The following is a 70,998-nucleotide window of genomic DNA, read 5'->3' on the forward strand; positions in this document are numbered from 1 at the left end:
GTAATGAGCCTGAAGCCCGAGTGCTCTGGGGTGGCTGTCGAACCCTTCCGATGGGCCAGCCTTCGAACCCCTGATCAGTAGGAGGGCTCGGGGCCCACTTCCTTCGCGGGGAAGGATCCCTTTCGGAGTATCCCCTTTCCCGGTCCCTATAGCAAAAGAGAGAAAGGGAAAGAAGGAAAAGGATACGAATTTAAACGATGCGGCGCACCTTTTTTGACGCGGTTATCATGGTGGAGGTGAAACGTCGCCCGCTTCACCTGCCAAAGGTGTCGCCTGCCCTGCCGCGAAGTTAATGCGACGGGACGGGTGGTTCGCGGGGCAGCCGTTGTGCGAGCCGTTCGAGGGACAGAACACGGGCGCGTCGTCTTCACGTCGTGGGAGAGGGCTCTCCTGCTGCTCCAGGAGGGGATGTGAGCCTGCAGACGATTTGACTGCTGCTCCGCCCGCCTACTGCCGCCATTACTGCCGGTCCACTTTTGGCCATATCGACCGTCGCGCCTTCTCCCGCGGCTGACTGACCCGTGACCGATGTGCTCGGTTGGCCCTGTTGGGCCATGCGCGCGGTTGCCTCGAGTCGCGGCACCGGTTCCGCAGTCGAGAAGGCGCGACATTGGCGTAAGTGGCGGTGCAGTCTTTCGCACGTAGTAACCGGCGCGTCGGTTACATGACGTGTGGGCCTGGGACTCCATGCTGGATGCGTCGAGGCCGAAGGGGTGCGTCTCCGTGGTGCAGTTGCATGCCACCTGCATGGCGGTCCGCCCTTTCACCTGCTGGTTTAGGCGAAAGTGGAGGAGTGCTTGTAACTGCTGGGCGGTTACACGCTCCGCGCGCGGCGGTCTGGCTTCTTCTGTCCCGGACCAGCTTGCATGACGTGTGGGACCCAGCACCCGCGTCGTAGGGGGAGGACCCTGGACCGCGTTGGTGAAGACTTAGTCCGCGACGCCTGAGGACGCAAGTGGGGAGAGTCGCCTTAAAAAAGGGATCGACCTCCTGGGTGGTAGCCACGCCTTCGCACTCCCCTCATGCATTGCGCCCTTCCTCCTTCCGAGCCCCCGGATGGGGAGCACCCGCGTTGCTTTCGCCTTGCTGCTGTTGGAGGAGCGCAACTTTGCGAAGGTTGGCACCTTTCAGCCATCGCTCGGCTTCAAGGATTTTCATCAGGCAGCCCGGCTGCAGTCCCTCACCAATGGTCACGCAAGAGGGTGACCATCGGTTCGATGGTGGGGAGAAGCAAGCCGGGCTGCGGCCTCTGCCCCGCCCTCAGCTTCAAGGATCTTCATCATCCTTGCTGGGGAGGAGGGCGGGGCGAGCCGGGGCCTGCCTTCGCGTGGGCTAGCGTCCCGCTTCTTCCTCCGGCATCTGGGGGTGGAAACCATCCTCCAGCTCTGCGGAGGAGGCGTCCTCCAGCCATGCGGAGGAAGGCGAACTGCTGCTGCCCGGCCAGGGTGCAACATTCCATCTTCTGTCCGGGCGACTGTGGCCGGCCGCACCGGAGGGTCTCACAACACGTCGTACGCCGCGAGGGCGGTACTCGTGTTCTGGGACGGTCCCGTTCTCATTTTCGTGGCGAGGACGGGGGGAGGACCTGCCGGTGTGCTTTGGGGCGGTCGGCGCTCGCTGGTGCGGTGTTGGTGGGCAGGTGGACGCCGCCGTCGGTGCTGAGGTGGTGGCAGCCGGAGAAGGTTTCTCCGTCGACGAGATCGTCGGCGTCACCTGCGCTCCAGGCCTCCAGCTCTTTGGCTTTAATGTCTGGTTCTTGTCCCCCGTGAGGGGACATGAACGAGAGCCTTCCAGCGGTAGCGTTCGCCCTGGGGCCATCGCTGCTGCTGCAGAGGTCGCTGGCGAGCCACCCGGAGTTTGTCGTCCCGCAGGCCCTCCGATGTGGAGGTTGTTCATACCCACGGGAGTGGAACCGGAGTTCCGTTTGTAATGGCACCTTGAGTGACGGTGTATGTTCATTGCGGCTGTCGAGGCCTGAACATCTGTGTATTTGGGCGTGAAGCCATGTTGCCCCCTTATTTTGAGCATTGGGACTCGCCTATCGACTAGCTGAGCCGCTTAACCGAGTGTGAGTTGCTTTGCGCGGAAGGTGACGAGTGAGGTATCCGTATCCCGGAGGCATAGGAGTCCCTCGGCTCGGTCGGCCTTGCCACTCAAGGCTTCTCTCGCTCAGTTAAGGAACCCTCGGCTGCTCTGCGATGAGCCAAAGCCGGAGGCAGCAGTGTCAGCATGGACGAAGGTGGAATTGGCTCTAAAAGGGGCCTCGTCGGCCCAGGAGCGGGTGGCTTCCCAGACCGAGGAGGCGTAGCAGCCGCGGCTGGAACCTGGCCAGGTCGTCCACTGGCAGGACCAACCCCGGAGTCGGGCTGCGGAGGCCATGAGGCGGGCTGATGTCCTCGGGGGACAGCTGGCTGAGGCTACGGAGCGGCCAGACAAGCCGTCTGCTCGGGTCGGGTTCCTGGAGGAGACCCTGGCGGCGATGGCCCAGGCGCAGTGCTGACATCTTCCTTCGAGGTGGAGGTCCTCCGCCCGTGTCGCCGTCCGAGGCCGGGCCAGATTCCGCCGAAGGTGGAAACAACGCCGAGGGTGCTGCTGTTCCCTCTGTTGATGTCTAAACTTGTCCGAGCGAGAGTTACTTATCGCGGAAGGTGATGAGTGAGGTATCCGTATCCCAGAGGCGTAGGAGTCCCTCGGCTCGGTCGGCCTTGCCGCTTACGTGTACTCCGTCGTTTTCAGGATCCCGCTATCAAAGCAGTCGAAGAGCGCGAAAAGATGTTCTAGCAGAAAAACTTTTTCCAAGGAAAATTTTGACGCAGAGGGGGTTCCCCCCTTTTAGCCCCCGAGGGAGGGTTGGGCTTTGCCGAGGCAAGGCTGACCCTTCCTTGATGGTTAGACTCTTTTTGTGTATGTAAAGACAACGAGGTATATGAACGACTTGAAAACATCTTAAGGGTAAAAGCGACGTAGCTGTCGGATGTTCCAAGCATTGCTGTAGACTTCGCCTTGACTGTTGGCCAGCTTGTATGTTCCAGGCTTCAAAATCTTGGCGATGATGAATGGCCCTTCCCAGGGAGGAGTGAGCTTGTGACGCCCTCGGGCGTCTTGCCGCAGCCGAAGTACCAAGTCCCCCACCTGGAGGTCTCAGGACCGAACCCCTCGGGCGTGGTAGCGTCGCAGAGACTGCTGATACCGCGCCGAGTGTAGTAAGGCCATGTCCCGAGCCTCCTCCAGCTGGTCCAGTGAGTCTTCTCGGCTGGTCTGGTTGCTTCGGTCGCCGTACGCCCTCGTGCTCGGGGAACCGTATTCTAAGTCTGTGGGCAAGATAGCCTCGGCCCCATAGACTAGAAAAAACGACGTGAAGCCCGTGGCTCGACTTGGCGTCGTCCTTAGACTCTAGACCACCGAGGGGAGTTCCTTCGTCCATCGCTTGCCAAACTTGTTGAGGTCATTGTAGATCCTCGGCTTTAAGTCCCTACAGAATCATGCCGTTGGCACGCTCCACCTGCCCATTCGTCATGGGGTGAGCTACGGCGGCCCAGTCCACACGGATGTGGTGGTCCTCGCAGAAGTCCAGGAACTTCCTACCAGTGAACTGGGTGCCGTTGTCGGTGAGGATGGAGTTCGAGACTCCAAAGCGATGGATGATGTTGGCGAAGAATGCCACCGCCTGTTCGGACCTAATGCTGTTTAGGGTCGGACCTCGATCCACTTGGAGAATTTGTCGATAGCGACCAGCAGGTGCGTGAAGCCCCCCGGGTGCCTTCTGCAAGGGACCGACGAGGTCCAGACCCCAGACAGCAAACGACCAGGTGATGGGTATTGTTTGCAGGGCCTGAGCGAGCAGGTGTGTCTGTCTTGCGTAGAATTGACACCCCCGGCAGGAGCGTACAATTCTAGTGGCGTCGGCCACCGCGGTTGGCCAGTAGAAACCTTGTCGGAAGGCGTTTCCAATGAGGGCTCGAGGTGCTGCGTGGTGACCGCAAGCCCCCGAGTGTATTTCTTGCAATAGCTCCTGACCTTCGGTGATGGATATGCATCGTTGGAGGATGCCTGAGGGGCTGCGGTGATAGAGCTCCTTCTCGTTACCCAGCAAGACGAACGACTAGGCGTGCCACGCCAGTCGCCAAGCTTCGGCTCTGTCGAGGGGTAGCTCTCCTCGGTGGAGATATTGCAGGTATGGGGTCTGCCAGTTTTGATTAGGTGTGACCCCATTCCGCTCTTCCTCGACGCGCAGTGCCTCACCCTCGGGGGCCGAGGGTGCCTCGGGCTGGGCCGAGGCCTCCTCAGGCTCGGGCATGTCGTTTGTCTTGACGGAGGGTTGATGTAGGTCTCGGGAGAAGACGTCCGGGGGAACCATTGTCCGCCCCGAGGCTATTTAGCCAGCTCATCCGCAGTCTCGTTGTATCGTCGGGCGACGTGGTTGAGCTTGAGCCCGTAGAACTTGTCTTCCAGGCGCCGAACCTCGTCACAGTAGGCCTCCATCTTCGGGTCGCGGTAGTGGGAGTTCTTCATGACTTGGTCGATGACAAGCTGTGAGTCGCCACGAGCGTCGAGGCGCCAAACCCCTAGCTCGATGGCAATGTGCAACCCATTAATCAGAGCCTCGTACTTGGCCACATTGTTTGACGCCGGGAAATGGAGGCGCAGCACGTAGCGGAGGTGCTTTCCAAGGGGTGAGATGAAGAGCAGGCCCGCACCCACTCCTGTTTTCATCAGTGACCCATCGAAATACATGGTCCAGAGTTCCAGTTGGATCGGAGCTGTTGGAAGCTGGGTGTCGACCCATTCAGCCACAAAGTCCGCCAAGACTTGAGACTTGATGGCCTTCTGAGGAGCGAACGAGATCATCTCGCCCATGATCTCCACCGCCCACTTTGCGATCCTGCTCGAGGCCTCTCGGCACTGAATGATCTCTCCCAGGGGAAGGATGACACCACAGTCACCGGATGAGACTCGAAGTAGTGTCGCAACTTTCGCCGCGTCAGAATTACTGCATACAGTAGCTTCTGAATTTGCGGGTAGCGGATCTTGGTCTCGGATAGCACTTCACTGATGAAGTAGACCGGCCTCTAGATGAGCAATGCATGCCCTTCTTCTCGTCTCTCGGCTACGATCGCGGCGCTGACCACCTGAGTGGTTGCGGCTACGTAGATCAAGATGGCTTCTCCCGCAGCGGGGGGTACCAGGATGGGCGCGCTTGTAAGGAGCGCCTTTAAGTTCCCGAGGGCTTCCTCGGCCTCGGGGGGTCCAAGTGAAGCGCTCGGTCTTCCTCAAGAGGTGGTACAAGGGTAGGCCTCTTTCGCCGAGGCGCGAGATGAAGCGGCTCAAAGCCGCAAGGCATCCCATGACCCTCTGTACTCCTTTCAAGTCCTTAATAGGCCCCATGTTGGTGATGGCCGCGATTTTCTCCGGGTTGGCCTTGATGCCCCGCTCGGAGACGATGAACCCCAGGAGCATGCCTCGGGGGACTCCGAAGACACACTTCTCGGGATTGAGTTTCACGCCCTTTGCTCTCAGACACTTGAATGTCGTTTTAAGGTCAGAGAGGAGGTCGGAGGCTTTCCACGTCTTGACTACGATGTCATCGACATAAGCCTCGACCGTTCGGCCGATGTGCTCTCCGAACACGTGGTTCATGCACCTTTGGTATGTCGCGCCTGCATTCCTCAAACCAAATGGCATAGTAATATAGCAGTACATGCCAAAAGGCGTGATGAAAGAAGTCGCGAGCTGATCGGACTCTTTCATCCTGATTTGGTGATACCCTAAATAGGCATCGAGGAATGACAGGGTTTCACACCCAGCAGTGGAATCCACGATTTGATCGATGCGAGGCAGAGGGTAGGGAACCTTCGGACATGCTTTGTTTAGACCAATGTAGTCTACACACATCCTCCATTTCCCACCTTTCTTTTTTCACAAGCACAGGGTTGGCTAGCCATTTGGAATGGAATACCTCTTTGATGAACCATGCAGCCATTAGCTTGTGGATCTCCTCGCCTATAGCTCTGCGCTTTTCTTCGTCGAATCGGCGCAGAGGCTGCTTCACGGGTCGGGCTCCAGCTCGGATATCCAGCGAGTGCTCGGCGACATCCCTCGGTATGCCAGGCATGTCCAAGGGACTCCACGCAAAAACCTCGGCGTTCGCGCGGAGAAAGTCGACGAGCACTGCTTCCTATTTGGGGTCGAGCTCAGAGTCGATCCGGACATGCTTGCAGGCGTCGTTGCTGGGGTCGAGAGGGACGGACTTAACCACCTCTGCTGGCTCAAAGTTGCCGCCGTGGCGCTTCACATCTGGCACCTCCTTGGAGAGGCTCTCCAGGTCGGCGATGAGGGCCTCGGACTCGGCGAGGGCCTCAGCGTACTCCACACACTCCACGTCGCATTCGTACGCGTGTCGGTATGTGGATCCGACGGTGATGACCCCGTTGGGGCCCGACATCTTGAGCTTGAGGTAGGTGTAGTTGGGGACGTCCATGAACTTGGCGTAGCATGGTCTCCCCAGTACGGCGTGGTAGGTTCCTCGGAACCCGACCACCTCGAACGTGAGGGTTTCCTTTCGGAAGTTGGAGGGAGTCCCGAAGCAGACGGACAGATCGAGTTGTCCAAGGGGATGGACGCGCTTCCCGGGGATGATCCCGTGAAAGGGCGCCGTGCCGGCCCGGATCATGGACAGATCGATCTGCAAGAGCCCGAGGGTCACGGCGTAGATGATGTTGAGGCTGCTGCCTCCGTCCATGAGGACCTTGGTGAGCCTGACGTTGCCGATGACGGGGTCGACAACAAGCGGGTACTTTCCTAGGCTCGGCACGCGGTCAGGGTGGTCGCCTTGGTCGAAGGTGATGGGCTTGTCGAACTAGTCTAGGTAGACTGGTGCCGCCACCTTCACCGAGCAGACCTCCCGGCGCTCCTGCTTGCGGTGCCGAGTCGAGGCGTTTGCCACCTGCCCACCGTAGATCATGAAGCAGTCATGGACCTCGGGGAACTCTTCTGCCTTGTTGCCTTCCTTCTTGTCGTTGTCGTGGGCTCTGCCACCATCCGCCGGGGGCCCGGCCTTGTGGAAGTAGCGCCGAAACATGACGCATTCCTCAAGGGTGTGCTTGACGGGACCCTGATGATAGGGGCATGACTCCTTGAGCATCTTGTCGAACAGGTTGGCCCCTCCGGGAGGCTTCCGAGGGTTCCTGTGCTCGGCGGTGGCGACAAGATCCGTGTCGGCGACGTCGCATTTCTCTTGCGATTTCTTCTTGGCCTTCTTCTTCGTGCCGCGCTAGGAAGACGCCTCGGGGACGTCCTCCTGTTGGCGTCCCTGAGGCTTCTTGTCCTTCCGGAAGATGGCCTCGACCGCCTCCTGACCAGAGGCGAACTTGGTGGTGATGTCCATCAGATCGCTCGCCCTGGTGGGAGTCTTGCGACCCAGCTTGCTCACTAGGTCGCGGCAAGTGGTGCCGGCGAGGAACGCGCCGATGACATCTGAGTCGGTGATGTTGGGCAGCTCAGTGCGCTGCTTGGAAAATCGCCGGATGTAGTCCCGCAGGGATTCTCCCGGCTGCTGGCGGCAACTTCGGAGATCCCCGGAGTTCCCAGGGCGCATGTATGTTCCCTGGAAGTTTCCAGCGAAGGCTTTGACCAGATCGTCCCAGTTGGAGATCTACACAAAAGGCAGATGCTCCAGCCAGGCTCGGGCGGCGTCGGAGAGGAATAGGGGGAGGTTGCGGATGATGAGGTTGTCATCGTCCGTTCCAGCCAGCTGGCAGGCCAGCCGGTAGTCCGCGAGCCATAGTTCTGGCCTTGTTTCCCCCGAGTACTTAGTGATGGTAGTCGGGGCTCGGAACCGGGTCGGGAACGGTGCCCGTTGTATGGCCCGACTGAAAGCTTGCGGACCGGGTGGTTCGGGCGAGGGGCTCCGATCCTCCCCGCTGTCGTAGCGTCCCCCACGCCTAGGGTGGTAGCTTCGGCGCACCTTCTCGTCGAGGTGGGCTCGACGGTCGCGGCGGTGGTGCTCATTGTCGAGGCGACCCGGGGCTGCAGGCGTTGCGTCCCGCGTGCGCCCGGTGTGGATCGAGGCCTCCCGCATGAATCGGGAAGTCGCGGCACAATGCTCCGGGGGGTACCCTTGCCTTCGGGAGGCAGAGCTTTCGGCCCGTCGGACCGCGGTGTCCTCCAGGAGATTCTTGAGTTCTCCTTGGATACGCCGCCCCTCGGTGGTGGATGGCTCCGGCATCGCCCGGAGTAGTATTGCTGTTGCAGCCAGGTTCTGGCCGACCCCACTGGAAGCCGGGGGCAGCCTTGCCCTGGCATCGTCAGCGATGCGGTGCTGGACGTCCTGGGCCTGATGACGCGCTCCTCCGGCTAGCGCTCGGCCTGCCCACTCCTGCCCGATGTTTTGCCGGAGCTGCACAAGTTGTCCTGCTTCCTCGTCGAGCTTGGCCTGCATCTCGTGGATTTGCTCGAGCTGTGTGTCCTGACCCCCCGTAGGGACTGGGACCACAGCTAGCTCCCGAAGGATGTCAATGCGAGGCGCAGGCCTAGGGGGATCATCGTCCTCTGGCATACCAAGGTGGTTGCCTTCGTCGAGACCCCCTAGATCGATGTGGAAACATTCGCGACTTGTGCCACAGCTCTCGTTGTCAAGGCTGTGGCCATCATCGGAGCAATCGGAGAGGCAGTAGTCACATGCGGTCATGAAGTCTCGCATGGCACTAGGGGCACGGAGCCCGGAGAAATCCCAACCAGAGTCGGGCTCGTCATCTTCCTCGGAACCCGGGGGGCACGTAGGTCGAGACGACCATCAGTCGGTCCCAGGTTGACCACATATGGTACCCCGGAAGGTTAGGATATGCCTTTATGAAAGCGTCCACCGAAGCGGGGTCGCTTGGTGGGTCGAAGCTGAATCTAAAAGGCACAGGGTGGAAAACGGACGGTACCTCTTGATCGACGGATGGTGACGAAGTCGCATCGGGGACGGACTGCACTGTTATCTCAGGTACGAGGCTAACGCCCAGCAAGTCCTCCACGAGAGTGCTGGCGTCATCTGTCCGCTTGGGGTTGGCGTGTTGCGGGGAAACGACGCTCGTCGTCGTCTCAAGTGCGAGGTCAACACCAGACGTGTCCCCAGCGGGGGCGCCGACGTCGTCGACTCGCTCGACAGCCAACGAGGTGCCACCTTCTGCTTGGCCATGGTTGCCCCGCCTCCTCCTCCTGCGGCGGGGAAGGTGATGGGACAGACCCGGATGCTGCTCTTCCGCAATGGGGGGAAGACGTCGCCGAGTCCGCCGTCGTCGGGCAAGCTGACGGCCGTCGTTGTCGTTGTCGCGCGGCGGAGGAAGGAGTACCATGTCGTAGCTGTCGTCGAGGGACATGAACTCGAGACTCCCGAAACGGAGCAGCGTCCCGGGCTAGAGAGGTTGCTGGAGACTACCCATCTGGAGCTTGACGGGAAGCTGTTCGTCAACACGCAGCAGGCCCCTACCTGGCGCGCCAACTTTCGGCGTTTCGACCCCGGGGGGTCCCTGTACCGACGAGTAAATTGTCGCTGCGTGTCCCAGCCCAGATGGGTCGGCGCGAGATGGAACACAAGGGGGAAAAAGGAAACCGCGGCTCGTGTTATCCTGCGCCCAGGGCGGATGTGCTTGCAGTAGGGGGTTACAAGCGTTCGCGAGAGAGGGAGAGAGCCTGCTCGTCAGCCCGTCCTCCCGTGCGGCCACCCCTCGTACGAGGGCCCTGGACCTTCCTTTTATAGATGTAAGGAGAGGGTCCAGGTGTACAATGGGGGTGTAGAAATATGCTAACGTGTCCAGCGGAGAGGAGCCAGAGCCCTATGTACATGCCGACATGGCTGTCGGAGAGGTGCTAGTGCCCTATGCATGTGACGTCGTGGCCGTCGGAGGAGCGCTTGAGCCCTGTAGAAGCATAGCTGTCGGGGCTGACGGGACCTTGCTGACGTCTCCTTGCTTTCGTAGGGGGCTGAGAACCGCCGTCGTCATGGGAGCACGCGGGGTGTCATCATTACTTGTTTACCGGGGCGAGCCAGATGGGACGCCGGTCCTGTTCCCCGTAGCCTGAGCTAGCTAGGGGTAGGGTAATGATGTACCCCCCTGTGTCGTGGTCAGTCCGAGCCCAAGGTCGGGCGAGGCGGTGGCTCCTCCGAGGTCGAGGTTGAGGCCGAGCCCTGGGGTCGGGCGAGGCGGAGACCGTCTTCCGAGGTCGAGGTTGAGGCCGAGCCTTGGGGTCGGGCGAGGCGGAGACCACCTTCCGAGGCCGAGGCGGGGGCCGAGCCTTGGGGTCGGGCGAGGCAGAGTCTTCTCCCGAGGCCGAGGCCCAAGGTCGGGCGAGGCGGAGCTTCCTGTGGCGCCTGAGGCGGGACTTAGCTGTTGTCAGCCTCAACCTGGCGGGGGGCACAGCAGTCGGAGCAGGGCAGGCGACGCTGTTTTCCTGTCAGGTCAGTCAGTGGAGGGGCGAAGTGACTACGATCACTTCGGCCCTGTCGATTGAGGAACACGCGTCAGGATAAGGTGTTAGGCGATCCTTGCATTGAATGCTCCTGCGATACGGTCGGTTGGCGAGGCGATCTGGCCAAGGTTGCTTCACTGCGAAGCCTGCCCGAGCTGGGCCTCGGGCGAGTCAAGGGTGCGCCCGTTGCTTGAGGAGGCCCTCAGGCGAGGCATGAATTCGCCTGGGTCTACTGTTCCTGCCCGAGGCTGGGCTCGGGCGAGGCGAGATCGTGTCCCTTGAGTGGACGGAGCCTTGACCTGAATTGCGCCCATCAGGCCTCTGCAGCTTGTGCTGATGGTGATTACCAGCCGAGTTTAGGAGTCTTGGGGGTACCCCTAATTATGGTCTCCAACATATATATATATATACTACTTATTAAGGCTGCAATAGTAGTCGGCCATTCCCTGTTCTGCCCATTCCGTGTTCTGCCACCATTCCTGTTCTGCCTTTCCGATTCCCTCCTCCCCGCGCATAGTCCATTCCCATGTTCTGCCACCATTCTATATCTATCATTCTCATTCCCCCTCCCCGCAAAGCTCATTCCCATTCCCCCGTACGGCCGACGTCTAGCTAAAATTAAAAAAATACACATAGCCCCAAGGGGATTCGAACTCACGACCTCTCAAGCAAATGCGAGCAGTAGTTACCGCTACACTACATGCGTGTTTATGTCTACACCTATAACAGGAAACACATCTACTACATCTCTCCCCAAGCTCACCTGCTATCCTTGCACAATGCATAGTAGTAGATAAGTATCACCGAAATTCTTGAATTATATTTTTGGATGGAGGGAGTAGTATTTAAAAAAGAGTCTTGCATGCAATTTCTTTTGTTTGAATAATGTTTTCAACTTAAATTCTTTTTTTGCATGCGTGACATTTATTCTTCATAATATTTTTTCCATGGATCTGACTTGTGAGTCATTTCTATAAACCAATGCCAAACATGAATCCATGTTTCTTACTTGAAAACCCCGAACAAACACCATTAGCAGGAGGCACTCGCGTTGAGGCCGCTCATCGATGATGAGAAGAAACTTGGCGACTGCCAGTTCGACCTCTAGAAACAGTACTACGTGGCCGCATGTGCCGCTATGTACGACAAGCTCCGGCGCAGCCGCCGCTTGGACGCGGTGCAGAGCGGCTGCTCCGCACTATCCATCGTCAAGCAGGGGGACCTCATGGTCGTCGCCAACGTTGGTGACTCTCGGGTTGTTCTGGGCATCGCATTTGACGACGACGCCATCATGTTGTCCAACTCATCGTCCACCTGAAGCCCAACCTGCCACCTAAGTCGCTACTGACCGGCCATGAATTCTTGTGCGTTGGGACGATGGCCGTTGCTGACGTTGTGTGAGTGTCGTTGAACATGATGTATGTAGAGGAGTAGCGCATCTGGTGGTGCAATAGCCAGGGGTACTACCTTGCTGATGAGCGCAGGGTGCACTTCGTTTTACAGCCCAACCAAGAGTCATCAGTACTCGGTATGTCGCGCGCGTTCGACGACTACTATATCGAGGACCGTGGCGTCATCTTGATGACACAGGAGGTGACGCAGAGAAGGACTGACAATAATAACCAGTTCGTCATCCTCGCCACCGTTGGAGTAGCTTTTGTGCCGACTTGCATTTAATTCTCTTCGCAAACACACACACTTGCCTTTTTGTTTAAGCAAAAGCGTATGGTGGTACGTGTCTAATGACTAACGATGTACGGAGGAATGTCTTCCTGCATGTGTGGAACGTGCTATCCAATGATGAGACCATCCAAATCGTGACATATATCGAAGTCTGCATGATATTGATGGTTGCAATGTAGTGGTGAAATAGATAGATTAAAATAACAAAATTTATGTATGGCCAGAATCACAAATTGATTATAAAACATTTTCTCATAACGGTATAACACATATTTTGTATACAAGTTATCGTAGTATACTGTTATTATATATTCCCGTTGCAACGCACGGGTACTCAGCTAGTATATATATATATATATATATATATATATATATATATATATATATATATATATATATATATATATATATACTAGGTGAATGCCCGTGCGTTGCGACGGAAAAAAATATTGCAACAATAATATATATATGATCCTGTGTTGTGGTGTTAATCAAAATTAAGCTGTATCTAGAACTTTATAGTAGTCATGTGTCAACAAATTAAGTTCATGAAACAATTATAGTATACGAGCTTTGGATAGGAAACATTTTGATGCATCTCTTATGAGCACTCAATTTTAAAGCAACTTGCAAATATTATAAAGAAGGTTAAACAAAAAACCAACACATATGTACCGATGTACATCCTGCATCTCTGATGTCGGTGCAGGGTGCTCACAGAGCTCTCCCTCGACGACAACTATTTCACCGGGATCCCGACGACCTGTACACGTTGCCCAACCTGAGGAGAGTGAGCTTACATGAAAATCAGTTCACTGGCAACCTCGGCAGTGACCTTGGTAACCTCTCTCAGATCATGCAACTTGACTTGTCCTATAACAAGTTCACAGGCTCCATCCCTGATTCCTTTGGAGAGATGAAGAGGCTAGAGTCCGTAAACCTGGCCACCAATAGGCTGGATGGTGAGTTGCCCGCTTCCCTGTAAAGTTGTCCACTGCTGAGGGTAATCAGCTTGAGGAACAACTCGCTCTCTGGTGAGATTGCTATCGACTCCAGCTTGCTGCCGAAGCTTAATACTTTTGATGTTGGAACCAACAATCTGAGTGGCGCTATAGCTCCTGGCATCAGTGTGTGCACCAAGTTGAGGACACTGAATCTTACAAGGAACAAGCTCGTGGGGGAGATACTAGAGAGCTTCAAGGAGTTGAGATCCCTGTCGTACCTCTCGCTGACCAGGAATAGCTTCACAACCTAGCATAGACATTGCAGGTCTTGCAACACCTGCTCAACCTGACAAGCTTGGTGCTGACCAGGAATTTCCACGGCGGTGAGACAATGCAGGTGCTCATCCTGACAAATTGTCTACTCATCGGCGTAATTCCCCCGTGGCTGTAGAGCTTGGGAAGCCTCAATGTGCTGGAAATTTCATGTAACAAGTTAGATGGGAATATCCCGCCATGGCTGGGGAAGCTAGACAACCGCTTCAACATTGACCTCTCAAACAATTCTTTCAGCGGTAAGCTACCTGTCAGCTTCACACAGATGAGGAGCTTGAATTCAAATAATGGCTCGAGCAAGCGGTCACCCACAGAGGGCTCCCATTGTTCAGCAATAAAAGCAAAGCCGCCATCGTCGCACTTGGACTGGGAACTGTGGTGGGGGTTCTTCTCTTGTTGTGCTTATGTGACCGTGTCAAGGATTGTCCATTGAAGAATACAGGAGCAATCCGAAGGCCGTAGCGACAGCCGAAGACTCCTAGTTCTCCAACTCTTGCCTGGTGCTGCTATTCCAAAACAACAAAGAGTTCAGTAACTCGAATTACCAGTTTCTCCATCCCATTTTTTCATATATATATTTGTACTAAAGTTTTTTTCATATATATTTGACTAATGGTTCTGTAGGTTTTTATTTCATGGTCTAGTAACCTGTAATTTTTAATCAGTCTGTAAATTCTACGTATATACAAATTGGCACAAGTAAAAAAAATTAACAGCTAGAAAATTTTCTATCATTCTCTGTAAATCTAATCCCTATCATGTACATATGGTATACTATTTGCAATTAGTAATCTGGGACAATCATAATCACATGACCTTTAGCAACTCAAGTTACTGAATCTCAAACACCAGTGTCACCTTGGCATGAGATAGTAGATTTCGCCTCGGTCCAAATTGCAATTCAAACAAACCATCGAATTCGTGCAGAATTTAAATTTTGGAACTACTGTACTGGTGCTCCTTGAAATGAAATCTAGATAGTACAACATCGAGATTGCACACCTCTTCTGATATGGGCTTCAATGTCTCACTGAAGTAGCATCCCGGCTAGCGACATGCATGTGAAATATAATTTGGAACTGAAAGAGTACTAAGCAAGTAAGCATCATTACTCAAGCAAAAAATATATAAGAGCAAGTGTGATCAGTATAGTGCAGCAGATCAATTAAAGAAAAAAATCTATGATCAGTTAACTGGATAGTGTTTGTATGCAAGTGCACAACATATCAAGGCTTCGTGTAGTAGTGCCAAAACTCTTTAAAATGCATTTGTAAGTCATTTCATGATACACCAAGAAACAATTTTCCCAATCCATAAACAAATCTGATAGAACTGATTAAAAAGATCCACAAAAATGATTCCACAACATAGCTAAGAAAGTGTAGCAGGTAACCCAAACAAAGGTCATCTAACAGGCTTGTGTCAGTTTTAAGGACACAATTCATTCCAGGTAGATAATTGAAGCCAACATGCACATTTATTAGCAGAAACAAACAGTTTTCCTACTCATAGTTGAGGAACTCGATGCATGTGTAAACAGGTATTCCAGTTTTTCCTTTTTAATGTCTTGTAAATGGGACCATAAATTCTGCTAGCACGACTTTTAGGACCTTAGTCAGAGTAATCGGTCTAATGTTTCTAGAAGCTACTCATTTTCAGCATTTTCGTAGTAATTATGTATATTGAGCTCCAATCTATTTTCTATACCTGCATTTTATGAATGCCCTGCACTTTAGCAAATTCTACAAAAATATAGAAAAAACATCATAAGAGTGAAGATTCATACTGTAAGCAGTGAAATAGCTAGCATAATAGCCATTTGTTACTCTTCAATCTTGAATCTCAATATTCATGGGTAAGCTCCATAAATGGAGAATATTTTTGGAAAGTCATCTTTAATAAGATATTGGTGAAAACTAAAATACATGGACTCATTACTGCTGCATTTCTACTAGATTTCAAGCTAAAGTGTAACATCACAATATCACATCATGTTCTTTTAGTAAAGTCCTGAACTCCTGGGTGCCATTTATTCTTTATGTACCAGCTAGTGCTTACAGTATAAAAAGGAAATGGTGTGACGTACATTGTTAGTTTTTTTGTGGCAGCGACGAATGAATCACTCCATCTACCCCATGTCTATAGTCTATGACACCATTTTAAGAAAATAACCTGCTTGCATAACATGTGTTGCAGAATGCTACATGTGCTATTATCATGTCATACCTTTGAAGTCTGGAATCATTTGAACCAAGAGCATCCTTCAATCCAGCATAGCCATTTCCCAAGCAAAATGCCCAAACTTTAGGCTGGTTATGACGTATTATAGCTGGAAAACAATTGTATGAAGTTTTGTTAGCATGACCAACAGAAAATACTCTAAAAATTAACTGCACAATTCAAGCAAAGGATTATACCCCACATGAGATTGAGTGATACTTACAAGAACTGGCTCCTAACGCTTTTGTGCGTGCATTTGTACTTGGACCTGATTTGAAGTTTGTCGACAGTGCCTCAAGTACATTGGATTCCATGACAAGTTGCTAACTCTTGTGACTATTATGCATGACTGTACTAACAACTTCCGCTGCCTTTGTTCAGATGCCAGATTTGAATTTTCATGTAACCAAGCAGGGGATCTAGCCCCACCATATCTGAATGGAATAAGTAATTTATACTCTAGAGACAACACCTAGAACATGAGGGTGATAAATATCAACATTCATAAAATCAAATTCCAAGGAGGAAACAACCAAGTAACACAGGAAAATTCGTTTATCGGCAAGTGACAACACATAAACACCAATAGATTAAGTTACACATACTTACAGCCTCTGGGAATGATCCAAGCCTCCCAAGTAGCGATTGGATGGAGCCTCCAGGAACAAATTCCAGTAGAATATTTAGCATGTTTTCCTCCCATGTCATCCCAATATACCTCTGATCAAACAACACAACCTAGATCAAACACCACAACCAAAAAAGAGGATAACAATGTTGAAATGACAGTGTACTTACAACAATATCAGGCTGGGAGAAGTTCCTCGAGCTATGTTACATGTGCCTAGTAAAAAGACTCTCGTGTAAGCAATTTAGAGTGGAATGAATGAATAGATACATAGATAAACTGAGTCAGCGAGAAAACAACACAAGATCCATCAAATCACCAGAATCGAGATGTAAGACTAACCTGTTTGACAACGAGGATCTCACTGGACTCGAGGTCCATGCCGAGGTAGACCTGCCTGAATGCTCCACTCGTGATGAGGTCGCCTACAGTCCCTAACACATTCGTTGGAAGCCAAGATCGTGGCCAAGGGCGAGGGCGGTTGCGGCATGATGCAGCACGTGGGTGACCTGCCCAAATCTGCTCCCTGTTGCCCCCAGCACCACCCGCAGTGACAGAGGAGGAGAGCAATGTGGCGAGCTTGTTGAGGGCTAGGGCGTCCGCATGGAAGGAGATGGAGCGACACACGGAGTAGAATCCTAATCCTCGAGGTGTCAACGACGAAGTAGCGCGAGGCAGCGTGGCACTCGACGATAACAGTCGCAGAGAGGAGCACAATCCCAATGTCGTCTAAATCATTGCTGAGAGGACCTTGATGCTTCACTTATGGCGACGCGTGATGAGCTGGACCTGACTGGCGACGTGATCGAAGGTACCCTGGGCGCCGGCCGCGTCGAGCTTGGTCTTGAGCTCATGGATCTCCCACACCTTGCGCAGGTCACACACCTCCATCGCTCTCGTCGCCGAATCACCGATACACGCCAACGCAGATTGGATTCAAATGGGTTGGGGCCTAGGGCAGATAGGCAAGCGGGCGGGAAGGTGGGCTCCTGTGGGTGGGGATTGGGTCTGGGTGTTGTGGGAGATCTGAGAGGGACCGCGGATGGAGGAATGACAGCGGCAGCAGGGGATAGGGGTGGGTGGCGGAGGGAGGACCGCGGTGAGCTAGGGCCGGCGGGAGGCTAGGCGACGGATGGAAGACCGAGTGGGAGGGTTGCTCGCGTGGAGCAGAAGGTGGGGGGCGACGCACGCAGGCGTTGGCGGACACGGAGTCATGGATGTACGGTGCAGATTCAACAAAGGAGAATAGACGGTCTAGATCTATTAAAGCCAGAACCATGGTGCACGGTGTGGTCTACCTTAGGTTCTTATAGAGTAGTAGATATATATATATATATAAAATCTATTTCACCACTTTATTGCATATAAGTTTACTGAACAGAAGGCAAAGAAAATCCCATTCATTACTGTCGGGGACCATAATTAGGGGTACCCTCAAGACTCCTAATCTCAGCTGGTAACCCCCATCAGCACAAAGCTGCAAAGGCCTGATGGGTACAATTAAGTCAAGGCTCGGTCCACTCAAGGGACACGATCTCGCCTCGCCCGAGACCAGCCTCGGGCAAGGGCAGCCGACCCCGGAGGATTCACGTCTCGCCCGAGGACCCCCTCAAGCAACGGGCGCACCTTCGGCTCGCCCGAGGCCCAGTCTTCGCCAAGAAGCAACCTTGGCCAAGTCGCCACGCCGATCGACCGTATCGCAGGAGCATTTAACGCAAACATTTAATGCAAAGGTGGCCTGACACCTTATCCTGGCGCGCGCCCTTCAGTCGACAGAGCCGAAGTGACCGCAGTCACTTCGCCGCTCCACTGACCGGCCTGACAAGAGGACAGCGCCGCCTGTGCCGCTCCGACTGCTGTGCCACTCGATAGAGCGAGGCTGACAGCAGCCAAGTCTGGCCTCAGGCGCCATAGGAAACTCCGCATCGCCCGACCCAAGGGCTCGGACTCGGGATCAGCCCCGGAAGACGACGAACTCCACTTCGCCCGACCCCAGGGCTCGGACTCGGGATCAGCCCCGAAAGACGACGAACTCCGCTTCGCCCGACCCCAGGGCTCGGACTCGGGCTCAGCCCCGGAAGACGACGAACTCCGCTTCGCCCGACCCCAGGGCTCGGACTCGGGCTCAGCTCCGGAAGACGACGAACTCCGCTTCGCCCGACCCCAGGGCTCGGACTCGGGCTCAGCCCCGGAAGACGACGAACTCCGCATCGCCCGACCCCAGGGCTCGGACTCAGCCCTGGCCTCAGCCGACGGTCTCCGCCTCGCCCGACCTAGGTGCTCGGACTCGACCTCGGCCTCGGAAGACAGACTCGACCTCGACCTCGGAGGGGCCTCCACCTCGCCCAACCCAGGGCTCGGACCGACCACGTCACAGGAGGCGCCATCATTACCCTACCCCAAGCTAACTCAGGCTACGGGGAACAAGACCGGCGTCCCATCTGGCTCATCCCGGTAAACAAGTAATGATGGCGCCCCGCATGCTCTATGACGACGGCGACTCTCAGCCCCCTTACGGAAGCAAGGAGACGTCAGCAAGGACTCGACAGCCCCGACAGCTGTCCTTCCGCCAGGCTCCAGCGCTCCTCCGACGGCCATGACACCACACGAACCGGGTGCCAAAACCTCTCCGGCTGCCACGATGGCATGTACTTAGGGCACTAGCTCTCCTCCGCTAGTCACGTTAGCACACTGCTACACCCCCCATTGTACACCTGCATCCTTTCCTTACGCCTATAAAAGGAAGGTCCAGGGCCCTCTTACAGAGGGTTGGCCGCGTGGGGAAGGACAGGACGGCGCTCGCGTAAGCCGCTCGCTCCCTCCCGCGTGGACGGTTGTAACCCCCTACTGCAAGCGCACCCGACCTGGGCGCGGGACAAACACGAAGGCCGCGGGTTTCCCCTTTTACGCCTGTCTCCCTCCGGCTTCCTCCCCCCTTCGCGCTCCGTCTCGCGCCGACCCATCTGGGCTGGGCACGCGGCGACAATTTACTCGTCGGTCCAGGGACCCCCCGGATTCGAAATGCCGACAATTACCTTCGTTTAAAATTACAATCGACCTTCCTATAGGAGGGATGGAGTAAAATTTAGAAGATGCAGGAGAGAGCGATCGAGGTTGGATTGGTGGTATAGACGACAAGACAACAACAAAGATTGGAAGGAACGGTTGCTCCATGTTCAAGCTAGCTAGCTAGCAGTCCGACCGATCGACGGATCAAATAACATCTCTAGTGTATCGCTTTGATTCTCGATGTGACACATCAATCAAACTAGCTAGCTAGTAGTTAATTGCTCAGCTTCCATGTGACCATTTTTTCAATATATATATATATATATATATATATATATATATATATATATATATATATATATATATATATATATATATATATATATATATATATGAGACCTAGGCTTCCAATAGCTAGAGGAATTCTAGGTCTGACGTGCCATCCGGTTGAGCCGGACCAGGTCCGGAGCGTTTATACAAAGTATCCAGACCCCTAGGGATTGGGGTTTTAGGGTCTGCAGCGCCTGCAACCGCGTTAGGTGCGAGCGGTGGCGAGTGGCGGCCGGACGTCGATAACGACTTCCCGTGGCGCGAGACGCGAGCGGCGAGAAGCGGTCCCAGGCGACGTCAGTGAGCGGCGGCCCTTGGCGATGTCGGCGAGTGGCAGCCCGAGACAAGAGCGTCACGACGGTTGTGACTGCCCTAGGCATGAGCGGTGGTGGTCGCGTCTGCCCGAGGCGCGAGCGGTGGCGGCGACCGCGGCCTCCCGAAGCGCGATCGGTGGCGGTGGCGACGACCTTCCAAGGCGAGAGAGGTGATGGCTGCAGTGACCGCCCATGGTGGCATCCGAAGTCAACGATCTCCACTGATGCGACGCATTGAAGGGCGTCCTCCTCGATGACCACCTTCGATCCGATGGCCTCGGAGGCATCCTTTGATCTGGCGGCCTTGGAATCGTCCTCCGTTGATGAACTATCCAATCCATGTTTATGCCATCGATGATTATATCTTATGCCTACTACTTTGAAAGGGAAATGTGCCCTTGAGCCATTTCTAGTTGTTTTGGTGATTAGATGCTCAACACACTACTACGGACTAACAACTCCACATATGAGCATGAGCACAGGTACTTGAAAAGGCAAATTGAGAAATATAGGAGTATATTGCAAATCCTATTAAATTGAAGGGACAAAGGTATGATTTTAGCACTTAGTAAATTGTTTTAGTTGCTAACTATGTTCATCTAAGTGCTAGGAAACTTTTCAAGTTGAACCAATTTAGAGAAATTGTGTTTGGCTAAGTATAACCAAACTTGTGCCAGTCTAGGAGAACCAGACTGTCCAATGTGCACCGGACAGTGTCCGTGCCTAGACTGTTCAGCCGGTGAACAGGCCGCTCTCGGGTCTTGGCCAGGGCGCCACAGCTTTTGAAAGTCGCCTAGAGGGGGGTGAATAGGCAAATCTGAAATTTATAAACTTTAAGCACAACTACAAGCCGGGGTTAGCGTTAGAAATAAAGTCAAGTCCAAAAGAGAGGGCAAAAACAAATCACAAGCAAATGAAAGTGGATGACACGGTGATTTGTTTTACCGAGGTTCGGTTCTTGCAAACCTACTCCCCGTTGAGGTGGTCACAAAGACCAGGTCTCTTTCAACCCTTTCCCTCTCTCAAACGATCACTTAGACCGAGTGAGCTTTCTCCTTAATCAAATGGGTCACTTAGACCCCACAAGGACCACTACAAACTTAATGTCTCTTGCTTTGATTACAAGTGTCTTGAGAATAAGAATGGGAAGAAGAAAGCACGATTGCAAAAGCCAAGCGACAAGAGTGACAAATAACACACGGATCACTCTCTCTCTCTCTCAAGTCTCTAATCACTAATGATCACTTGTCTTAATTGTGGAACTTGGGGAGATTGGAGGCTTTGATTGTGTCTTGGAATGGATTTCTAGCTCTTGTATTGAATGTTGAAGGTTGGAATGCTTGGATGTTATGAATGGAGGTGGTTGGGATTGTATTTATAGCCACCAACCACTTCCTAGCCGTTGCTCCAATTTTGCCGACCGCGGACGGTCCGCGCCCCTGGTCCGGACGGTCCGCCCCTGCACATCAACGGCTAAAAACGTAACGGTTAGCAACAATGGCTATACCAACGGCTATTTTGCATTTAATGTGTCGTCAGATGTCAGATAAAGGCAGTCGCGGACGGTCCGGTCGTGCACCCCGGACGGTCCGCGAGGACGCTATAATTCATTTTACCGAACCCGTCACCTTCGGGGTTTTCGGTTCCTCACCTACCGGACGGTCCGCACGTGGTCTCGGACGGTCCTTGCTTTCCCTCTGGATGGTCCGTAGTGTAGACATGGGTTTTTGCATTGGTTCTATCCGAGGGTCATCCTGGTGTCGTGGACGGTCCGCCGCAAGGGCCCGGACGGTCCGCGCTTAGTCTGTTTTTCCAAAAAGCTTCTCCTGTCCGGAATAATCTACGGTATTCCGGACAATCGACTTAGAATAGTTGTAGATGAACCTTTGGCACCTGTAGAACATATAATCTAGAGCAAACTAGTTAGTCCAATTATTTGTGTTGGGCAATTCAACCACCAAAATCATTTAGGAAAAGGTTTGACCCTATTTCCCTTTCAATCTCCCCCTTTTTGGTGATTGATGCCAACACAAACCAAAGCAAATATATAAGTGCAGTAATTGAACTAGTTTGCAAAAGGTAAGTGCAAAGGTTACTTGGAATTAAACCAATTTTACATTTCATAAGATATGCATGGATGCTTTCTTCTCAAAGTTTTTTGGAAATTCTTTTCAAAGTTTTTTTTGCAAATAGTCAAAGGTAAATAAATAAGATTTCGAGAAGCATTTTCAAGATTTGAAATTTTCTCCCCCTATTTCAAATGCTTTTCCTTTGACTAAACAAAACTCCCCTTAATGAAATTCTCCTCTTAGTGTTCAAGAGGGTTTTAGATATTAATTTTGAAAGAGGTCATACAAATTTGAAATTATATCAAAAATAAGATACCAATTGAAAAAACTTCTTTAATACCAATTGAAAGACTACATTTTTGAAATTGGTGGTGGTGCGGTCCTTTTGCTTTGGGCTAATACTTTCTCCCTCTTTGGCATGAATCGCCAAAAACGGATACTTGTGAGTGAAATATAAGCCCTTTTCAAACTTTCTCCCCCTTTGGCAAATAATATATGAGTCAAGGATTATACCAAAGTGGAGAGCGAGGCAGAGTGTCGGCGAAGGATAAATATTACGATGGAGTGGAGTGGAAGCCTTGTCTTCACCGAAGACTTCATTTCCCTTTCAATCTATGACTTAGCATGAAATATACTTGTCGGGTACCGTAATTAGGGGTACCCCCGATGCTCCTTAATCCGGCTGGAAAGCATCTTCAGAACAAACCATACGCGGCTGATGAAGCGCGGTTCAAGTCAAAGCCACGCCTACCAAGGGACGCGACCTCATCCGAGCCCAGCCTCGGGCGGGAACAGTAGTCTCGGACGGATTCACGCCTCGCCCGAGGGTCCCCTCAGGCGATGAGCGCACCCTCGGCTCGCTTGTAACCCCTTATCCTGACACGCGTGCCTCAGTCGGCATAGTCGAAGTGACCGCAGTCACTTCGCCCCTTTACTGACCGTTCTGACAGGAAAACAACGCCGTGCACCCCACTCCGGCTACCGTGCCAACCACCAGGATAAAACTGAGTCACGATCTCCCACGAGTTCGGCCTCGGGCGCAACAAGGAGCTCTGCCTCGTCCGACCTCAGGCCTCAGCCTCAACCTCGGCCTCGGAAGAAGATCTCCGCCTCGCTCGACCCCAGGCCTCGGCCTCGGCCTCGGGAGGAGTCACAACCCCGCCTGAGCCCAGCCTCGGCCTCAGGAGAAGTCTCCGCCTCGCCCGACCTGGGCCTCAGACCGACTATGCTACAGGGGATACATCATTACCCTACTCCTAGCTAGCTGCCTCAGGCTATGAAGGAACAAGACCGGTGTCCCATCTAAGGTTACTCCGGTAACATGTAATGATGGTTCCCCGCGTGCGCCCATGACGTCGGATTGCTCTCAACCTCCTACGGAAGCAAGACAACGTCAGCAGGATCCATGCCACGCCGACAGCTGTGCTTCTACAGGGCTCAAGGCGCTTCTCTGATGGCCACGTTAGCTCGCAGCTACACCCCATTGTACAGCTAGGCATCTCCTTGTATCTATAAAAGGGGATGTCCAGGGCCTTCCTAAGGCACGTCGCGGACACATGTTGCAACACTGACAACGTTGCATGTCGAGGACAGGCGGGGCAGACGAGACAGGCAGCACGCAGAGACTCTCTCTCTCTCTCTCTCTCCCGTTCTCGCCCTCGCTCCCTCGCGCGACGCTTGTAACCCCTACTACAAGCACCCCGGTGCAAGATAACATAAGCCACATTTCCCTCTTGTGTTCCATCTTGCATCAACCCATCTGGGCAGGGACACGCAGCAACAAATTTACTGGTCGGTTAACGGTCCTCGCGGGTCCGAAACGCCGACAGTTGGCGCGCCAGGTAGGGGCTCGCTGCGTGTTAACGAACACTTTCCCGTTGAGTTCCAGATAGGTAGCCTCTAGCAGCCTCTTCAGCCGGGGACGCTGCTCCGCTTTGAGAGTCTCGAGTTCATGTCCCTCGACGGCAGCTACGACATGGTACTCCTCCCCCCACAGCGCGACAGCAACAACGATAGTCGGCTCGCCCGGTAGCGGCGAACTCGATGACGACTTCCCACCGTGGCAGAAGAGGAACACCCGGGTTTGCCCCGCCACCTTCCTCACTGGAGGAGGAGGAGACGGGTCAACCGTGGCCATGCAGGAGGCGGCACCTCATCGGCTGTCGGGTCAGAGCGAGTCGATGACGCCGGCACCCCTGTGGGGGCCATGTCGTGTGTTGTCCTTGCACCTGAGACAACGACGGGTGTCGCTTCCCCGCAACGTGCCAACCCCAAGCGGACTGATGACGCCAGCACCCTCGCAAAGGGTTTGCTGGGCGTTAGCCTCGTACATGAGATAACGGTGCAGTCCGTCCCCGACGCGACTTCGCCACCGTCCATCGACCAAGAGGTATCGTCCGTTTTCCACCCTGTCCCTTTTAGATTCAGCCTCGATCCACCAAGCGACCCCGCTTCAGTGAGCGCTTTCGCAAGGGCATACCCTGACCTTCCAGGGTATCCTATGCGGTCATCTTGGGACCGACTGACGGCCGTCTCAACCTCCGGACCTGCAGGTTCTGAGGAAGACGACGACTCCGACTTCGGTTGGGATTTCTCCGGACTCAGTGATCCCAGTGCCATGCGAGACTTCATGTCCGCATGTGACTACTGCCTCTCTGGCTGCTCTGACGATGGCCATAGCCTCGGCGACGAGGGTTGCGACCCAAGCCGCGAGTGTTTCCACATCGATTAGGGGGGTCGCGGCGAGGACAACCACCTCGGCATGCCACAAGATGACAATGCCCCTGTGCCTGCGTCTCGCGTTGACATCCTGTGGGAGCTAGCTGTGGTTCCAGTCCCTGTGGGGGGTCTGGACACACGGCTCGAGCAATTCCACGAGATGCAGGCCAAGCTCGACGAAGAAGCAGGGCGGCTTGTGCAGCTCCGACAAAACATCGAGCAGGAGTGGGCAGACCGAGAACTTACCGGAGGAGCGCCTCATCGGGCCCAAGACGTCCAGCGTCGAATCGTTGACGATGCCAGGTCAAGGCTGCCCCCGGCCTTCAGCGGGGTCGGCCAGAATCTAGCTGCAGCAGCGATGCTACTCCGAGCGATGCCGGAGCCATCCACCACCGAGGGGCGGCGTATCCAGGGCGAACTCAAGGGTCTCCTGGAAAACGCAGCGGTCCGACGAGCCGAGAGCTCTGCCCCCCGAAGGCAAGGGTGCCCCTCGAAGCATCGCGCAACGTCCTCCCGACTTATGAGGGAGGCCTCGGTCCGCACCGGGCGCACGCGGGACGGGACGCCTGCTGCCCCGGATCGCCTCGGCGACGAGCACCACCGCCGCGACCGTCGAGCCTGCCTCGAAGAAAGGGTGCGCCAAGGCTACCACCCCAGGCGCGGAGGACGCTATGACAGTGAGGAGGACTGGAGCCCCTCGCCCGAACCGCCAGGTCCGAGGGTCTTCAGCCGAGCCATACGACGGGCGCCGTTCCCAGCCCGGTTCTGAGCCCCAACTACCATCAGCAAGTACTTAGGGGAGACAAGGCCGGAGTTGTGGCTTGCGGATTACCGACTGGCATGCCAGTTGGGAGGGACGAATGATGACAACCTCATCATCCGCAACCTCCCCCTTTTTCTCTCCGACGCTGCCCGGGCATGGCTGAAGCATCTGCCTCCTGTGCATATCTCTGACTGGGACGACCTGGTCAAGGCCTTTGCGGGAAACTTCCAAGGTACGTACGTGCGCCCTGGGAACTCATGGGACCTCCGAAGCTGCCGCTAGCAGTCAGGGGAATCCCTGCGAGAGTACATCCGACGGTTTTCGAAGTAGCGCACCGAGCAGCCCAACATCACCAACTCGGACGTCATCGGGGCATTCCTCGCCGGCACCACGTGTCGGGACCTGGTGAGCAAACTGGGGCGCAAGACTCCCACCAAGGCGAGCGAATTGATGGACATCGCCACCAAGTTCGCCTCTGGTCAGGAGGCGGTCGAAGCCATCTTCCGGAAGGACAAGCAGCCTCAAGGAAGACAGAAGCAAGACGCCCCCGAGGCGTCCGTCCAGCGTGGCTCAAAAAAGAAGGCCATGAAGAAGGCGCAAGCAAAGCGCGACGCCATTGACACGGATCTCATCGCTGCTGTCAAGCACAGGAATCCTCGGAAGCCTCCCGGAGGAGTCAACACGTTTGACAAGATGCTCAAGGAGTCGTGCCCCTATCACAGGGGTCCCATCAAGCACACCCTTGAGAAGTGCGACATGCTCCGGCGTTACTTCATCAAGGCGGGACCCTCGGCAGAAGGTGGCAAGGACCAAGGCAACAACAAGAAGGGGGGCAACAAGGACGAGGAGTTCCCGGAGGTCCACGACTGCTTCATGATCTACGACGGGTAGGTGGCGAACGCCTCGGCTCGGCACCGCAAGCAGGAGCGCCAGGAGGTCTGCTCGGTGAAGGTAGTGGCGCCAGTCTACCTAGACTGGTCCGACAAGACCATCACCTTCGACCAAGGCGACCACCCCGACTATGTGCCGAGCCCAGGAAGGTACCCGCTCGTCGTCGACCCCGTCATCGGCAACGCTAGGTTCACCAAGGTCCTCATGGACGGAGGCAGCAGCCTCAACATCATCTACGCCGAGACCCTAGGGCTCTTGGGGATAGATCTGTCCACGATCCGGGCCGGTGCAGCACCCTTTCACGGGATCGTCCCCGGTAAGCGCGTCCTGCCCCTGGGGCAACTTGATTTGCCCGTCTGCTTCGGAACTCCCTCCAACTTCCATAGGGAAACCCTCACGTTCGAGGTGGTCGGGTTCTGAGGAACCTATCATGCGGTGCTGGGGAGACCGTGCTACACCAAGTTCATGGCCGTCCCCAACTACACGTACCTGAAGCTCAAGATGCCGGGCCCCAACGGAATCATCACCATCGGATCCACGTACCGCCACGCTTACGAGTGCGACGTGGAATGTGTGGAGTACGTTGGGGCCATCGCCGAGTCCGAGGCCCTCATCGCCGACCTGGAATGCCTCTCCAAGGAGGCGCCTGACGCGAAGCGCCACACCGGCAACTTCGAACCAGCTGAGGCGGTTAATACCGTCGCCCTCGACCCCGGCAACAACATCTGCAAGCAGGTCAGGATCGGCTCCGAGCTTGACCCCAAATAGGAAGCTGTGCTCGTCGACTTTCTCTGCGCAAATGCCGAAATTTTTGCGTGGAGTCCCTCGGACATGCCAGGCATACCGAGGGATGTCGCCGAGCACTCGCTGGATATCCGAGCTGGAGCCCGACCCGTGAAGCAGCACCTGCACCGCTTTGACAAAGAGAAGCGCAGAGCCATAGGCGAGGAGGTCCACAAGCTGATGGCTGCAGGGTTCATCAAAGAGGTATTTCATCCTGAATGGTTAGCTAACCCTGTGCTTGTAAAGAAAAAAGGTGGGAAATGGAGGATGTGCGTAGACTACACTGGTCTGAACAAAGCATGTCCGAAGGTTCCCTACCCTCTGCCTCGCATCGATCAAATTGTGGACTCCACTGCTGGGTGCGAAACCCTGTCATTCCTCGATGCCTATTCAAGTTATCACCAAATCAAGATGAAAGAATTCTACCAGCTCGCGACTTCTTTCATCACACCCTTTGGCATGTATTGTTATATTACTATGCCATTTGGCTTGAGGAATGCAGGTGCAACCTACCAAAGGTGCATGAACCATGTGTTCGAAGAATGCATCAGCCGAACGGTCGAGGCTTACGTCGATGACATCGTTGTCAAGACAAGAAAAGCCTCCGACCTCCTCTCCGACCTCGAAGTGACTTTCGGGTGCTTGCGCGCAAAAGGCGTAAAACTCAATCCCGAGAAGTGTCTCTTCGGAGTCCCTCGAGGCATGCTCCTGGGGTTCATCGTCTCCGAAAGAGGCATTGAGGCCAACCCGGAGAAAATCGCAGCCATCACCAACATGGGACCCATCAAAGATCTGAAAGGAGTACAAAGGGTCATGGGATGCCTTGCGGCTCTGAGCCGCTTCATCTTGCGCCTTGGCGAGAAAGGATTGCCCTTGTACCGCCTCTTAAGGAAGGCCGAGCGCTTCACTTGGACCCCCGAGGCCGAGGAAGCCCTCGGAAACTTAAAGGCACTCCTTACTAACGCGCCCATCTTGGTACCCCCTGCTGCGGGAGAAGCCCTCTTGATCTACGTAGCCGCAACCACTCAGGTGGTCAGCGCCACGATCGTGGTCGAGAGACGAGAAGAGGGGCATGCACTGCTCGTCCAGAGGCCGGTCTACTTCATCAGTGAGGTACTACCCGAGACCAAGATCCGCTACCCACAAATCCAGAAGCTACTGTACGCAGTAATTCTGACGTGGCGAAAGTTGCGACACTACTTCGAGTCTCATCCGGTGACAGTGGTGTCATCCTTCCCCCTGGGAGAGATCATCCAGTGCCGAGAGGCCTCGGGTAGGATAACAAAATGAGCAGTGGAACTCATAGGCGAAACAATTTCATTTGCCCCTCGGAAGGCCATAAAGTCCAAAGTCTTGGCGGACTTCCTGGCGGAATGGGTCGACACCCAATTGCCGACAGCTCTAATCCAGCCCGAACTTTGGACCATGTACTTCGATGGGTCGCTGATGAAAACAGGAGCAGGTGCTGGCTTGCTCTTCATCTCACCCCTCGAGAAACATGTGCGCTACGTGCTACGCCTCCATTTTCCGGCGTCAAACAACATGGCCGAGTACGAGGCTCTGGTTAATGGGTTGCGCATCGCCATCGAGCTAGGGGTTCAGCGCCTCAACGCTCGGGGCGACTCGCAGCTCGTCATTGACCAAGTCATGAAGAACTCACACTGCCGCGATCAAAAAATGGAGGCCTACTGCGACGAAGTTCGGTGCTTGGAGGATAAGTTCCACGGGCTGGAACTCAACCATGTTGCTCGGCAGTACAACGAGACTGCAGATGAGCTTGCTAAAATAGCTTCAGGGCGAACGACGGTTCCCCCGGACGTCTTCTCCAGGGACATATATCAACCATCCGTGAAACTCGACGACGCACCCGAACCCGACGAGACCTCGACCCAGCCCGAGGTACCCTCGGCCAACGAGGGTGAGGCCTTGCGCGTCGAGGGAGAGCGGAATGGGGTTGCGCTAAACCAAAACTGGCAGACCCCGTACCTGCAATATCTCCTCCGAGGAGAGCTGCCCCTCAACAAGGCCAAAGCTCGACGACTGGCTCGGCGCGCCAAGTCGTTCGTTTTACTGGGTGATGAAAAAGAGTTGTACCACCGCAGCCCCTCAGGCATTCTCCAACGGTGCATATCCGTTGCCCAAGGACAAGAGCTGTTACAAGAAATACACTTGGGGGCTTGCGGTCACCATGCAGCACCTCGGACCCTCGTCAGAAACGCTTTCCGACAAGGTTTCTACTGGCCGGCCACAGTGGCCGATGCCACTAGGATTGTACGCTCCTGCAGAGGGTGTCAATTATACGCAAGACGGACGCACCTGCCCGCTCAGACCTTGCAAACAATACCCATCACTTAGCCGTTTGCCGTATGGGGTCTGGACCTCGTCGATCCCTTGCAGAAGGCACCCGGGGGATTCAAGCACCTGCTGGTCGCCATCGACAAATTCTCCAAGTGGATCGAGGTCCGACCCTTAACCAGCATTAGGTCTGAGCAGGCGGTGGCGTTCTTTACAAATGTTATCCATCGCTTTGGGGTCCCAAACTCCATCATCACCGACAATGGCACACAGTTCACTAGGAAGAAGTTCCTGGACTTCTGCGAAGACCACCACATCCGTGTGGACTGGGCCGCCGTAGCTCACCCAATGACAAATGGGCAGGTGGAGCGCGCCAATGGTATGATTTTGCAGGGACTCAAGCCGAGGATCTACAATGACCTCAACAAGTTTGGCAAGCGGTGGATAAAGGAACTACCCTCGGTGATTTGGAGTCTGAGGACGACGCCGAGCCGAGCCACGGGTTTCTCACCGTTCTTTCTAGTCTATGGGGCCGAGGCCATCCTACCCACGGACTTAGAATACGGTTCCCCGAGGACAAAGGCTTACGACGACCAAAGTAACCAGACCAACCGAGAAGAATCGTTGGACCAGCTGGAAGAGGCTCGGGACGTGGCCTTACTACACTCGGCGCGGTATCAGCAGTCCCTGCGACGCTACCACGCCCGAAGGGTTCGACCCGAGGCTTCCAAGTGGAAGACTTGGTACTTCGGTTGCGATAAGACGCCCAAGGGCACCATAAGCTTACTCCTCCTTGGGAAGGGCCCTTCATCATCGCCAAGATTTTGAAGCCCAGAACATACAAGCTGGCCAACGATCAAGGCAAGGTTTACAACAACGCTTGGAACATCCAACAGCTACGTCGCTTTTACCCTTAAAATGTTTCAAGTCGTTTATGTACCTCGCTTTCTTTGCATAAATAAAGTCTAACCATCAAGGAAGGATCAGCCTTGCCTCAGCAAAGCCCGACCCTCCCTTGGGGGCTAGAAGGGGGGAACCCCCTCTGCGTCAAAATTTTCCTCAGAAAGGTCTTTTGCCAGAACGTCTTTCGCGCTTTTCGACTGCTTCGATAACAGAATCCTAAAGACGAGCGAGAGAGACCTTGAACGGCAAGGCCGATCGAGCCGAGGGACTCCTACGCCTCCGGGATACGGATACCTCACTCATCACCTTCCGTGAAAAGTGACTCACGCTCGGATAAGCGATTCTGCTACCGAACAAGTCCTAACGCTCGAAAACTTTTTCTGCCAGAACGACTTTCGTGCCGTTTCGACTGCGTCGATAACAGAATCCTAAAAACGACGAGGGACCATGTAAGCTGAAAGGGAATTAGGCTTACACCTAGTTCCTAAATAATTTTGGTGGTTGAATTGCCCAACACAAATATTGGACTGACTAGTTTGCTCTAGTGAATAAGTTATACAGGTGCAAAAGGTTCACATCTAGCCAATAAAAAGATCATGTGTTGGATTCAATAAAGGAGCAAAGGGGCAACCGAGGGCACCCCTGGTCTGGCGCACCGGACTGTCCGGTGTGCCACCGGACAGTGAACAGTACCTGTCCGGTGCACCAGGGGACTCAGACTCAAACCCTTCACCCTCGGGACTTCTCGGAAGCCGGCGCGCTATAATTCACCGGACTGTCCGGTGTGCACCGGACATGTCCGGTGCTCCAAGGAAGCTCGGCCTCCTGAACTCGCCAGCCTCGGGTTCGCGCGGCAGCCGCTCCGCTATAATTCACCGGACTGTCCGGTGTGCACCGGACTGTCCGGTGTGCCAGCGGAGCAACGGCTCCCTGCGGCGCCAACGGCTCCCTGCGGTGCATTTAATGCGCGCGCAGCGCGCGCAGAAGTCAGAATCGCCCATACCGGTGCACCGGACATCAAACAGTGCATGTCCGGTGTGCACCGGACACCCAGGCGGGCCCACAAGTCAGAAGCTCCAACGGTCAGAATCCAACGGCAACGCTGACGTGGCAGGGGCACCGGACTGTCCGGTGTGCACCGGACTGTCCGGTGCGCCATCGAACAGAAGGCTCCAGCCAACGGTCAAGTTTGGTGGTTGGGGCTATAAATACCCCAACCACCCCACATTCATAGCTATCCAAGTTTTCCACTTCTCAACTACTACAAGAGCTCTAGGCATTCAATTCTAGACACATTCAAAGAGATCAAATCCTCTCCAATTCCACACAAAACCCTAGTGACTAGAGAGAGTGATTTGCCGTGTTCATTTGAGCTCTTGCGCTTGGATCGCATTCCTTCTTTCTCTTTTGCTCTTGTGATCAACACTCAATTGTAACCAAGGCAAGAGGCACCGATTGTGTGGTGGCCCTTGCGGGGAAGTTTCGTTCCCGGTTGATTGAGAAGAAGGAAAGCTCACTCGGTCCGCGGGACCGTTTGAGAGAGGGAAGGGTTGAAAGAGACCCGGCCTTTGTGGCCTCCTCAACGGGGAGTAGGTTTGCAAGAACCGAACCTCGGTAAAACAAATCCGCGTGTCACTCTTCTTATTTGCTTGCGATTTGTTTTGCGCCCTCTCTTGCGGACTCATTTATTATTACTAACGCTAACCCCGGCTTGTAGTTGTGATTACTTCTGTAAATTTCAGTTTCGCCCTATTCACCCCCCCTCTAGGCGACTATCAATTGGTATCAGAGCCCGGTGCTTCATTAGAGCCTAACCGCTCGAAGTGATGTCGGGAGATCACGCCAAGAAGGAGATGGAGACCGGCGACGACAAGCCCACTACAAGCCAAGGGAGCACTTCATCTTCATCGGAAGAGTCCCGCACCAAGAGAAGAGAGAAGAAGAAGAAATCCTCCAAGCGGAAGGAGAAAAGATCTTCCTCTTCTCACCATAAGGAGAAGAAGGAAAAATCTTCTCACAAGCCGCATCGGAGTGGGGACAAGCACAAAAGGATGAGGAAGGTGGTCTTCTACGAGACCGACACTTCATCGACCTCCACCTCCGGCTCCGACGCGGCGTCCGTCACTTCTAAACGCCAAGAGCGTAAGAAGTATAGTAAGATCCCCCTACGCTACCCTCGCGTTCCTAAACATACACCTTTACTTTCCGTCCCATTAGGCAAACCACCAACTTTTAATGGTGAAGATTATGCTATGTGGAGTAATTTGATGCAATGTCATCTAATCTCTCTCCACAAAAGATTATGGGATATTGTTGAGTATGGTGTACAGGTACCAGCCGTAGGGGATGAGGACTACGACACGGACGAAGTGGCCCAAATCGAGCACTTCAACTCTCAAGCCAAAACCATTCTCCTTGCCTCTTTAAGCAAGGAGGAATACAACAAAGTACAAGGGTTGAAGAACGCCAAGGAGATTTGGGACCTACTCAAGACGGCGCATGAGGGTGATGAACTCACCAAGATCACCAAGCGGGAAACGATCGAGGGGGAGCTCGGTCGCTTCCGTCTTCGCCAAGGGGAGGAGCCACAAGACATGTACAACCGGCTCAAGACCTTGGTGAACCAAGTGCGCAACCTCGGGAGCACAAAATGGGATGACCACGAAGTGGTTAAGGTTATTCTGAGAGCCCTTATTTTTCTTAACCCTACTCAAGTACAATTAATTCGTGGCAATCCTAGATATACACAAATGACCCCCGAGGAAGTCATCGGGAATTTTGTTAGTTTTGAATGCATGATTAAGGGCTCCAAGAAGATAAACGAGCTTGATGAGCCTTCCACATCCGAGGCGCAACCCGTGGCCTTCAAGGCAACGGAGGAGGAGTCTACACCAAGTAGACAACCAATTGACGCCTCCAAGCTCGACAACGAGGAGATGGCCCTAATCATCAAAAGCTTCCGGCAAATCCTCAAGCAACGGAAGGGAAAGGACTACAAATCCCGTTCCAAGAAGGTTTGCTACAAGTGTGGTAAGCCCGGTCACTTCATTGCAAAATGTCCTATGTCTAGTGACAGTGACAGGGGGGACGACAAGAAGGGAAGAAGAAAGGAGAAGAAGAAATACTACAAGAAGAAGGGCGGCGATGCCCATGTTTGTCGGGAGTGGGACTCCGATGAAAGCTCAAGCGACTCCTCCGACGACGAGGACGCCGCCAACATCGCCGTCACCAAAGGCCTTCTCTTCCCCAACGTCGGCCACAAGTGTCTCATGGCCAAGGACGGCAAAAAGAAGGTAAAATCTAGGTCCTCCACCAAATATGAAACATCTAGTGATGAGGATGATGATAAAAATGAGGAGGATAACTTGCGCATTCTTTTTGCTAACCTCAATATGCAACAAAAAGAAAAGTTAAATGAATTAGTTAGTGCTATACATGAGAAGGATGAACTCTTGGACTCTCAAGAGGACTTCCTTATTAAAGAAAATAAGAAGCATGTTAAGGTTAAAAATGCTTATGCTCTAGCAATGGAAAAATGTGAAAAATTGTCCAGTGAGCTAAGTACTTGCCATGAGACTATAGACAACCTTAGGAATGAGAATGCAAATTTGTTAGCTAAGGTTGATTCTCATATTTGCAATGTTTCAATTCCTAGAAATAATGATGATGATTTGCTTGCTAGGATTGAAAAATTGAACATTTCTCTTGCTAGCCTTAGAAATGAGAATGAAAAATTAATTGCTAAGGCTAAGGATTTTGATGTTTGCAATGCTACCATTTCCGACCTTAGAACTAAAAATGATTTGTTGCATGCTAAGGTCATTGAACTAAAATCTTGCAAACCCTCTACATCTAATGTTGAGCATGTTTCTATTTGCACTAGATGTAGAGATATTAATGTTGATGCTATCCATGATCACCTAGCCTTAATTAAAAAACAAAATGATCATATAGCTAAACTAGATGCTAAAATTGCCGAGCACAACTTAGAAAATGAGAAATTTAAATTTGCTCGTAGCATGCTTTATAATGGGAGACGCCCTGGCATCAAGGATGGCATTGGCTTCCAAAGGGGAGACAATGTCAAACTTAATGCCCCTCCTAAGAACTTGTCTAACTTTGTTAAGGGCAAAGCTCCCATGCCTCAGGATAACGAGGGTTACATTTTGTACCCTGCCGGTTATCCCGAGAGCAAAATTAGGAGAATTCACTCTAGGAAGTCTCACTCTGGCCCTAACCATGCTTTTATGTATAAGGGTGAGACATCTAGCTCTAGGCAACCAACCCGTGCCAAGTTGCCTAGAAAGAAAACTATTAATGCATCAAATGATCATGCCATTTCATTTAAAACTTTTGATGCATCTTATGTGTTGACTAGCAAATCTGGCAAGGTAGTTGCCAAAATTGTTGGGGGCAAACACAAAGGCTCCAAGACTTGTGTTTGGGTACCCAAAGTTCTTGTATCTAATGCTAAAGGACCCAAAACCGTTTGGGTACCTAAAACAAAGAACTAAATTTGTTTTGTAGGTTTATGCATCCGGGGGCTCAAGTTGGATACTCGACAGCGGGTGCACAAACCACATGACCGGGGAGAAAAGGATGTTCTCCTCATATGAGAAAAACAAAGACCCCCAACGAGCTATCACATTTGGGGATGGAAATCAAGGGTTGGTCAGAGGTTTGGGTAAAATTGCTATTTCACCTGATCATTCCATTTCCAATGTTTTTCTTGTTGATTCATTAGACTACAACTTGCTTTCTGTTTCTCAATTATGTCAAATGGGCTACAACTGTCTTTTTACTGATATAGGTGTCACTGTCTTTAGAAGAAGTGATGATTCAATAGCGTTTAAGGGTGTGTTAGAGGGTCAGCTATACCTAGTAGATTTTGATAGAGCTGAGCTCGACACATGTTTAATTGCTAAGACTAACATGGGTTGGCTCTGGCACCGCCGACTAGCCCATGTTGGGATGAAGAATCTTCATAAGCTTTTAAAGGGAGAGCACATTTTAGGACTAACCAATGTTCATTTTGAGAAAGACAGGATCTGTAGCGCATGCCAAGCAGGGAAGCAAGTTGGCACTCATCATCCACACAAGAACATAATGACGACTGACAGGCCACTGGAGCTCCTACACATGGATCTATTCGGCCCGATCGCTTACATAAGCATCGGCGGTAGTAAGTACTGTCTAGTTATTGTGGATGATTATTCTCGCTTCACTTGGGTATTCTTTTTACAGGAAAAATCTCAAACCCAAGAGACCTTAAAGGGATTCTTGAGACGAGCTCAAAATGAGTTCGGCTTAAGGATCAAGAAAATAAGAAGCGACAATGGGACGGAGTTCAAGAACTCTCAAATTGAAAGCTTCCTTGAGGAGGAGGGCATCAAGCATGAGTTCTCTTCTCCCTACACGCCACAACAAAATGGTGTAGTGGAGAGGAAGAATCGAACTCTATTGGACATGGCAAGAACCATGCTTGATGAGTACAAGACACCGGACCGGTTTTGGGCCGAAGCGGTCAACACCGCCTGCTACGCCATCAACCGGTTATATCTTCACCGAATCCTCAAGAAGACATCATACGAACTCCTAACCGGTAAAAAGCCCAACATTTCATACTTTAGAGTTTTTGGTAGCAAATGCTTTATTCTTGTTAAAAGAGGTAGAAAATCTAAATTTGCACCTAAAACTGTAGAAGGCTTTTTACTAGGATATGACTCAAACACAAGGGCATATAGAGTCTTTAACAAGTCCACTGGACTAGTTGAAGTCTCATGTGACGTTGTGTTTGATGAAACTAACGGCTCTCAAGTAGAGCAAGTTGATCTTGATGAGATAGGTGAAGAACAGGCTCCATGCATAGCGCTAAGGAACATGTCCATTGGGGATGTGTGTCCTAAGGAATCCGAAGAGTCTCCAAGTACCCAAGATCAACCATCCTCCTCCATGCAAGCATCTCCACCAACTCAAAATGAGGATGAGGCTCAAAATGATGAAGAGCAAAATCAAGAAGACGAGCCACCTCAAGATGATAGCAATGATCAAGGGGGAGATACAAATGATCAAGAAAAGGAGGATGAGGAAGAACCAAGACCGCCACACCCAAGAGTCCACCAAGCAATCCAACGAGATCACCCCGTCGACACAATCCTCGGCGACATTCATAAGGGGGTAACTACTCGATCTCGGGTTGCTCATTTTTGTGAACATTACTCTTTTGTTTCCTCTATTGAGCCACACAGGGTAGAGGAAGCTCTCCAAGATTCGGATTGGGTGGTGGCGATGCAAGAGGAGCTCAACAATTTCACGAGGAACGAGGTATGGCATTTAGTTCCGCGTCCTAACCAAAATGTTGTAGGAACCAAATGGGTCTTCCGCAACAAGCAAGATGAGCATGGTGTGGTGACAAGGAACAAAGCTCGACTCGTGGCCAAAGGGTATTCACAAGTCGAAGGTTTGGATTTTGGTGAAACCTATGCACCCGTAGCTAGGCTTGAGTCAATTCGCATATTATTGGCCTATGCTACTTACCATGGCTTTAAGCTCTATCAAATGGACGTAAAAAGTGCCTTCCTCAACGGACCAATCAAGGAAGAGGTCTATGTTGAGCAACCTCCCGGCTTTGAAGACAGTGAGTACCCTAACCATGTCTATAGGCTCTCTAAGGCGCTTTATGGGCTCAAGCAAGCCCCAAGAGCATGGTATGAATGCCTTAGAGATTTCCTTATTGGTAATAGCTTCAAAGTCGGCAAGGCCGATCCTACACTCTTTACTAAAACTCTCGAGAATGACTTGTTTGTATGCCAAATTTATGTTGATGATATTATATTTGGGTCTACTAACGAGTCTACATGTGAAGAGTTTAGTAGGATCATGACACAGAAATTCGAGATGTCGATGATGGGGGAGTTGAAGTATTTTCTAGGATTCCAAGTCAAGCAACTCCGAGAGGGCACCTTCATTAGCCAAACAAAGTACACTCAAGACATTCTTGCTAAGTTTGGGATGAAGGATGCCAAACCCATCAAAACACCCATGGGAACTAATGGGCATCTCGACCTCGACACGGGAGGTAAGTCCGTGGATCAAAAGGTATACCGGTCAATGATTGGTTCATTGCTTTATTTATGTGCATCTCGACCGGACATTATGCTTTCTGTTTGCATGTGTGCAAGATTCCAATCCGACCCTAAGGAATCACACCTTACGGCCGTAAAACGAATCTTGAGATATTTGGCTTATACTCCTAAGTTTGGGCTTTGGTACCCTAGGGGATCCACATTTGATTTAATTGGTTATTCGGATGCCGATTGGGCAGGGTGCAAAATCAATAGGAAGAGCACATCGGGGACTTGCCAGTTCTTGGGAAGATCCTTGGTGTCTTGGGCTTCAAAGAAGCAAAATTCGGTCGCTCTTTCCACCGCCGAAGCGGAGTACATTGCCGCAGGACATTGTTGCGCGCAATTGCTTTGGATGAGGCAAACCCTGCGGGACTACGGTTACAAATTAACCAAAGTCCCTTTGCTATGTGATAATGAGAGTGCAATTAAAATGGCCGACAATCCCGTCGAGCATAGCCGCACTAAGCACATAGCCATTCGGTATCATTTTCTTAGGGATCACCAACAAAAGGGGGATATCGAGATTTCTTACATTAACACTAAAGATCAATTAGCCGATATCTTTACCAAGCCACTTGATGAACAATCTTTTACCCGACTTAGGCATGAGCTCAATATTCTTGATTCTAGAAATTTCTTTTGCTAAGCTTGCACACATAGCTCATTTGAATACCTTTGATCATATCTCTTTTATATGCTATGACTAATGTGTTTTCAAGTTTATTTCAAACCAAGTCATAGGCATATTGAAAGGGAATTGGAGTCTTCGGCGAAGACAAAGGCTTCCACTCCGTAACTCATACTTCGCCATCACTCCGAGCAACTCTCTCGTCTTTGGGGGAGAAATGAGCATCAAGGAAAAGGACTTCATCCTTGGGGGAGAGAGTAAAAGCGCAAACGCAAAAGGACTTCGTCTTTGGTATAATCTTAACTCACTTATTTATGACCAAAGGGGAAGATTGCACTCCAAGGGCTCTCATGATTCCGCTTTTGGCGATTCATGCCAAAAAGGGGGAGAAATGAGCCCAAAGCAAAAGGACCGCACCACCACCACCAAATTCAAAAACTTAGTGCTTTCCAAAAGTCTTTATCATTTGGTATTCTATTGTGTTCAAAAGGGGGAGAAAGTAGTATCTCAAAAATGGTATATCAAAACCCTCTTGAACACTAAGAGGTGGATCTCTTTTAGGGGGAGCTTTGTTTAGTCAAAGGAAAAGCATTTGAAACAGGGGGAGGAAATTTCAAATCTTGAAAATGCTTTTGCAAACTCTTATTTATTTACCTTTGACTATTTGCAAAAGATCTATGAAAAGGATTTACAAAAGGTTTTGCAAAAACAAAACAAGTGGTGCAAACGTGGTCCAAAATGTTATATAAGAAAGAAACATTCCTTGCATATCTTGTAAGTAGTTATATTGGCTCAATTCCAAGTAACCTTTTCACTTACATTATGCAAACTAGTTCAATTATGCACTTCTACATTTGCTTTGGTTTGTGTTGGCATCAATCACCAAAAAGGGGGAGATTGAAAGGGAATTAGGCTTACACCTAGTTCCTAAATAATTTTGGTGGTTGAATTGCCCAACACAAATATTGGACTGACTAGTTTGCTCTAGTGAATAAGTTATACAGGTGCAAAAGGTTCACATCTAGCCAATAAAAAGATCATGTGTTGGATTCAATAAAGGAGCAAAGGGGCAACCGAGGGCACCCCTGGTCTGGCGCACCGGACTGTCCGGTGTGCCACCGGACAGTGAACAGTACCTGTCCGGTGCACCAGGGGACTCAGACTCAAACCCTTCACCCTCGGGACTTCTCGGAAGCCGGCGCGCTATAATTCACCGGACTGTCCGGTGTGCACCGGACATGTCCGGTGCTCCAAGGAAGCTCGGCCTCCTGAACTCGCCAGCCTCGGGTTCGCGCGGCAGCCGCTCCGCTATAATTCACCGGACTGTCCGGTGTGCACCGGACTGTCCGGTGTGCCAGCGGAGCAACGGCTCCCTGCGGCGCCAACGGCTCCCTGCGGTGCATTTAATGCGCGCGCAGCGCGCGCAGAAGTCAGAATCGCCCATACCGGTGCACCGGACATCAAACAGTGCATGTCCGGTGTGCACCGGACACCCAGGCGGGCCCACAAGTCAGAAGCTCCAACGGTCAGAATCCAACGGCAACGCTGACGTGGCAGGGGCACCGGACTGTCCGGTGCGCCATCGAACAGAAGGCTCCAGCCAACGGTCAAGTTTGGTGGTTGGGGCTATAAATACCCCAACCACCCCACATTCATAGCTATCCAAGTTTTCCACTTCTCAACTACTACAAGAGCTCTAGGCATTCAATTCTAGACACATTCAAAGAGATCAAATCCTCTCCAATTCCACACAAAACCCTAGTGACTAGAGAGAGTGATTTGCCGTGTTCATTTGAGCTCTTGCGCTTGGATCGCATTCCTTCTTTCTCTTTTGCTCTTGTGATCAACACTCAATTGTAACCAAGGCAAGAGGCACCGATTGTGTGGTGGCCCTTGCGGGGAAGTTTCGTTCCCGGTTGATTGAGAAGAAGGAAAGCTCACTCGGTCCGCGGGACCGTTTGAGAGAGGGAAGGGTTGAAAGAGACCCGGCCTTTGTGGCCTCCTCAACGGGGAGTAGGTTTGCAAGAACCGAACCTCGGTAAAACAAATCCGCGTGTCACTCTTCTTATTTGCTTGCGATTTGTTTTGCGCCCTCTCTTGCGGACTCATTTATTATTACTAACGCTAACCCCGGCTTGTAGTTGTGATTACTTCTGTAAATTTCAGTTTCGCCCTATTCACCCCCCCTCTAGGCGACTATCATAAGCAGCAAGGCCGACCGAGCCGAGGGACTCCTACACCTCCGGGATACGGATACCTCACTCGTCACCTTCCGCGAAAAGTGACTCACGCTCGGACGAGGGATTCTGCTACCGAACAAGTCCTAACACATGAAACGAGAGGAAAGAAAACACAGCTTTATAACCCGACAATTAAAATGTTTAGGCCTCGGCGGCCGCAAAAACATACGCATACTTCAAGCAAACTGTTCTTGCAGGCTCAGACAGTGGCAGGGGGAGGAGCGGCACCCTCGGCGTCGTTTCCACCCTCGGCAGAATCTGGCCCGGCCCTAGGCGGCGACACGGGCGAAAGGACCTCCACCTCGAAGGAGGAAGCCAGGCCGCACTTGGACCCTCGACAGCCGCGTCAAGCCTCTGGACCTCGGCTAAGGCAGCCTCCTCATCGTCGGGTAAGTAGTACCCCTCGCTAACCCGCTCCAGATCCACGTCATAGTGGGAAGCGAGCACGGTGAAGGCCCGCCTAACGCTGTGGTGCAGCGCCCCGCAGAGTCTGTCGCGCACATGGCCGCCCAAGGCCCGCAGATGACTCTGGGGGGAGCTACCCGAGGGGACGCCATCGAGGCCAAAGGCCTAGCAGAAAGCCGAGATAGCCTCGGACATGGCCACACGCTCGGCCTCCTTCTGCTCAGCCGCCTCGGCAAGCGCCTTGCAGTTCTTGACGGCCTCGTCAAGAGCCATCTCGAACCCTGCAGATGGCAGGACAACTTTCTTCAGACGCAAGGTGAAGAATGGAGACAAAAACAAAGTCACAGAGCGGACAAAACATACCCTCGGCCCGGGCACGCTGCTATGAGGCCATGCCTCGGGTAGCTCGGACAGACCCGACGACCACGGCCAGACCCTCTGCAAGGGTCCCGGCCCGAGCGGTCGCCTCGGGTCTAGAGAGGGGAAGCCCCCTCTGCGCCAAAACTTTCCTCGGAAAAGTTTTTCACCAAAATGACTTTTGTGCCTTTCGACTGCGTCGATAGTGGAGTCCTAATGACAAGCAAGAGAGACCTTGAATGACAAGGCCGATCGAGCCGAGGCACTCCTATGCCTCTGGGATACGGATACCTCACTCGTCACCTTCCGTGAAAGGTAGCTCACGCTCGGATAAGTGATTCTGCTACCGACAAACGAGTCCTAATGCTCAAAACAAGAGGAAAGAAGCACGACTTTATACCCAAATGTTCAGGCCTCAGCAGCCACAAAGAACAAACACACGTACTTGGGGTAACAATGGTACCTAGACTCAGACGTCGGCAGCGCCCTCGACGGTTGTCCCGATCTACGACAGATGTCTTAGTACTTAAAGCTATTACATCTCGCTCTCAAGAGGGTACCATTACAAACGGGACTCCGAGTCCATTCCCGCAGGAATGAACAACCTCCACACTGGAAGGCCTGCGGGATAACAAACTCCAGGTGGCTCGCCGGCGACCACTGCACCAGCAGCGCGACAACGACCTCTGTCTCAGGCGGCTAGACAGCAGCAGCGATGGCCTCAGGGCAAACGCTACCGCTGAAAGGCCCTCGTTCACGTCCCCTCACGGGGGATGAGAACCAGCCATTAAAGCCAAAGAGCCGGAGGCCCAGAGCGCAGGTAGCACTGACGGTCTCGTCGGCGGAAGCAACCACCGCTGCGGTGGGAAGCCTCACCAGCGGCGGCCGCCGCTTCAGCACCGGCGACAGCAGCCACCTGCGCACGGCATGACCGTCGATCGGATGGAGGACGGACAGCTGCACCCTGGCCAGGCAGCAGCAGTTCACCTTCCCCCGCATGGCTGGAGGACGCCTCCTCCACAGAGCTAGAGGATGCCCTTCTCCCCTGAATGCTGGAGGAAGAAGCGGGTCGCCGGCCCACGTGGAGGTAGGCCCCAACTCGGTGCGCCCCCCTCCCTAGCGTGGATGATGAACATCCTTGAAGCTGAGGGTGGGGCAGAGGCTGCAGCCCGGCTTGCTTCTCCCCACCACAAGGCTGGTGATCATCCCTACGGATGACCATTGGTGAGGGACTGCAGCCGGGCTGCATGATGAAAATCCTTGAAGCCGAGCAGTGACTGAAGAGCACCAACCCCCATGGGGTCGCGCTCCTCAAACTGCTGCAAAAAGAAGGCAACACAGGTGTACCCCATCTGGGGGCTCGAAAGGTGGAAGGGCGCGATGAATGCGAGGAGTGTGAAGGCATGGCTTCTGCCTGGGGGATCGACCCCTTTTTAAAGGCAGATCTCTTCACCCCCACCCCCAAGCGTCTCAGGCAAAGTCTCCACTGACGTGTTCCAGGGTTCTCACCCTCCGACGCGGGGGCTGGGTCCCACTCGTCATGCGGGCTGACCCGAAACGGAAGAAGCCAAATCGCCGCACACGAAGCATGTAACCGCCCCATGGTTATAAGCGTTCCCCCATCCTCGCCGAAACCAGCGGTCGAAAAGGTGGACCGCCACGCAGGAAGCATGCAACCGCACCGCGGTTGTGCACCCTCTTCAGCCCCATCGCATCCGGCGGACCAGCATGGAGGCCCGGGCCCACATGTCATGTAACCGGCGCAACGATTACTACGTGCAAGGAAACCGCACCGCCACTCACGCCAATGCCGTGTCTTCTCGACTGCGGAACCAGTACCACGACTCGAGGCAGCCCTACGCGTGACCCAACAGTGCTAATTGAGTGCAACGATCATGGGTCAGTCAGCCGCGGGGAAAGGCGCGATGGTCGATATGACCAGAGGCGGACCGGCAGTAATTGCAGCAGTAGACGGGCGGAAGCAGCGGTCCAATCACCTACAGGCTCGCATCCTCTCCTGAAACGGCAGGGGAGCCCCCTCCCATGGAGTAAAAACAACGCGCCCGTGTTCCGTTCCTCGAACGGCTCGCGCATGCGCAACAGACGTCCCGCGAATCGCCCATCCCGTCGCATTAACTTCTTGGCAGGGCAAGCGACACCTCCGGCAGGAGAAGTGGGCGCCGTTTCATCTCAGTCATAATGATCGCGTCAAAAAAGGTGCGCCACCTTATTTAAATTCATGTCCTTTTTCTTTCCCTCTCTCTCTCTTGCCACAGGGACTGGGAAAGGGGGATATTTCGAAAAAGGATCCTTCCCAGCGAAGGAAACGGGCCCTGAGCCCTCCTACTGATCAGGGGTTCGAAGGTTGCGCCCTCCGGGGTTCGACAACCACCCCAGAGCACTCGGGCTCCGTGCCCTTTACTGATCAGGGGTTCGAAGGCTGGCCCCTCGGAAGGGTTCGACAGCCGCCCCAGAGCACGCAGAGTCAGGGATGACCCTGGGTACGTCTGTTACATGGCCGAGGCTCGGGCTACACTCTCGAAGTACCCTAGGACGTTTCTGAGACCAGTGGGAACGATTTTGTAACGGAATCCCACCGGAGGGAGGCATCGAGCCCTCGGACCCTATCGAATGGGTCCGGGTCTGGCAAATCACCTACAGGTACTTTTGGAGCGCGCCTCTGGGCCACTAGCCGACCCTTATCGAACGGGGCTCAGGCATCCACTCGGATCACCCGCTAGCAACTCACTAGAAACACCATGTTCGGTGCCCCCCGAGGGTAACATGGCGCTTCCCCCCCTTCCTCCTTGCGGAAAAGCGACGAAGGGGCGTACAATAAAAGTCGAGAGGGTCCTTGATCGTCCTCTCGCTCCGTGCAGAGGCTCGGAGGCTGCTCTCGCACCAGGCTACGGCCGAACCGTTGACCACGTCAACAAACCAGCCTGAAAACTCGAAGCCTGACCGTGCACCCGGGCTACGGCCAGGCCGCATGAGGGAACGACAAGGCCATCCGAGGCATCGCAAAAAATTAAGACCTCAGAGGAGTCAAACCACTCCTCCGAGGCCTCGGGGGCTACACCCGGCAGGTGCGCTCGCGCGCACCCACCGGAACAAAACATAACCGAGAAGGGCCGGTCTCCTTGCAAAAAAACCGGCAGAACCTCCAAGCGAGTGCCCGCACTCCCTTTGAGGCTCGGGGGCTACTGTCGGGTACCGTAATTAGGGGTATCCCCGATGCTCCTTAATCCGGCTGGAAAGCATCTTTAGAACAAACCATACGCGGCTGATGAAGCGCGGTTCAAGTCAAGGCCACGCCTACCAAGGGACACGACCTCATCCGAGCCCAGCCTCGGGCGGGAACAGTAGTCCCGGATGGATTCACGCCTCGCCCGAGGGTCCCCTTAGGCGATGAGCTCACCCTCGGCTCGCCTGAAGCCTTGCTTGGGCAGACTTTGTCGTGCAGCGACCTAGGCCAAATCGCCTTACCAGCCGACCGTATCGCGTGCGCATTTAATGCGGGGATCGCCTGACACCTTATCCTGACACGTGTGCCTCAGTCGGCAAGGTCGAAGTGACCGCAGTCACTTTGCCCCTTTACTGACCGATCTAACAGGAAAACAGCGCCGTTCACCCCGCTCCGGCTACCGTGCCAACCACCAGGATAAAACTAAGTCACGATCTCCCATGAGTTCGGCCTCGGGCGCAACAAGGAGCTCTGCCTCGCCCGACCTCAGGCCTCGGCCTCAGCCTCGGCCTTGGAAGAAGATCTCTGCCTCGCCCGACCCCAGGCCTCGGCCTCGGGAGGAGTCACAACCCCGCCCGAGCCCAGCCTCGGCCTCAGGAGAAGTCTCCGCCTCGCCCGACCTGGGCCTCAGACCGAATACGCTACAGGGGATACATCATTACCCTACTCCTAGCTAGCTGCCTCAGGCTATGAAGGAACAAGACCGGTGTCCCATCTAAGGTTACTCCGGTAACAGGTAATGATGGTTCCCCGCGTGCGCCCATGATGTCGGATTGCTCTCAACCTCCTACGGAAGCAAGACAACGTCAGCAGGATCCATGCCACGCTGACAGCTGTGCTTCTACAGGGCTCAAGGCGCTTCTCCGACGGCCACGTTAGCTCGCAGCTACACCCCATTATACAGCTGGGCATCTCCTTGTATCTATAAAAGGGGATGTCCAGGGCCTTCCTAAGGCACGTCGTGGACACACGTTGCAACATTGACAACGTTGCACGTCGAGGACAGGTGGGGCAGACGAGACAGGCAGCACGCAGAGACTCTCTCTCTCTCCCGTTCTCGCCCTCGCTCCCTCGCGCGATGCTTGTAACCCATACTACAAGCACCCAGTGCGAGATAACATAAGCCACATTTCCCTCTTGTGTTCCATCTTGCATCAACCCATCTGGGCAGGGACACGCAGCAACAAATTTACTGGTCGGTTGACGGTCCTCGCGGGTCCGAAATGCCGATAATACTTGAACAAACACATTAGTCATAGCAAGTGAAAGAGATATGATCAAAGGTATATAAATAAGCTATGTGTGCAAATGATCAATCAAAATTCCTAGAATCAAGAATGTTTAGCTCATGCCTAAGTTTGGTAAAAGTTTTCTCATCTAGTGGATTGGTAAAGATATCGGCTAATTATTCTTTGGTGCTAACATAAGCAATCTCGATATCCCCCTTTGTTGGTGATCCCTCAAAAAGTGATACCGAATGGCTATGTGCTTAGTGCGGCTATGCTCAACGGGATTATCCGCCATGCGGATTGCACTCTCATTATCACATAGGAGAGGGACTTTGGTTAATTTGTAACCATAGTCCCTAAGGGTTTGTCTCATCCAAAACAATTGCACGCAACAATGGTCTGCGGCAATGTACTCGGCTTCGGTGGTAGAAAGAGCTACATAATTTTGTTTCTTTGAAGCCCAAGACGCTAGGGATCTTCCCAAGAACTGACAAGTCCCTGCTGTGCTCTTTCTATCAATTTTACACCCTGCCCAATCAACATCTGAGTAACCTATTAAATCAAAAGTGGATCCCCTGGGGTACCAAAGGCCAAACTTAGGTATATGAACTAAATATCTCAAGATTCGTTTCACGACCCTAAGGTGAACTTCCTTAGGATCGGCTTGGAATCTTGCACACATGCATACGGAAAGCATAATATCCGGTCGAGATGCACATAAATAGAGTAAAGATCCTATCATCGACCGGTATACCTTTTGATCTAAGGATTTACCTCCCGTGTCGAGGTCGAGATGCCCATTGGTTCCCATGGGTGTCTTGATGGGCTTAGCATCCTTCATCCCAAACTTGGTGAGTATGTCTTGAATGTACTTCGTTTGGCTGATGAAGGTGCCCTCTTGGAGTTGCTTGACTTGAAATCCTAAGAAATACTTCAACTCCCCCATCATAGACATCTCGAATTTTTGAACCATTATCCTACTAAACTCTTCGCAAGTGGATTTGTTAGTAGACCCAAATATGATATCATCAACATAAATTTGGCATACAAACAAATCATTTGCAATAGTTTTAGTAAAGAGAGTAGGATCGACTTTTCCGACTTTGAAGCCATTTGCGATAAGAAAATCTCTTAGGCATTCATACCATGCTCTTGGGGCTTGCTTGAGCCCATAAAGCGCATTAGAGAGTTTATATACATGGTTAGGGTACTCACTATCTTCAAAGCTGGGAGGTTGCTCAACATAGACCTCCTCCTTGATTGGTCCATTGAGGAAGGCACTTTTCACGTCCATTTGATATAGCTTAAAGCCATGGTAAGTAGCATAGGCAAGTAATATACGAATTGACTCAAGCCTAGCTATGGGTGCATAGGTTTCACCGAAATCCAAACCTTCGACTTGTGAATATCCCTTGGCCACAAGTCGATCTTTGTTCCTTGTCACCACACCATGCTCATCTTGCTTGTTGCGGAAGACCCACTTGGTTCCTACAACATTTTGATTAGGACGTGGAACAAGATGCCAAACCTCATTTCTCGTGAAGTTGTTGAGTTCCTCTTGCATTGCCAACACCCAATCCGAAACCCTGTATGGCTCAATAGAAGACACACAAGAGTAATGCTCACAAAAATGTGCGACACGAGATCGAGTGGTTACCCCCTTATGAATATCACCGAGGATGGAGTTCACGGGGTGATCTCTTTGTATCGCTTGATGGACTCTTAGGTGAGGCGGTCTTGGACCCTCATCGTCTTCCTTGTCTTGATCATTGGCATCTCCCCCTTGATCATTGTCCTCCTCTTGAGGTGGCTCTTCTTGATCTTCATTTTCATCATCTTGAGCTTGATCCTCATCTTGGGTTGGTAGAGATGCTTGATTTGAAGATGATGGTTGATCTTGTGCTTGTGGAGGCTCTTCGGATTCCTTAGGACACACATCCCCAATGGACATGTTCCTTAGTGCAACGCATGGAGCCTCTACATCATCTAGTTCATCAAGATCAACTTGCTCTACTTGAGAGCCGTTAGTCTCATCAAACACAATGTCACAAGAAACTTCAACTAGTCCAGTGGACTTGTTAAAGACTCTATATGCCCTTGTGTTTGAATCATAACCAAGTAAAAAGCCTTCTACAGCCTTAGGAGCAAATTTAGATTTTCTACCTCTTTTAATAAGAATAAAGCATTTGCTACCAAAGACTCTAAAATATGAAACATTGGGCTTATCGGTGAGGAGTTCATATGATGTCTTCTTGAGGATTCAGTGAAGGTAGAGACGGTTGATGGCGTAGCAAGCGGTGTTGATTGCTTCCGCCCAAAACCGGTCCAAAGTCTTGTACTCATCAAACATGGTTCTTGCCATGTCAAGTAGAGTTCTATTCTTCCTCTCCACTACACCATTTTGTTGTGGCGTGTAGGGAGAAGAGAACTCATGCTTGATGCCCTCCTCCTCAAGGAAGCCTTCAATTTGAGAGTTCTTGAACTCTGTTCCGTTGTCGCTTCTAATCTTTTTGATCCTTAAGCCGATCTCATTTTGAGCCCGTCTCAAGAATCCCTTTAAGGTCTCTTGGGTTTGAGATTTATCCTGCAAAAAGAACACCCAAGTGAAGCGAGAATAATCATCCACAATAACTAGACAATACTTACTCCTGCCGATGCTTATGTAAGCTATCGGGCCGAATAGGTCCATGTGGAGTAGCTCAAGTGGCCTGTCGGTCGTCATGATGTTCTTGTGTGGATGATGAACACCAACTTGCTTCCCTGCTTGGCATGCACTACAAATCATGTCTTTCTCAAAATGTACATTTGTTAGTCCCAAAATGTGCTCTCCCTTTAGAAGCTTGTGAAGATTCTTCATCCCAACGTGGGCTAGTTGGCGATGCCAGAGCCAACCCATGTTAGTCTTAGCAATTAAGCAAGTGTTGAGTTCAGCTCTATTAAAATCAACTAAGTATAGCTGACCCTCTAACACTCCCTTAAATGCTACTGAATCATCACTTCTTCTAAAGACATTAACACCTATATCCGTAAAAAGACAGTTGTAGCCCATTTTGCATAATTGAGAAACAGAAAGCAAGTTGTAATCTAAAGAATCTACAAGAAAAACATTGGAAATAGAATGGTCAGGTGATATAACAATTTTACCAAGTCCTTTGACCAAACCTTGATTTCCATCCCCGAATGTGATAGCTCTTTGGGGATCGTGGTTTTTCTCATAGGAGGAGAACATCCTTTTCTCCCCTGTCATGTGGTTTGTGCACCCGCTATCAATGATCCAACTTGAGCCCCCGGATGCATAAACCTACAAAACAATTTTAGGCCTTGTTCTTAGGTACCCAAACGGTCTTGGGTCCTTTCACATTAGAAACAAGCACCTTGGGTACCCAAACATAAGTCTTTGACCCCTTGTGTTTGCCCCCAACATATTTGGCAACTACTTTGCCTGATTTGTTAGTTAAAACATATGAAGCATCAAAAGTCTTAAATGAAATGTTATGATCATTTGATGCAATAGGAGATTTCTTTTTAGGCAATTGAACAAGAGTGGATTGCCTAGAACTAGATGTCTCACTCTTATACATAAAAGCATGATGAGAGCTAGAGTGAGACTTCCTAAAATGAATTCTCCTAATTTTGTGCTCGGGATAACAGACAGGATATAAAATGTAACCCTCGTTATCCTGAGCCATGGGAGCTTTGCCCTTAACAAAGTTAGACAATTTCTTAGGGGCACTAAGCTTGACATTGTCTCCCTGTTGGAAGCCAATGCCATCCTTAATGCCTGGGCGTCTCCCATTATAGAGCATGCTTCTAGCAAATTTAAATTTTTCATTTTCTAAGTCATGCTCATTAATTTTAGCACTAAGTTGAGCTATGTGATCATTTTATTGTTTAATTAAGCAAGGTGATCATGAATAGCATCAACATTAATGTCTCTACATCTAGTGCAAATAGTAACATGCTCAATGGTAGATGTAGAGGGTTTGCAAATATTTAGTTCATCAATCTTAGCATGTAAAATAGCATTCTCATTCTTAAGATTGGAAATAGAAACATTGCAAACATCTAAATCTTTAGCCTTAGCAATTAATTTTTTATTCTCAATTTTAAGGCTAGAGAGTGATGCATTCAACTTGTCAATCTTAGTAATCAAACTAGCATTATCATTTCTAAGACTAGCAATTGAATCATCACAAACATCTAACTTCTCAACCTTAGCAATTAATTTTGCATTTTCATTTTTAAGGTTTGAGATAATATCATGGCAAGTGCTTAGCTCACTAGTCAATTTTTCACATTTTTCTACTTCCTGAGCATAAGCATTTTTAACCTTAACATGCTTCTTATTTTCCTTAATAAGGAAGTCCTCTTGGCTATCCAAGAGTTCATCCTTTTCATGAATAGCACCTACCAATTCATTTAATTTTTCTTTTTGTTGCATGTTTAAGTTAGCAAAAAGAGCAAGCAAGTTATCTTCATCATCACTAGAGTTTTCCTCATCACTAGATGTTGCATATTTAGTGGAGGCTCTAGATTTTACCTTCTTTTTGCCGTCCTTTGCCATGAGGCACTTGTGGCCGACGTTGGGGAAGAGAAGACCCTTGTTGACGGCAATGTTGGCGGCGTCCTCGTCGGAGGAGTCGATGGAGCTCTCATCGGAGTCCCACTCCCGGTAAACATGGGCATCGTCGCCCTTCTTCTTGTAATACTTCTTCTTCTCCTTCCTTCTTCCCTTCTTGTCGTCGCCCCTGTCACTATCACTTGATAATGGACATTTAGCAATGAAATGACCGGGCAAACCTTCTTGGAACGGGGTTTGTAGTCTCTCCCCTTCCTTTGCTTGAGGATTTGGCGAAAGCTTTTGATGATTACCCATCGATGCCTCCAAGCTCGACAATGAATCGACCGAACTTGTGTAGGGTTAAGAAAAGCGAGTGATCTTAGAATAACCTTGACCATTTCATGGTCATCCCATTTTGTGCTCCCGAGGCTGCGCAATTGGTTCACTAAGGTCTTGAGCCGGTTGTACATGGCTTGTGGCTCCTCCCCTTGGTTGAGCATGAATCGACCGAACTCCCCCTCGATCGTCTCTCGCTTGGTGATCCTTATCACCTCATCTCCTTCATGTGCGGTCTTGAGCACATCCCAAATATCTTTGGCGGTCTCCAACCCATGCACTTTGTTATACTCCTCTCGACTTAGAGAGGCGAGGAGTATAGTTGTTGCTTGGGAGTTAAAGTGTCGTATTTGGTCGGCCTCATCCGAGTCATAGTCCTTATCCCCCACCTGTGGTACCTACGCTCCATACTCAACAACATCCCATATGCTTTTGTGGAGTGAGGTTAGATGACCTTTCATTCTAGCACTCCACATAGAATAATCTTCACCCTAAAAAACGGGTGGTTTGCCTAATGGAACGGAAAGTAAAGGAGTGTGTTTAGAAACGCGAGGATAGCGTAGGGGAATCTTACTAAACTTCTTGCGCTCATGGCGCTTAGAAGTGACGGACGGCGTGTAGGAGCCGGAGGTGGAAGGCGACGAAGAGTCGGTCTCATAGTAGACCACCTTCTTCATTTTCTTCTTCTTGTTGCCACTCTGGTGCGACTTGATGCGAGGAGGTGATTCCTCCCTTTTGTTGCCGGACTCTCTCAATGGAGCTTTCCCATGGCCGGACGGTCCGCACGTGGTCTCGGACGGTCCTTGCTTTCCCTCCGGACGGTCCGTAGTGTAGACATGGGTTTTTGCATTGGTTCTGTCCGAGGGTCATCCTGGTGTCGCGGACGGTCCGCCGCAGGGGCCCGGACGGTCCGCGCTTAGTCTATTTTTCCAAAAAGCTTCTCCTGTAGAACATATAATCTAGAGCAAACTAGTTAGTCCAATTATTTGTGTTGGGCAATCCAACCACAAAATCATTTAGGAAAAGGTTTGACCCTATTTCCCTTTCAGCTTTCAATCACCAGACTGTCCGGTGTGCACAAAACTATCAGGTGTGCACCGAACTGTCCGGTGTGCACAAAACTATCCGGTGTGCACCGAACTGTCCGGTGTGCCTTGAACTGCTATGAACCAAATTCGCAAATGCAGCAACTAGCAACGGTGAGTGAGATGGGGAGGGTTTAGCGGATTTGAAGGAGAGAAGGAAAATGAAACAAACTTTCGATCAGCAAAGCAAAGCACATGACACACCTTTACTGAAAACGGGGATGAAGGTGTTGAGAGGCAACACCTCTCGGTGCGACATCTTGTATCCTCTCTAATAGCAGTACGTCATGGTAGGGTCGGTGATCGCATACAACCCGATGAAGTAGTATGTGAGAGCGACGATGTAGAGGGAGGCGGGGCGCCGTCGAGGAGCAATGAGGCATCCGTGTCACACGACGATGATGGAGGAGCGACGCCCGCCATCGTGACGCTCGACGTGAGATGGTGGGGGAGTGGGAGCCTGGAGGAGGCTGGTGGTGGAGAAATTGAGGCCATATCCACACCCACCTGAACGACTTCGGCTAAGTCCTCACAGCCTATGCTAGGGTCACCCGCGTGGCCGAGGCCCGACGCCGGCGGCATCAGAGGCAAGGGAGGGAGGGACGAATACGACAGATCCTAGACCACCGTGGGGTCACGCTCACGTGGCGCCACAGTCGACGAGCTCACGTTAGCCACAAAGGTGGAAGTGCTTGCGGAATCTGTCGATGAGGGTAGGGCCATAGCGCCTCGACGGCAACAACAGTTGCGCAGTTCTCGGTGTCGTATCCGCCTCTGGCCATGGAAAGGAGCAGCAGGTCGTTGGCGAGGAGCTTGGCATGGAGGACGGCGCAATGGGAGGAGGGAGGGGCGAGTATGGGTGCTTGGCATCTTCGTCGGTGAGGAGGGAGGGGGTGGTCGGGGGCATGGTCCGATGGTGGGCGTGCGTCATGCCAAAGGGGTCAGGGGCATGGCCGGGTGGGCGCGGTCACAGGTTAGGGTGGAGTCATGGTCTAAACTATTTAATTAATAGTTAGTAGAGATTGTACTCGACAAGGAGTGATATAATATAATACTACTACAAGTATATAAAGGGCTTCGTTAAACTAGTAAGCTAAGGTTACAGGCGGCCGGCGTATTTACTTGTACGTCGCACATGACAAAATTGGCCGGCGACGATACCTATGTCTAGTCGCTGTAGTCATGATTCACTCCAGGATCTACTGAACAATCATGGCCCTCTAATTGACCAATCTCACGTACGTAGCTTCCGAACTGAACAAGCTACGTACTGACTGCGGCTAGAATAATCAATTCATTAATAATAATGCATGATAGGTCCATTTGTATTGTTTTCCATACGTCTCGCTCTCTCTACTGAATGGATGGAGCTGCTGAGTATCTCTGATATCAAGGAGTGATAGGAACCGCTGCCTATACTGATTTTACTATTCTACTATATACGAAGATACAATTGACGACGCACATAAAAATGCACAGCTGATCGATAGCAGCACGCAGGCGACTAAGATCTTGTCCTCTCTTGCGTGGCCACTACTATTGTCACTTTGCGCTAATAATTGCCTTTGTTCTGGCCTACTATAAACCAGAAAAAAAAAGAACCCATTTCATAAATATATATACACTGTATGTCATGTGTGAATACAGTTAGATCGATAGTCTTTGTTGACATGGACATCGTCGTCCACCTGATCCAGCATATCATACTACTAGTATAGTGCCCGTGCGTTGCTACGGTTTTTCTTTGTTCATATTCGAAGGAGCATTACTATGGTTTTTCTTTGTTCATATACAAAGGAACATTGCTCAATCTAAATTCGAACTAATGTAGAAAAATCTAGTTCCTAGACCAAATAAGTAGCACAAACATCAACTTTCAAATCCGAACGAACATATTGGTGATGTGCTCGTACGTTGTCATAGAACGTTGTCACAGAAGTTAAAAATTAATATAAAATATAGATACGGAACAACAAACATCATTATGATATGCAAAATCCGTGTGATAAAATATCACTGTAAATATCATACAAGGGTAGTCTGTAATATTATTATAATATATAATATTGTTATAAATATGTAATATTGTTATAAATATGCCGACTTAAATAGAATGATATGATGTGGAACAAATATTATAATATCATACAAACTATTTAAAAAATCAATATAGAATTTTAAACGATAGGAAAATATATCAACAATTGTATATTAATCTAATTTTTTTAACGATATTGATAGAAATTACAAAGTGTTGGAGGCTACCATTGTTTTTTGTCCATGAGTCAGGGGTGCTGGGAACTCAATCATGGCCAATATGCTCCCCCAAGGAGAGCACCACTGCTTCTTGGTCAACGCCGGCGATGGTCACCTCTTTTGGGTCATAGACATGCAGGGAGAAAGCCTTCAAGGTAGGCACCACTATGTTCTCCATCAATCCCGATGGATATGGGAGTTTGGACCATGTCATCCCTGATGATACTTGCCTCCACACTGCATTGTAGCCGAGTAGCCTAGAAGAGTACGAAGTCACCTACATTCACAAATACATCACCAATATATGTTTTTCAGATACATGTAGGGCTCAATGTTTTATCAACTCGTACAAAGCAACACTCAACTCTCTCGGGCTTGTCAAAAATATGATATCACCATGGCTTCCTCTCCTATGTTTATGTCCATCGTCCATCGTCTGTCACGACCTCTAAACCAATTGTATCAAATGTTATCCCAAAAATTCTCGAGAAGTCACCATGATGGAACATATTAAAATGGTTGTAATGGCAAATAGAGACGTTAAAAAGTTGCTCCCACACTGGCATATCAGATCTAGCAACCGCCCAACAAGGTTTCAGCACTTCCATTGATCCACTCACGATAATCTACTCTTTACTACCATTTCGACCAACAACCAACACCAAAAGATCACTATCACCCAACACTTGTGCAAGTGGATGCCCCCAACAATAAACAAAAACATTGTTGCAGTTGCAGCTAGCAAACGAGAAACAAATGCTCAACCCAATGCACGTCAATCACCTTAAACGTAATAGCTACAGAAGGCGACATTTTACTTATATTTTGCAGAGTAGCATTTTCAGTGTGAGCATTCATAAAAGCTGATGAAGTGGGACACTAAAATAAGAATTCATGAACGAAATATTACTGATTGCACGCAACCGAAATTGTAGTTGGTTAGCAAAGATTATCTGCGCAAAGTACCCCTGTTACCGGCTGATAAAGAAAAGATACATGATATATAGGAACATAGTTGAGATAGCATTGACTAAAGCTACAAATTCCAAAAAGGCAGCAGCGAGAAAAGATGCATCCCACAACTTCACTCAGTAATATTGGCAAGAGTGGTCGAGTGGGGGAGTTAGTGCGCCCTTAATTATAGGATTCTGTTTTTCCTAGCGCAATTCTAACCCATTTTGCCAATTCCTACCCTACACATCGATGACTTGAAAAAAACACACCCCTCAAAAACTTGGTTGCCATCCAAAATAAACTGGCATGTAATGGCCTTCATGTGATGTGCTAGAGTTTCAAAATGTCTAGTGCTACAAAAAAAGGACAATAGGTAAATTATGGCAGTATAAGGAGACAGTCGACCTTGCAAGGGCAAAGACACATCAATCACTCTCATGATATAATTGTCCAAGCAACTGATGACATGAACCCCACTGTCACACATGCAAAAGTATTCAATTATGGACATGTTAATTGCACCAAGAGTTTGGATTGAGCTAATGCACCTGCATGTTATTGTTGTTCTCGTCATCATCACATGCTCACAAGGCGTAATATAGTCGACGCAGGTGAATTTGGCTTGGACTTATTTTACCATACCTTTTTGACTGGCAGTAACGAACTGATGAGGCAATGACTGTCGAAATTAAACTCCTCATCTAGCAATCAGAAAATGACAGTTTTGTAATAATTGGAATGCAACTGGGAGATCTAGATCGAGACAGTTTTAGCTAGCCTTCTGCTTAGTGTGATGCAAAGGTTGCCATCATGCTAGTAATGAGTACTAATGTTACAACAAATGAAAATAGTGAAAGAGTACTTGGTGTTGCTCTTTGATTAATGCTCTCCATGCACTCGCAGTAAAAACACATACTTGATAGTTTACCATGCATATCTAATTTAATTACCTTGCGGTAAGGCACATGAGCTCTGCTCCGGTAGTATAAAACATAGAGCAGCATTGGATCCATGACCAAAATAAGCCCCATGCGTAACTCTCATATAAATGTGTGCTATCCTTAGATATTGGGAAAAGTCTATTTGACCCTCTTCGTACAGATGGAAAAGAAATTATGTAAATGATAAAAAAAGCTAACCTAGGAATTCACCTCTTCTTCCATTTAGTATTCAGCTAAGCCATAAGTGCCTAATTGGCCACCAAAATGGTCTGAGTTAAATAGGCCTAATAGGAAAACAGAGGATAAAAGCAAAAACACCATGTTCTGAAATTCTCGTGATTTTTGTGCATACGTTTTTGTAAATAAAAATAAGTTTCGACATGTTTAGGAAAATTCAAACCTTCAAATTTACTTGTTATTTTAGTCTATCGTGCCAACTGCAATGTCGCATCGAAGACAGCCAGCTATTGCTCGGTTGCCATCTCAGAGGCATGGAGCTCCAACTGCCAACGCTTCATCATCAAATTCATGAGTTCAAGCTCTTAGCAAACTTTAAATTTGTTACGGGAATAATACAAAAGTATTAATTTGGATATCACACAGTCATACAAATCTAGCAATAGTAGAACCTGTAATTAACCCTATCATGACAGAATCGTACCAAAGCTAGCACAATATCAGGGTAAAAAACTGAGGCCACCGGATGTCAAACATGGGCATGTTCATGGCGGAGATGAGCAGCAACTCATACCAGCTGTTGGGCATGAAGGAGCGGGGCATGCTGCCTGTCTTCTTCGCGCGGCATGATAGCTAGATATTACTAACTTGTCACCAGAAGTCTCGTGATAAGAAACTTAGTATTAATTTTGGTTTTCAATTCTTTAAATGTCTCTGCAAAATCATAATCAACTGTGTATGGACGGTGAATGATAGCATCTATATATGTTCAAATACATATTTATGGTACATCACATAAAGGAATATGCTAGTGAGTATTTGTATCTAGGACCCACTTTCAAGAATCAAATGCACCAACTCTGTAGAAGTCTAGCTCAACCTACTCAGAAGCTTGAATGTCCTCTGATTCGAAGAAACTGAAATGGAGTAAAAAGTTTCAAGGGCACCTAAAGTACAATTGTTAGATTATATCCCCAAGTGCAAAATTAGTAAAGGTCAGTTTGTGGTTAATTTCACTGCTTTTCCTTTGCAACTATTGCTGAGAAACTGTTTTCAAACTCTTATTTTAAAAATTAGACACAGATTAGACAAAAATCTGCTACGAAACCATTGTTCTTTTCTGGCAACAAATTGAAGCAGTGTCCTTCAAGCCGACTGGTCGTATATTGACATTAATCTTTCCCTGAAACCTTGAGCACTTTTCACAACCAAAGGGCAGATCAGGACATCATTATTAAGAAAAGGACAATTTTCATGCTAAGTTACAAATCATCATCTCAAAAGCCCCTTTCAGATACTATACTTAGACTGTTCTATCAATTCAAAATGGTACCGAAGAGTTTTAGCAAAACCATCATAATCCCTGAACTAATTTAGATGAAATAACATGGCAAAAAATGCATACCTGAATGGTTGCTCAAATGACAGCAGCAAGGGAACCCAGTTCGAGAATGGCACAACCCACCGTTCAATGAACCAGACAAAGAGGCCAAGCTAGATCAAAAAGGGCAGCATGGGTTGCTCCACCATGGCCTGGTTAAAGAACACCCGAGCATCCCTGACTCTTGTCATACAGTTTCTGCGAATTGGTCCATGAAGACGATAATCTCCCCCATGGCCACAGACTTCAGCAGCATCATGAACCCAAATACGTGGAAGAGCAGGAGGGAACATGAACATCTCACGACTATTATAAAAACATCACAAAATATAGTATTTCTAAAAACATTAATACATTTAAAAATAGAGTACAATATAAACATCTCAAACGCACCAAAAAAACAAGATAATGAACTGCCTCTTATTTAATAAAGACAATATGTAACGTCAGTATGGAATATTATTGAGCACTAAATAAATTAGAAAAGTTTCAGTCGAATCTACTTCTTTTCTTATCGCTTTCACAAGTCCAAGTCCTATGACAATCTAAAAAAATGTTTGCTATCTAAAAAACACCCAATGCGGGTACCCGAACCACCAATAGCAGTGGGGAATGGACCGATAATTGCAGCTCTCACCGGATTGGAGACTTACGAGCAGCCCAACAGTGATTCTTCACCTCGCCTTCGTCTGACCTCGTCGCCCAGCTCCTCCACCGCCCTCGCGATGCAGCCTCGTCGCTGCTGGAGGTGGCTTTGCCCTGCATTCGTCTGACCACGTCGCCCAGCTCCTCCACTGCCCTCGCAATGCAGCCTCGGCCTTCACGACTACCACACCACTCCATCAAAAAGGGCCTCGCCGCCGGATGGTATGCCTCGCAGTAGGGTGGGAAGAAGCAACAACGACTGCACATAGTCATCACCGTGGTTCCCATCGCTCGGTCTAGCAGCGGCGTGGGGTACGTGCGACATGGAGCAGGAGAGCGCGTGCAATCTAGGGAGGAGGAAGATGAATTCGAGCGAGAGGTGGATAGGCCTCGGCTCGTGCAAAGCGTTGGAAGAAAGAGCGGAGATTGGAGCTCCCTCCGCATTCGGTGTGGAGATTAGAGGCGGCGGCTGGGGGCGGAGACGCGATGCAGAGAGCGCTCGCGATGGGGAGGTCCGGACGGGAGGGAGGCAAAGATGGCAGGCGTCCGGTGCACGCTCGGAGGAGAACGGGGATGTCGGGGTGTGCAGGTGGGCATGGGTCCGGCGCCTACTTGCGGGAGCGGCGGCGCCGGAGACGGGAAGTGTGGGGCGCGGATGGCGCAGAGTGGGTGGGGTGGAGGCGGGGGCATACACGGGTGTGGACGCCTACACTGCTGTCTTATAGAGTAGTAGTAGATACACACGGTTTTGGTCTCTCTTGTTGCTTGCGTGATTTACTGCTGGAGCTGGGGATCACATGCACACATGTCTGCATGCGTCCAATACCATTTCCCCTAAAAACCGCACCCCCATGCATGAGCGTCTGCGACTGTCATTGCTAGCCTGATCGATCGATCATTATGCACCAGCGCACACGACGACAGCTGATAATATATATTATTTTGAAGACGAACAAACCACTGTATTTATTTTTTTTGCAATTAAATAAACAACCCGGCCGCGTGCTGTTCATGAATGTATCACTTTGCCATCATCAGTACTAGTCATCACAATAATTATTGCATTATCGGATGTACTGCAGCAGCAGTAGGAAGATGTCGAGTCAATCTGTCCGCACCCAAATATAATGGTGGGTCGACGAGATGGCACCGGCTATCTATCTATAGAAAATAAATAAAAAAGCAAAAGAGAACGGTCGGGTGCAATCGTTGCGTGTTTTTTTATATACATTATCTGTTTTTGTTGGACGTCGTTGTGATCGATGATGATGTCTTTTTGAATCAACACAAGTTTTTCCTTAGGGCTATTTATTTTAGGAGCTAAAATACTGGAGAATGTTGGAGGGGCTAAAATAAACCCTTTTTATTAAAATTGAATAAGAAGAGAATTTTAGTCCCTTCAACATTATTCGGTTCTAAACTAGTCTTTAATACACGAGACAAAAGTATGAATCGCGTGCATATCTACGTTGTTGTCCTCACTATTGAATATTGACACCCCGGCTGACCGGCGCCTCAATTCAGTCCGTCCATGCATGTGCCCTGTCAATATGCCGTCGACGTCCGTTATTAATCCTGACAACGACTGAGTTTAGGTTGGGTACAAGCACATAGAGTTCAGTATTATTAAGTGATTAGAAGCAAGCTAAGTAGAGATCGTAATAGATACTATCACAATACATCTCAATCTACTTCAATCTCTCTCGTTCTAGAGTATCTAAACTAGACCTACATCGTTTCACTTTATATCATCCTCCTATATCACACTAAAATTACAAACTATTATTTCTCATATCTATTTATCACACGGTCTCTTTTTTTCTACAACTAACAAATACATGTGTGCACTGAAATCGAGGGAGTAAGTCACCCTGCTTCTGCTGCTACGTACTGTAGCAGCTTGGGTAGAGTGAAACCGCCGAACGCTCTGTCGCCGCCACAGATACTGGACCGGGCGGTGAAGTGAACCGTTGTTCACACACACTCTCAGTATGATATTGATACCCCTGTCTCTGCAAGTGCAAGTAGGCGTGTGAATGAATGGAATTCTGAACCCACACGTATAGTAAGTACGTACGTCGACGTGGGGCAGACGGCTCCAGCCTCCATGCATCAGGCTAACTGACAAATTAAACTGAAAAAGAGGCATGCCTGCCATGCCATGCCATGCTCGCCGGTGATGATAGCGCTAACTGACAAACTGAAAGATGCCTGCGTTGCCTAGCTACCGAAGGAAATGTGAACGCTAGTACGTACGTGCAGTCAGCGCGGCGGGAGTAGTATGTAGTGCAAGCATGGGTGAGCACTGGGAAGACAGCAGCTCCACGCCGCCACTTGAGCTGCTAGATACTTGACCAGATAGTTGTTAAAACGCACAAAGGAACAAAAAAAAGTCTGGATTATTTTTTCCTTAAGAAAGTTAGAATCATTTACGTAATCTTTATTATACTCAGATTCTTCTAACAGTCATATTTTTAGAAAAAACTAGTCAGAGAAAAGTTAAACCAAACATACCCTATATTATTAAGCTCTTGAGCACCATCTTTGTTGCTCCTGCTGCTTTGCCTTTCTGAAAAGATCCAACAGGGAAAGGAACGCCCATCTTTTCTTCTTCTTCCGCCTTCTTTTGTACAAAAAAAAAAGGCGCTCAAGCTAGGCCTGAAACCGGACCAAGTTCAATTCGTTCTCTCCGGTGGGCCACAGACATATATATATATGTGTGTGTTATATATATGCTGTGCTTTCTTGTGGCCAGCAAATCGGCTCATCATGCTGTGATATATACGTTCATATATAGCTTCTTTATTTGAGAAATCTGAACCTACTACATATAGCTGATTCTACTACTTCCGTGCGCTATGCTATCCAAACTAAAATGTGAGGATTTTAAAATCATCGTTCTGGATCTCAGTTGGAATTTATAAAATTCAGCGTACAAATTTCAGTAGAATGGATCTCAAATTGGAAGAAGCAGGCCCGGCCCAATTCCAGAATCATCGTTAACAAGCGGCCAGACTAGATACGAGGGTGGGCCCAGTTATCAAGGTGATTGTGTGAAGTGTAGAGCGCCCACCTCCGTCAGCTGGGCACACGTAGATATAGCAGTAGCAGCAGCGGAGCTGTTCGACGAAATGCCGCCATGGCCGCCGTGTCTCCAGCCTACCCTCACCACCGCTCGCCGCGCCACCGTATTCTCCAGGACGAGATGTCTCTCTTCTACCCCCGCCTCTCCTACCTACGAGCAGGTAAGACCCATGTGCCCTGTCGCCGCTAAGCTCTTTTCATGCCATGATGTCCCCCGCCCGCCGCAGCGTTTGAGCTTGGTGTCATCTCGTCTGTGCAGGGGCAGCACGAGGAGGAGCCATCGTTGGTCGTTGTGGGGGGCGGCGCGGCGGGCGTGTACGCCTCCATAAGGGCCAAGACCCTTGCTCCGCACCTCAACGTCGCGGTTGTGGAGAAAGGCAGGTTCTTGTCCAAGGTCAAGATCTCCGGCGGTGGCCGCTGCAACGTAACCAATGGCCATCACCTTGAGCCCATGGTAACGAGCAATCTCGCGTCATACTCCTATCTTGGTCGCGGTCGGTGCCCACGCCATCATCCGGCCTGTCACTGCCGTTCTCGTGCTGCTGCAAACATATTTAGCAGTGCCCGTTGTTCTGGGGTTTGCAGGGACTGGCGAGAAATTATCCAAGGGGGAACAAGGAGCTCCGAGGATCCTTCTTTACCGCTCACGGTCCGCAGGATACCATGCGCTGGTTCACAGATCACGGTGTAAAGCTTAAGGTAGCCGACTAGTTGCTTCAGGATCTTGTATTCTGTATGCATTCCTCCGCAGCTACTGGTTGCTAATGTTGCTCCCTTCCTCATGTTGGTTGTCATGTCACTGTCAGACGGAGGACGATGGCAGAGTCTTCCCTGTCACTGACAATTCAGCTTCAGTTGTAGACTGTCTACTGAACGAAGCAAGAAGGCTTGGGGGTACCTCTTGCTAATTAATTATTATCTTTCCTGTTGATTTCCCCCTGATGCTGTGGCCACCACTCCCTGACCACTTCAAAACCAAATGGAAGTTTCTCTGCAGGCCGGCAAAACTGTGTCTAGTGCATCTGTTGCTCAAGACGGGAAGTTTGTTCTCAAGGTGGAGAAGCGTACTGCCGATCTTGTTGATTATATCAACGCTAATTACATCTTGGTTGCTACAGGTAGCAGCCAACATGTACGTAAATTCTTTTTTGCCCCTCTCGTTGCAAATTCATATCTTTTCACCATATCATAGGGCAAAATGGTACGCAGTTAACGTCTTGCTTACCTGTAGGGCTATTCAATCGCTGCACAACTCGGTCATTCCATTATTGCACCAGTTCCCAGCTTGTTCACATTTAAAATCGCAGACAAGCGGCTGGCTGATCTCGCCGGGGTATGCATCCACATAAACTGTTTCAAATCCCATGCTAAGAGATAAGAATTACTCTATCCAGTAATAGAATAGTGATAATTTATAAGTCGTGCAGCCAAATTACATGAGTTTCCTCTGTTTACCTGCCTACTAGTATCCATAATTTAATTGCTACTGAGGAGGAACATGATTAAACATCAAGCATGCGTCTTACAGAAGGAAGCCTCACCGCACAGCTGATTTTTGTTCATAACAGGAGTACTGAGCGGCAATGACTTTTACCCCTGTGTTTTCTGCTATGTAGGTTACATTTCCAATAGTCAAAGCAAAACTGAAGCTAGATGGTGTTCAAAAAAGTGTTCCCGAGTTAACTCAGGTGAACATGCCATTTCTTTTCAGCAATTGGCGGGCTCTTAGAGAGGTAGTCAACTGGTTATACACATCGCTTGCAACAAGTGACTTGTCTTTACAGACTGGGCCTATGTTAGTAACACACTGGGGGCTTAGTGGGCCTGTTGTGCTGCGATTGTCGGCATGGGGAGCACGTGAGCTACATCAGTGCAACTACCAAGGTATGGTGCAATTAAAGTATACAGAACTGTCACTAGATTCACAATTGGGGGCAATGGCATCATTATTATATTTTTCTAGTTTTGTAGTCTGTGATCATCATTGTATTCAGTAGATCCAGAACACTCCCTTGCATCTTTCTTTTGTTTAGAGTTCCAGGGAGTCCCTTGCACTTACCGTTATTCTTTTTCTTACTTTCTAGCCATGTCATGCTTTACTTTGCTGAGTTGTCATTTATGGAATTATGCATGCTAGCAAAATTCTTAATGATCTGAGTCTTCGTGCTAGAATTTTTTTACAGTCTTAAGAGCATTTGGGCACCTATGGACCAGTACTTTGATATACTAAATTTATTATATCATTTAGAATGTTTGTTGTTTGTCCTCATAAATCCAAATGTTTGGTATGGTACTTTCTGCTTACCTTTTATGGCACCTTGCTGAGTACAAACATGTTGCATATCCTGTTGTCTTCTCGTTTCTCTGGTGATCCAAGCGTTACTGTTTTACCTCTTCATCTGATATGTTCCTTTTCAGTTTCTTTCTATGTCTATGACCAAATATACATTAAAATTGAGAAGAAGAAATCTGATGGTTGACTTTCCGTATGCTCAACAGTATCCACTTTCCTCATTTCTCTCTACACAGGAAATCTTATGGTTGACTTTGTACCTGATATTCATATCGAGGACGTGAAGCGCGTCCTATTCCACTACAAAGATCAGCATGCGGTCCATTTCTTTCTTTGTAGCTTTTCCTTTACCCACTAAAGTTTGTGCCATAAATCTTCAAAAGAATCTAAATCTGTCGCCGGTTTAACTACTCTTGATTTGCCTTTTCTTTAATGAGCTGAAAAAAGTGTTCTCGAGTCTGCAATAGTTATGTGTCTTACTACTAATTATTTGGCTTGCTGAGATGATCTTTGACTTTGCCAGCAGGAATAATAATTGCAGCTTCCTGGTCTATCACATTCGAATACTTTTACCAAAGTTTTAAACGCCCTTCAAAATCATGAGAGAAATATTCTAACAGTTAAATGAATAAATAATGATGAATTTGAACTGCAGAAGCACAAAGTGAGTAACACGTTCCCCACGGAGTTTGGCCTGGTGAAGAGATTTTGGAGATTCCTGCTAGAACAGGAGGTGATACAATTACTGAATAGTGCTTTGCTTACCCACTTAATTAGAAGGTTTCATCAGGGAAAGTCTAACCTTTTCAGAGTTTAAATGGTGATACACACTGGGCCTCCATGCCAAATAATCATCTAAACGCAGTGGCCTTCCGGTTGAAACAATGGACGTTTGAGGTTGTTGGAAAGGTGTGTGATATCATAATATGCTAATAACTGAAATCTGTTAGTCATTTAGAATATGATATCAACAGTTACTCAGTGTGAGTTATATCATATGTAGGGCCAATTTAAAGATGAATTTGTGACTGCAGGAGGTGTTCCAATTACAGAGGTCCGGAATCTTTAACTGCATATTTCTTGAACATGAAATCAATTTGAGTATAGACCTAACTTGCCTCACTATTGTTAAAGATATCGCTTGGCACTATGGAAAGCAAGAAACAGCCAAACCTGTTCTTTGCAGGAGAGGTAATATATCGTTCTTGAAGTCAAAACGTTCTGGAGCAGCAAGCTTAAACTTTATTTAACTTGTTGCTGTTGGTTTTGCTCTAGGTTCTTAATGTTGATGGGGTCACAGGCGGATTCAATTTTCAGGTCATCCATACAAGTCATTCAGAATATTGTTTTTTTTGTTAAAAGATCAATAGGTTCACCACAAACTTTGGCAATGGAAACTTGATTCGAGTATTTCATATTTAAAGTGAGAATAAAAGTTTTTAACCAGCATTAGCTGTTTGTTTTTCCACAGAATGCATGGACCGGTGGGTATATAGCTGGGACAAGCATAGGCACATTGGCATCGACTAGCAATCTCCCAGAGCAGCAGTCATGTTTCCAGTTGTAACTGGGAGTTTCAGAGAAGGAAATGGATTGAGTTATGAAAGAGACTCCTCAGATCATCTGGGAATGATTCAGGGATACCAACAAGTTTGCAATCAAGATAAGGATATTCCAAGATGACCAGGATCAGGGAGCTACAATTGCTACTGAATTGTAACACTAACCTAAGATGGGGTACATATGACAAGACCGCACGATTTTGGTTACAATCTAGGTGTACAAAGTGCAATCTGGAACGATAATAGTTACAATCGAGTTAAACAAGTTGTGATTTGTACTTGACCGATCAGAGTGTGCATCCAGCTATGATTCTTCTGTCTCAATTAATAATCATCAATTTTTTTCAACAACATTACCTGTCAGCACTCAGCAGCGACTGTCACTGGCTAATTGAGAGAAAATTTATCTTGAGAGAAAATTTATCTCAAGCTAAACGAAAAAATCCATCTCTAAATGTTATCACAATCACAATAAATAGTTTCCAAGCATAGACTATCCGGCTACCAAACTACACCTGGCCTGACTAAATCAGAGCGAACTATATATGGTGCGCATCTTATATTCATTCCAAGCTGATTCTTCCACAAAACTGTGCAAGCTTACAATAAATGCATGCGCTCAACATAAGGATTGTGCAACCACTTGTTGAGTGGCTCCCCGCAGCCGACAAAGCAGCCAGTATTTCCACGGGTGGTGAAGAATGGGGATTCAAAGAGGTTTAGAAGCTTTTGAATCGATTGCCTAACCAGCGAAGATCCAGTTACCCTGCTCCTCCTGCCCCAGCCAGTGACAATGTCAATTCTTTCAGGACCAGTGCCCAATGTCAGAACCTGCCTATGGAACCAGGCAAGCGTCCTGGACAGTGCAGTCACTGCTGTGCCCTCAGACATCAGATGAAGGTTGATGAGCCAATACGACGAGCTCTTCTCCCTTACAGAATCTGGGTACACGTTCTTCTGTGCAGCAACCTCCCATATAAAGCCTGCTTCCTCCTTGAGACCGGACTTGTGCAAGAAGTCTATGACAGCATCCATTAGACCCCTTTTACTCTCTCTGTCCTCACTGTGCATCATGTCCAAGAAATAACCAGTGTGATCCCTGACGTTCTGGCCACCAGCTTCTGCATCAGGCAAGTACAGCAGGAACATGTGAGCTGGATGTCCAGTGATGGCCATGAGCTGGCAGCACAAACCCATCTGTGCCTGACCCACGGTGCAGCAGCTGAGTAGCAGGGTGTAAGTCTGCACAGATGGAACAAGCCCCCGAGCAAGCATGTTCTGGAGCACGATGTAGGCATCTTGAAATCTGTTCATCTTCAGGAAAGCACTCAAGAGCGAATTGCAGGTCGGCACGTTAGGCTGCAAACCATCCTGAAGCATCGCTTGGTACCATCCTAGCGCTTTGTCAACATTGCCAGCTTTGCCCCAGAGATCGACCAAAAGTCCATATACCGGCTCATCAGGAGCCCAATCACGCCTCATCTCAATAAAAACCGCCTCAGCCTCATCCAGATGGCCGCAATGACCAAGAACTTCCATAACGATGCTGTAAGTTATTTTGTCAGGACGAAACCCAGCAACCTGCATGTCTTTGTACAGCTTAACAACATTCTCATAATTTCTTGCTTTGGCCTGGAGCGCAATCATAATATTGTAAGTAACAAGGTTAGGTGTGCAGCCATTTTCAATCATCTCACAGAAAAGCTTATAAGCAGCCGCTAATTGACCACCTTTACCAAGGCAATTAACCATGACACTGTAGGTGAACGTATCAGGTGACAAGCCTACTTCTTGCATCCTGCCATATAAATCCATTGCAATGTCTAGGTATCCAGCTTTAGCATGGATATCAATCAATGTACAATATGTAACCCGATCAGGCTCATAACCAGCTTCCTGCATTTCCTCAAATACTTTGACAGCCTCCTTAAGATAATTTGCACGGCCATATGCATGTATTATTCTGTTGTAGGTCACCACAGTTGGTTTGCAGTGAGCTCGGCTCATCTCATCCAGAAGTTCCTTCAAAACACCAAATTGCCTGGCTTGTCCAAGGATGCCTATCATGGTTGTGTAAGTATGACCATCGTGCTTGAATCCAGGTTGCCTCTTTAACCATTGAAAGAAGCCAAGAGCGACAGTGTGGTCATGAAGCAGCTTGAGTACTTGATTTGCCTGGAATGCATCTATCTTGCAATGAAGATTGTCTAGAACATGCTCGGTCATTGGACCCCATTTCATTTGCTGCAGTGTGTGGTAGTACTGCTCAACTGATCGCAATAACTTCAATGATCTTAAGTTAGATTGGGGTCCTCCACTATGAGCTTTTACCCTTCCTGTAGAACCCTGAATTTTGTTGCCAGAACCACTAAACACATTGGGACCTGATGGGTTCCGAGTTTGTACATCATCTTGCCTGGCATCTGAATTGAAATGATTAGAATGATATTTTGCAGGAGGTAGACCAGGATGCCCTTGACTCCTTATTTGTGATGGTGAACTGGAAACCATCACAGAAGGTCCTGAGAAACTCTGCTTTGGCTTTGCATAGCCAGCTCTTGGGTAACCCTTCCCAAATTCATTGTTCACGGAAGGGTTATAAGCCATCTTTCCCTCAGGAAAGTTAAGTTGATTCTGTGCCCTATTATTAGAAGAATGGTTATCAGATAAAATCTGATAAGAATAGTTAGTACCCATCTGTGGAGCCTGATCAGTGCTTCCATTATTAGATGAGGACCTGATATTAACCAGCTCTGAATATACACCAGCTCCAGCAATTCCAGATTGAGAAATGCTTCTGGCTGTCTGCTTAGATGGCTGTACATAATCACTTCTTATGATCTGATGATGACTGTGAGGATGATTGCTTCTGTTACTAGATGCAGCCTCCTTTCCTGAAGTTGAGGTAGTGGCATGAACAGCTGGAACTGGGTGGCCAGTAGCTCTAGTAGCATCTTGCAAAGGAGGCTGAATCTTCACAAATGTTCTGTGGGTTGAATGAGAATTCTGCTCGATAGCACTTGCAGTCTGCCTTTTTGGAGCATAAGTCTCATCCTCAGGGCATGTGCATGAAGCTCCATCTGTGCTACCGCACCTTGATCCATTAAGATAGAAGGACCGTGCACACTGAGTTAGGGTGCTGAGTTGCTTTGCCCTCAACATGGACTGCAAAATTAGTTCACAACATGTAAGGACTCCTAATATTACAAACACTTTTGATGTCCCAATTCTAAATTTAAAGATTATAACATAATATAAAATGTCAAAATAATTCACTCCTTTGAGTTTAGGCTATTTTTTGACATAATCTAAAGAATAAGAAACTAAAAACGATAGCAGCTCAAAGAAATGAAGATATTGCCAGCCGAGAGTAAATAACAAAATCAAATAGCATATTGCAAGTTGTAGAGCAGGTACTTCTCTACTAGCATTCTTAGTAGTATGTGTATCCCCATGCAGATCTATGACATCTAACTACATTGTGATTAACAATTCAAGTGAATAATAGGTTTTTGATTTATATTCCAGCAATGTTGGTTAAGATTCTTTTAAACGATTGAGTTTTCAAGTAAATATTTGCTATGGCTGAACAAGGATTAAGAGCACAGAAGATACCAAATATTATGTCATGGTGTTTCATCCAATTTGAAGAATAAGAACACGGTAAGATTCAGAAATGCAAGTGGATGACAATCAAACCACAAAGTAGTAATGACTAGTCATAATACAAATATGAGCAATGATGAGACTTGTCATCCCCAAAATAACCATCACAGAATAAACCTCAGTGAATAAAATATGTTTTCAAACCGAAAAAGCACAAACAGAAAGAGATGGTGCATAAAAGGCCTATAGTGGTTAACAAGAAGGGATGGTGGCAAGAAAGGAGTAGAATACCGGTTAACAAATCCAACCACAACTTCACGTGAGTGTAGAGTTGTAGGCTTCTAACCGCCACTGAAACACATGTGACTCCTCAATGGCAGACCTGAAAGAAAACGTTGATGCAAATCAACATATAAGGTTCGTTTAGGATGTACATTAGCTGTTTATAAATAAAACCAGTAGAATCAAGTCAATAATCCTATTATGATCACCAATGTCAGGCCTGCACTTCCACAAGCAACTTATGGAATTTCTAAGCTAACACAATTAGGGATAGAGCACAATTAGTAACAAGGTTGTCTCTACAAGGAGGAGGCTTTTCCTATCAGCTTGAGCCTTTTGGACTTGCAAGTAAGCTCTAGAAAAACCTTAAGGCATCTTTGGCAGCTCCTCTCTTTCCCCTCTCTTGTGGCTGACCGAACTGTTCTTGGGCCTTATTCGCTTATTTCTTGCAGAAACATGTGATGAAGGTGAACATACACTGACGGGTGCAAGCACAAGGTCAAGAAGCTTCTTCGGAAGATCGAAGGTAATAACTATTTTGGTTCCACACTCAGTATGGCATCATGGTCAGAGTCAGGTTAGGTTTAGACAAGCTATTTATTCCCAGTTTTCCCATACAGCTCTCCAAAATGGCCCCAAACCGAACCGTGCAGTTCTTGAACTACTGCTAGCAGCAGTATGGCAACCTATACCGTTGCAGACTAGGATGTCGTGATAACAAAAAAATGACCACATGATTTTCTAATTAGTAAAAATAAATTCTGCCGAAGATGGTACTGTATCTGGTTTTACCTCTAGCTTTCTTGATTGTTGTTTAGCCTTGGCGCTCTCCAGGTTAGCCCAAGCCTGGATCTTCGCCTCATCCCTCTAATACAACCCATTTTTCAATCGTTAAGCCAAGCCTTTTTCAATTGTTGAGGAACTGTCGATTATACATCCCATTTTTTATCTTGGACAAAGATTTAAGTAAAAATAGTGTTAACAGTTGCACTGATAGGAATTCTGGAACTTGAGATCTTGGACAAAGATTCAGTCCTGTGTTCAGATTGGATGTTAAGCAACCAGAGTTAGTCCATTCTTTATCTCTAATACCACTATGATATCAACGTTTTCTTAGAATTCTCTGATAATGTATTTCATATAGATGTATAAGACATGTGCAATATAACTGAGAACAAAAACATGTGCTTTGGAGATGTTTATTCCAAATCATTTCTGTAGCTTTTGATACTGATGCATTTTTTGTTCAATAGAGTAGGCCAACATGATTTTTTGTTCCGAAATCATTTCTTAGAATTATCTGTTGTTTAATTCAATAGAGTAGGGATCCAACTTTTCTTATGCGCATGCATTTTTTATTTCAGAGTTTCTTATTTGATGAGTTCTCGTGGTCCAAGACATATATAGCAGGAGCCAACTTTTCTTATGTGCGTGTATTTTGTAATGCCAGCATGCATTTTTTTTTATTTTAGAGTTTCTGACATGCATTTGGAGCAGGAGAGTGACTTATGGATGGCATCTCATGGCTGTTGTCCAAGCTACCTCGCAGTGGATTGGATCTAAGGCTACCCGCAGTGAGCAACGGTACGCGAAGCGCTACTGAGATGGAGTCGTTATACAGTAGATATTTTGCTGCAGCGGACAACTCTCCCAGCTACAGTAAAATAGGGACGGGCTCAAAAAACTCCATTTACAGAGTTCCTTTCCCCTTCACTCCATATCTCTCTCCTCTCTGTTTTCCCAACTATCGCACGCGCGCGCCGGTCTGTGCGCCGACGTCCTCCTCCGTCGCCCGCGGCACAAGAGGCAAGGAGTTGCTCCGAGCACGTAGGTGCAGCAGCCCAGCTGTACTTGCTTTTGTAAAAAAAAAAAAAATCTTGCAACAGCACCATACGACACCTTGCAGCAGCACCGTAGCACCGTTCGGCAACAAGTGCAAGCGGCATGTGCAAGAACGTGAACTCTATGGTGGTAATTGGGTGGGGAAGGGAAGAGAATGAAAAAGGAATGATATAATATGTGGTAGTTGGTATAGAGTTGAGATATGGAGTAAATATGACTGCGGAGAATTGTGGTATAGGGTAAATAATTTTGCTGACAAGGACATAATATTCTTTTTAGGCTAGAAATTTAGAGTTGAATGAGTGCGGATAGCCTAAGATCTCCCAATGCTTGTTTTGCAGCATGTATCAGCTGGATGCATGTTAGGATGCCCAGAAATCTCAGAATAAAAATGATCTTTGATGTGTTCGTTACGAGATCCATTTTAT

At 49.6% G+C, this 70,998-nt stretch overlaps 2 protein-coding genes and 2 long non-coding RNA genes across 9 annotated transcripts in view; 2 read left to right on the plus strand and 2 right to left on the minus strand.

Annotated features, from left to right (window-relative positions):
* Positions 1 to 13,806: 13,806 nt before the first annotated feature.
* LOC103640989 (uncharacterized) lies at positions 13,807 to 15,715 on the minus strand. Its single transcript, XR_002266783.1, has 3 exons — positions 15,639 to 15,715; positions 14,415 to 14,491; positions 13,807 to 13,915 (listed from the first exon to the last, which is right to left on the minus strand). It is a non-coding gene; the product is annotated as an uncharacterized lncRNA (long non-coding RNA).
* Positions 15,716 to 60,650: 44,935 nt separating this feature from the next.
* LOC100192078 (FAD/NAD(P)-binding oxidoreductase family protein) lies at positions 60,651 to 65,164 on the plus strand. Of its 4 annotated transcripts, none has more exons than XM_035967364.1 (15): positions 60,651 to 61,146; positions 61,245 to 61,439; positions 61,571 to 61,684; positions 61,792 to 61,879; positions 61,972 to 62,117; positions 62,217 to 62,318; positions 62,602 to 62,673; positions 62,770 to 62,869; positions 63,515 to 63,597; positions 63,934 to 64,011; positions 64,089 to 64,187; positions 64,282 to 64,332; positions 64,413 to 64,469; positions 64,554 to 64,648; positions 64,750 to 65,164. In XM_035967364.1, the coding sequence occupies exons 1-14, from the start codon at positions 61,033 to 61,035 to the stop codon at positions 64,635 to 64,637; spliced, it is 1,383 nt and encodes a 460-aa protein (XP_035823257.1). In that variant the 5' UTR covers positions 60,651 to 61,032; the 3' UTR covers positions 64,638 to 64,648; positions 64,750 to 65,164. The 4 variants fall into 4 exon arrangements, with proteins under 4 accessions (XP_035823257.1, XP_020407457.1, XP_008676370.1 ...); NM_001137501.1 differs by having other exon boundaries at positions 61,043 to 61,146; positions 64,554 to 64,595; positions 64,750 to 65,122; XM_020551868.3 differs by having other exon boundaries at positions 60,799 to 61,146; positions 62,602 to 62,869; positions 64,750 to 65,123.
* The window catches only part of LOC100272697 (uncharacterized), a 7,667-nt gene continuing 1,804 nt past the window's right edge, over positions 65,136 to 70,998 (minus strand). Inside the window, exons 2-4 of one of the 3 annotated variants that reach the window (XM_023301460.2) lie at positions 69,521 to 69,595; positions 68,738 to 68,828; positions 65,136 to 68,005 (exon numbers count right to left, since the gene is read on the minus strand). In XM_023301460.2, coding sequence (XP_023157228.1) covers positions 65,441 to 68,002 — 2,562 coding nt within the window. In that variant the 5' untranslated portion in view covers positions 68,003 to 68,005; positions 68,738 to 68,828; positions 69,521 to 69,595 and the 3' untranslated portion in view covers positions 65,136 to 65,440. Of the gene's footprint in view, positions 68,006 to 68,737; positions 68,829 to 69,520; positions 69,764 to 70,998 lie in introns of all 3 variants that reach the window. The other 2 variants (XM_023301461.1, NM_001352564.1) reach the window with 2 other exon arrangements.
* Positions 69,167 to 70,998, plus strand: part of LOC103640994 (uncharacterized) — a 2,177-nt gene continuing 345 nt past the window's right edge. Inside the window, exons 1-2 of the long non-coding RNA XR_002266270.2 lie at positions 69,167 to 69,254; positions 70,226 to 70,998. The exon at positions 70,226 to 70,998 is cut by the window's right edge and continues 345 nt beyond it. This is a non-coding gene — a long non-coding RNA (uncharacterized lncRNA). The remainder of the gene's footprint in view (positions 69,255 to 70,225) is intronic.

The sequence above is a fragment of the Zea mays genome, chromosome 1, assembly GCF_902167145.1.
Source record: "Zea mays cultivar B73 chromosome 1, Zm-B73-REFERENCE-NAM-5.0, whole genome shotgun sequence".
Taxonomy (NCBI): domain Eukaryota; kingdom Viridiplantae; phylum Streptophyta; class Magnoliopsida; order Poales; family Poaceae; genus Zea; species Zea mays.

Bases quoted from the DNA above. Each gene is read 5' to 3' on its own strand.
- LOC100192078 (XM_008678148.4), top strand. From the start codon at position 61,033: ATGCCGCCATGGCCGCCGTGTCTCCAGCCTACCCTCACCACCGCTCGC. The intron at 61,880-61,971 runs GTACCTCTTGCT...ACCAAATGGAAG, and splicing joins CGAAGCAAGAAGGCTTGGGG to TTTCTCTGCAGGCCGGCAAA. The intron at 64,188-64,281 runs GTGTGTGATATC...TATCATATGTAG, and splicing joins CGTTTGAGGTTGTTGGAAAG to GGCCAATTTAAAGATGAATT.